Genomic DNA, 63,287 nt, shown 5'->3' on the forward strand with positions numbered 1-63,287 from the left:
GTAGACTTTGAGTAAAGCAGATTACCTTCCAAAACTTGGGTGGGCCTCATCCAACCAGTTGAAAGCCTTAATAGAAAAAGATTAATCTTCCTCAAGCAAGAGAGAATTCTCTAGCAGACTGTCATCAGACTGGAACTGATTGGCTCTCCTCGCTCTCTGGCCTACCCTGAAGATTTTGGACTTGCCAGGCTCCATAATTACATGAGTCAATTCTTTATAATAAATCTTTCTATACATCTATACTCTATATCTATCTATCTATCTATCTATCTATCTATCTATCTATCTATCTATCTACCTACCTACCTACCTATCTATCATCTGTCTAATCTCCAATTGGTTCTGTTTCTCTGGAGAACCCTAATACAGTAACTAATTGGTACAGTGGACTTAGGAATGAAATAGCTGGGTAATCTACTGAAATATTACTTGATTTATACAACAGGAAAAACTCTAGTAGGTCTGGTGCTCAGAAATCTGACTAGTCATAGCCTCTTCCCCAGTTTCCAGACCTAGCAAGGATGGGACCAGATAGAATGGCAGGGTGGTAAGGAAAATTCCTCAAAGAAGAGTAAGGGTGCTGTTATTAAAAGTGAATGAATGAATGACTGCTGACAAGGGCAAAATAAGAGATGACTGGTCTGCCAGACCTTGATTCCTATATGCTGAGGGCTATAGTTTACACAGCTAGTAAGTAGCTAAGCCAGGACTGAAATCTATTTCAGTATTAGAGTAAGAGAGCAAAAGTGTAAAACACCAGAGTACCTTAGGTCTCTATTCTCAGAAGATACAGTACAAAATACAATGAATTAGAGAATTTCCTTATACTGACCTTTTCAATCAAGGCAGATTAAAAGCTTCACCTTTGATTTTTCCAAACGTTTGGTCAATATTAAAGCCAAGCTTACTATATTTTGATAGAATTTAGCGCTAAAAGATTCTATAAGTTTCAAGAGGCTAATCTTTTTTTTTTTTAAATTGAGGTATAATTAGCATATAAAATTTAGCCTTTATTTGGTTTTAATTCCTGTTGAATGATGTTTGAAAATGCTGACCTATTTACCCACTTCAAGAAGCTTTTGGTAACTTAGAAAAGCAGCCAAGATGTCAAAAACCCACCTGGTCAACTGAGTGTTAGAGAAAAAGCCATTTATACCTTCTCTTTTCCACCCTGATTTTCCAATTTCCTGCAGTCTGGTGGTTATTTGGCTCCACCAGAATTCTGTCTGCTAATTTTGAGCCAGCAGAAGCTCAGATGAGGCATTTTAAATTTGAGCTACTAATTGTTTTCTAAAGATGTTTAAAATCAGATATTTGGCAAAATCTGCAGTGTGGATGAGTTTGCTTTCAACCAATCACGCACAGAGTGACATCCCCGGTCATAAAGATTATGTCTTACCTTTTTTTAGACAGCGATGACACTGATACTACATGTGATTATAAAATGAAGTAATTCTGCTTCTTTGAAAGCATGGATCTCTCACACATGGAGAGAAGTTTTGTCCCTGTCGGTTCCTCCTGGTGTGTGGGACAAGTTAGCATCATATTACGGTTTGGCGTCTCCCGAGCAGTGTGAGCATAGGCAGATGGCTTATTTTTCTGAAACTGCTGTATTGTCTAAGAGCTGGATGCAATACCTACCTCATAGGGCTCCCATGAGAAATAATTGACATAATGTATGTGATGTGTTGCACAGTGCTTTGCAAATTTGCCCAATAAATAGATCTTAGTCCAAAAAAAAAAAAAAGATTATGTCTTTATCCTGTCTGACTCCTCTTTGCAATTTATCAATGACCCTAATTATATAGTAAAAATACAGGAAAATTATTTCCTCCTTGGGAGAAAAAGAAACCAACACATATGACCCATATGTGCCAGGATATGTACATTGTGAGATATTTTTTAAACTAAAAAAAAATGAAGTTTCTTCATTTTAGCAGACACTGCAGTCTTTCCTTTGATCAGGAGAAAATAACCTGTTGTAGAATTTTTAAATTAATCAAAAACTCACTTAGCCATTTCCTTTAAAATGCCCTTTCGTGTTTTGTTTTACAGCAGAAATTAAAAAATTCAGTCTAAAGAAGTAGTCTAGTGTACTTATTGGAAGACTGTCTATCAAACGCTTCTGGCATTTCATCCTCGTCCCGCTTTCTGCTGTTAGGCTCCAGGCTTCACACATGCGCTTGCTCCCATCCTTCCTTCCTTCCTATCTTTCGATATGTACACATATTAAGCATTATACATACTCATCCAGATTTATTCCTTTACTAGCTTTGGAAGATTTTCCAACTGCTCTTGATATTAGATTACACTAGGAAAAATTAGGTCTTATATTTTATAAGTACATTTTTAAATGAAGGCAAGCATGCATTTATAGTTACTGATAAAGATGTTTTGATGGATGGTGATAAGGTCAGTTTTGTGTAGAAAATATACATTTCAGTTTGCAATGTTCAAGAGGTATCTAAATTTGGTAGTCAGATGCCATTCAACTTCAGGTTTTTTTCTTTTCAATTTTTCACTATTATAAAATGCTGTGATCACCCACCGTATAAATAACTTTGTGGACATCCCTGGTTCTTTTCATGTGGTAAATTACTAGAGGGAAAAATCCTTAATCAAAGGGCTATGAATATCAATAGAGGAATTAAAATTAGTACCATAATAATAAAAAATTGGTAGTAGGAGATAGATTTTTATAAATTCAATTCTTACCTATTAACTACTGTGTTTCCCCGAAAATAAGACCTAGCTGGACAATTCAGCTCTAATACGTCTTTTGGAGCAAAAATTAATATAACACCCAGTATTATATTACGTATTATATTTATTATATTAGACCCGGTCTTATGTTATAGTAAAATAAAACTGGGTCTTATATAATGTAAGACTGGGTCTTATATTAATTTTTTTGCTCCAAAAGACAATTAGAGCTGATTACCGGCTAGATCTTCTTTTCGGGGAAATGGGGTAGAAGTCAATATATAACTTCTAAAGCTGATAAAGCAAAGCTGGCATATGTGTTTGGTATAAACATGCTACTTAGATATATGGGTGGAATCACAAAAAGTTAAAGCAGAAATGGTTAAGGTAATTGGGCAGGAAGAGGACTGTGGCTTTTCATTATAGGGCTCACTTTTCTCCTGAGCCATGAGCATACAGTACTTTGATAAAACATTAAAGTTTTGAAATAAAAATGTAAATTTATTTCAATTTAAAGATATTTTGCCAAATTATCATCCAGAAAGAATACATTAATTTAAACTCCCATGGGAAGCTTTTCTGATGGCCCTTAATTACTACAGTGACTTCATGTCAATTTATTATTTATATTCCATGTTAGAAAAATACATACAATATCAGATATAAAACAAGAGAGGAAACTAGGGTAAAGAAAAAATCAGTGTAGGAGAAATAAGATGAGGCCAGAGGACCAGCAACTTCATCAGAACCATCTGGAAAGCTGGTTAAGAATGAGGATCTTTGATCTTATCCCAAACCTGCTATATCAGAATCTCGCGGGGAAGGCTCTGGGATCTCCTTTTTAGCAGACTCGATGACTTGGAGTTGTGATGTAATTTAAAAGAAGACAAGGAGTGACTAATAGGTTATTAGGATATTTATTGTCATGGGACTTAGAGCATGGTATCTAGAAGAATGGACATGGTGAGACTAACTCCAAAGAATACATTTAAAAATAAATCTGACATAAACTAGAATCATCCCTTCTCCCACTAGAACATTTCATAATCCTCTTCTGATTTCATTAACCTACCCATAACAACACTCACAGAAATGGGAAGATTCAGTCTGTCATTTGGTCTTTAGACTTACACTCTTAACATGAAGATCCATGTTCTGGGAGGTCTTCTCTTTTTCCTTGGCTCCATTCCTAGCCTACTGCACCATTTAGCTGCATATTCTAGTGCCTGGGTGTCTTTTTGATGTATCACATCAACAGGTTAAACAGATACTTAGAAGAATCCTATGTATTAACTAGGCAGTGGTACACAATCTGTTCTGCTGCTTGTGCTGTTATTCTTAAAATATATTTTCACATGATTCATGAGAGAATTAAAAGTTAAAGATGCTAAATTTTTGAAACATAGGATTTAGTATACCATAAATATAAAAGGAAAGAGACAGAATAATAGCTTAGTTTTACAATGGAAGGAACTGAGACTATTAAAAATTATACATTACAAAAGTGTATCAGCTTACAGTGACTTCTGCTGTAGCTGTAGCTTTTGTTCAATGATGTCTGAGAAACGAGGAACTTTTTTTGAAATAGCCACACGGATGTCATCACTCATACTAAAGCAGCTTCTGGACTTTGTTTTAAAATGTAAAAGTGATGAAAATCCCAATTCACAAAGGTATGTTGTTGCAAACGGTATAAGGATTTCCAGAGCTGTCTTTGCCAGGTTTGGAAACACTGTGAATTGGACACACCAGAAATCCTCAAGTTTCATTGTCTCAAACTCCATTAAAATTTGGCCACTAGCTCGTAATTCAGCAAGATCATTTTTCATTAAATAACCATCATCAACAAAATCCAGATTAAAAAGAAAAGGATCCAGTATCCATTTACTTGCCTCATCAAGATCTCCAACGGAAAAATAGCCGTGGAAGAAGTTGCTCAGCTGTTGCAAATGCAGTGTTATTTCAGCTGCAATGTTTCCTGCTTCATTATCGGAAACAATTATTTCTTCAAGAAAAGGAAAGTTGGTAAAATTTCTTTTCTCAATTCGCTTTAGCCAAAATGGAAACTTCCTAACAAAAGCAGATAACTTCTCTCTAGCGGATACGGTGTTCATCCCAGTCCTTTGCATAGATGCGCTAAGTTCATTTAGGTGTTTGAATAAGTCTGCAAGGTATGCTAGGTGAATTTTAAACTCTTTATTTTCAAAGCTATCAACTAAATTACTGCTTTGGTGGTGAAGAAACTGATTTATTTCTTCGTACATTTCAAAAACATGAGTAAGTATTTGGCCCCGGGAAAGCCATCTCATTTCAGTGTGGAAAAGGAGGACACTATATTCTATTCCGATTTCTTCAAAAAAAGCCTGAAACAGGCGATGATTTGGAGCTCGCCCTTTGATGAAATTTATTACCCTGATGACAGTAAACAGAGCATCCCTTAGCTCTGTAGGCAATGTCTTTGTGACAAGTTCGTGAGGGTTCAACAAACAATGTGTGATCACAATATGTGGTACCTCTTTTTTCACACAAGCAACGAATTCTGAATTTTCTCCCAGCATAGAAGAGGCACCATCGGTACAAACAGAGCCACATACATCTAGTGCTATCTGATGCTTCAGAAAGAAGTCTCTGAAGAGATTGAACACATCTTTTCCTTTCATTGTTAGCTGCAATGGTTCACAGAATAGGAATTCTTCTATGATCTCTCGTTCTTTTATGTATCGCACAAATGCCATGAGCTGACTGCAGTCACCCATGTCAGTTGTCTCAGCAAGCTGAATACCCACTTGAAGAGGACTGGCTCTGATATCTTCGAGAATTTGCTGTAAGATATCCTTGCTCATTTCATCAATTCTAGAATGGATCACATCATCTGATAAGGGTACCTGCTGAAGTTTCTTCTGTGCATCTGGTCCCAAAACTATCTGTGCTATTTCCAATGCACAAGGTTTGACTAATTTTTCGGCTATCGTATGAGGATTCTTCTCCTTGGCACATAAATATGCAAATTGATATGATGCTTGTAATAAGGCATCCTCTTGCGATGCAACTCCAAATGCTTTCAAGGTTTCACTCTGATCAGACGGTGTTGGCATATGCTTCAGGCTATTGAGATCACCGATACCACCATGCTGTCTGTTAAAATGGTCAGACAGTTTTGATGGTCTGAGGTCAGCATTTGAAAATATCGAGTTACACAATACACATTGTGGGCGCTGAGTTCCATCAACCTCTGTTGTACAGGTGAACCAGTAACGAACATAGTCATCATCCCATTTGCGTTTCTTCGACATGGCACCCCCAAATTCTCAGCAGTATTCCAGAGACGCCGCAGAATTTTGCTTTGGGAGTAAAATATAACCCACACATTAAAAATCAGTGGCTAACCAAATTAAAACAAAGCCACATCACAGGCCATCCTGTCATCTGTGTTCATGTCAAGAAATATCCTGTAAGATGTCTGTTCAAAGAAAGCCATGACAGCATGACAGTCTAACTTAAAGCCAGCGACTCACAGCGAATGCTCTGGAATACACGGCTCGCCGGCAAGTTACACATGGAAGATTTGGGCTTATGCAAGTTGTCAATACCCTTAAGTCCTCTACTGGTGAATTACACTTATGGCTTAACTTGTTTTCAAAGATGTATGTTCCAAACAGATCTGGTACATTTTGCATCCCCAGAAAGGGCATCTCAGTACCACTCCCTCCTTCCATCCTGTGCCAATAATGTATGCACACCCCTTGTTACGAAGCACTGAACAGAGAAAGGAATACTTCACTACATACTCTAAGGAAGGGCAGATAGTTTGATAGGGTGGCCAGTTCTTTTTAATAGTTAAGAATAAAATAGGTCTGTAAAACTATTTGATCCTAGAGTGGCTTTGTTTGACTCCAACTTAAGCAGGGAATTTCAAACAGGTTTGATTAAGTCACCCTTGACATAGAAGTAGGATACAAATTTGGCTCAGAGCTTTCTACCACTATCAGTCCATGATTCATACTGTCCATATAGAAAAGGAAAAACCAGTTGCTCAGGAGAAACAACTATTCTTGTTACTGAGATTTCAGGACATTTTCTCTCATAGAGGACACCTTAATTACAACAGAAATTTCATGATGCTTTTTCATATAGCTACCCCTCAGTAAAGGCAGTCACGGGAGAAGCCGAAACAACAAAATGAAAATTAAGCAGCGTTCCTAAGATTTGGCTTAACCCAAGGACAGGATGTATAATAGAGGCAGTGGTTTTTTAGTTTAGTAAATGGAGGAATCATCTAAGTCTCTTGCTAAAATGCATATTCCTGGGCCCTACCCCCAGAAATTCTGATTCCCTAGCTCTGGAGCAGGGGCCCAGAAGCTGTATTCTAAATAAGCATTTTAGATAATTCTTATGACTAGTAACCAGAACAGTAATCTTTAACAAGAGATGCTCATCACAATCACTGGGTACCCCTTTGAAAGTATACATGCCCCTGTGCTACTGTAGAACTAATAACTTATCGCCAGTAGGACAAAAGAATCAGAAATAAAGTTGTCCAGCTGATTCTGATACACATCGTAGTAGGTAGTGAGATTGAGAGGAATGACAACATATCCTTCAGGCCAATTCCTATCTTGCAGATATTCTAGGTTGCTAACAGTCTAAATGCTTTAATAGGCATTTAAGTTTTTTGAGTTGATGACAACCTCCTAGGAAAGTTGAGGGACCTCAAAAGAAAGCTATGCCTTTCCTCTTTTTCTTCCTCCTTAGCAATGAGCAACAGTATAATCCTAAAGTAGGCTCAAATATACCTGAGAAAACAATGGTATCTCCCAGATAAATAAATAAGTGATCTCTAAAGTTTCCAAAGTTCTATGACACAGAACGTAGTTGAAATAACAGGGACACATTAAAATCCAAATGCCCACTTTGGCCAGGAAAAAAAAAAAAATCACAGTAAGTAAGCCAGGAATATTTACTTAAAGTACTAGATTTCTAGTGGCTCTGCCAAGATTAACAAACTGTAAAATGTACTTCTATGAAACTAGTCAGTTGAGCTGCCATATGGTTGTTTGTTATGAGCCAGGTAAAAATTAGAAGATGTCTGCCAGTCAAGAAAGATGATTTAAAGTTTAAAAGTTGAGCTTAAACCTTCTTTTGTCAAACGATCAGACTAGAGGACCAGCAGTGTTTGGAACCTCTTCTAATTGATAACAATACAATTATGACATCAAGATAAAAAATGCTTATCTTTCTTACTCTGTGATGTATATTTACCATGTATGTTTTGGGGAACAGAACTTTTTCTTGAGTCTCGTTAGAAATTATAGGATCAGTTAAGAGTCTATTCCTAGCCACCCCGACTATGCTACTTAAATATATTTTGACTGAAGATTGACCTATTCTCAACCAAATAATTTTTAGAAAAATTCATTTATAGTATCCTGTCCATCTCCCTCAGAGGATGAATAGGTAGCAAGAATTTTCAAAGTCTTCAAAGATGAACTTATCTACCAAGAGGCTTTCTTGTTTTAGAACCTCACCATTTTCACTTTCTGCTTTGTGGTATTTAGTGATCACAATATTCAAAAATACGTAAACATTAAAAAAGCATCATCACAGTAAGGTATCATTGTTAACTTAAACAGGTATGATAATGGTATGGTTGTGTTTTTTTTTTAAGTCCTCATTTATTAGAAATACAGACTTAACTATTTACAAGTGAAATGATAAAATGTTGGGATTTCCTTTGAAATGCTGCATACTTCACACACACAAATACAAAGTGGGGTGGAGATAGAAGAAAAAAGACTGGCTTTGAGTTGTAACTGTTGAAGATGCATGACGGGTCCTCATCACTACACCATTCTATTTCTGTATGCTGGACATTTCCCATAATAAACAGTCAGATGAGCAAACAAAAAGCATTACCTGAAGATTGGTATCATTGTTATTTTTCAGAATGATTTTTTGAGAGATAGCTTAAGATGCAGAAGAAAAGATCTAACAAAGTAAAATGCTTTTGTAAATTTATGAAGTATAAGGGCAGATATGAAAAAGTATCACGATGGAGAGAAAAAGAGTTAAAGGTGAACATTTACCTAACAAATATTTGGAGAATGGTAACACATATATTTCAGCAGTGACAACACCAAAGTGCAGTTGCAAAACCTCAAACTCCAACCAAACACAATTCCACTTCTACCTAGCCACCGTTCAGGCCAGTCCAGGGCAGGTGCAGGTGTCTGGAGAGGGAGAGGATTTAATCATTACATTTTACAGTTAAAAGTAACAGTCAGGAGAAAGGGACGGGGATGCAGTCGCTGAGTAAATGCTCCAGAGGCAAAAGCCTGGGATCCTGGCTTTGTCACTTACGGGCTGGGACCTTTCCAAGCCTCAATTCCTCAAACGGGGATGACAATAGTACCTACCTTAGAGGGTTGTTGGGAGGTGTAATTATGAGCATGCATGTAAAGCACACGCAGCTCGTAACTGGTAGGAAGGCCCTGTTGGTGTATTATTAAGGACGTTTAGGAGGCGGCCCGGGCGAGCAAAGGTCGCCGGCGGCGAGGAAAGAAAGACTCCGCTCTGTCTCCAGCCTCCCGTCTCCGAGCCAACGGCGCAGGCCCAAAGGATGCTCGGGCTTCGTTTAGGCGCCCGTTTCAGGCTCCGGTTCACTCTCCGCTCAGGTTGGGGCTTAGCTTTTGGACGCCGGAACCCGTCTAGGCAGTGGTTACTCAAGTGCGACCCCGGAGCAGGAACCTGCGGAGAGTGGTGACACTGAAGCGCCCGCAGCCACCTCCACCCCAGCCCCGCCGGGCTTCCATCCGGGTTCTCCCAGTGGCTTCCCGCCCGCAGACTGGGCGAGGCGTCTCCCCGCACGCAGGCGCAGTAGCTGAGGGGGTGGGGGGCTGGCTTGAGAAGGGAGCATGCGTGCTGGCCCTCTACAATTTGTCATTTTTAGATTGTGTACGTGGAGTTGAAATTTTTTTATTGTGTCTGCCAGAAAGAATGGTGGAAAAATAGAATCTAAGGAATAGAAGGCATTCCTTCTATTACAAGTCTACATAGTTGTACATAGTTCTTGAAAGCACTGGAAATAAGATTTTATATTGTGTCAGGCTTTAAGATTGAAGGTCGTAAAGCTATAATAATTTACCATTTTCTGTGTGGTATCAGCGAGGACATGGAAGATGATTGCACTCGCAACTTAAACACTGAGGCAAATGGTACAGTCTGTAATGTACAGTGGAAGATGTGCTTCCAGGGCTTGTGTCCTGTTGCCTATTTAGGTCACCCCCCTCCAATAAATTAGAGTATGTGGATGAATTTCCTGAGAATCATCATCCATCTTAAAGATTTTTATTACAAATTTTTTTTTAACAGGATCTTATAGTAATAAACCCAGAGTAGAGAGATTTGAGAGATAAACCCCAAAGGAGAAACTAGAAAATATTGTTGAAAAAAACAAGCCCAAATATAGCCCTCTTTCCTATTTGGGGGGTATTTTCTTCCAAAATAGACACTTAAGGAAATGCTATTTTATTCATTTTTGAATAGTCGATCTTGTCAGAATCGTCCCACAAGACTGGGGAAGGAGGAAGTGTTCAAGAATGTGAGACAGGTGAATCATTTTCTGGTGTTGAAGGTGACTTTGGTCAAGATTGAGGGTCTGCTTAAGGTTTCTGTCAATGGAAGAAATTGCAGAACAGCAGCCTTCCTGGCCCAGGAACCAGGGCCTTAAATACTAGAGAAAGGAGTAGGCTTTAAAGTCAGAGATACTTGGCTTTGTGTCCCGGCCCCAACACTTTTAACTGTTAGGCCTTGAGCAAAGTACTTGGGCTCATTATGCCCACATGCTTATTATAAAATAGGGTTATCATCCATTACTCACCCCATGGAGTTCTTTTGAGGAGGTAACATATAAAAATTACAGCACATAGTTCTAGCACTCAAAAGGCAGCTGTTATTATTGGTAAATAAAATCAAAGCACACTGTCTGGAGTAATGTTCTGGTTACTACCTTTCTTCCAAATTGAAACAGAAATAAGACGTAATTTCAGACATTACAGAATTCTTCCTAAAATCAGAATAAATTAGGTTTTACAGAAGAGGGAGCAGAGGTCCAGAAAGGACAGGTGACACATTTTTTGTTAAAAGACCATGAAAATTTCTGATTCAAACTCACACAAGCTAATCCTAGCTCCATTTTCTGCCAAATATTTGAAATAATGCTACAAACCATGCATAGTTTTCTCAATTATATATCTTTATTAACAAAAGATAAATAAGATACAAAACAAACACCAATTGCAGACATTATGTAGAATCATCCTGTTAAAGTAGAACTATGAAAACAAACTTTTGACAATCTTCAAGTGGGTGAGATTTACATTGCTGTTTTAATTTCATACCAGTCTGAATCTAGATATCACGTATACCCATAGTACTTGACAATTTGATTCAGTTACTCTCCCACCTGAACTATTTTTGAGATGCTAACTTAATGTAGCATTCTAACGGTTTTTGGTAGCTCAGAAAATTCAATGAGCTATCAACAGACAATGTACTCATGTCAGAGCTTTTTAACTGGTTGTTTACACAGATCCCGCTCTCACAGTCAGTGTTATTTTCACACCGTTCTTAGAAGAGGCCTGAGGATCACGGCAGTCTCAGCTCCTGGTAGCCCTACAAGCCATCCTTATAATTCTTCAAAAAAACCTTCAACTCCAGGTTTTGCTTTTTGCACATTATATAAAGTGACACCTGCTGGCTACAAAGATTAGGTACAAGAGATATCCTACCAGCTTTTAAAATCAAATTTAATATTCACGATTATTACAAAAAGGCAATCATAACTGAAACAAAAAATAGTATCACTAATCATATCCTCTAGCATAAAGGATTTGTGTCTAAAGGCTCATGACCAGAATGGTAAAAGACCTAGTACTGATGGGTAAACACTGATTCATGAATGACAAAATAGTTATTTTTCCACTCAAAGGCTAACAATTTAGTTCTGGGTGTAAAATATGAGGAAATATTTTACAAATCAAAAGTTTATAAATAAGTGAAAAACAAAATTACCACCACATAAGATAGTTATTCATGTGTTCTACAAATTTCCTTTCAGATTGAATTTTTTTAGCTGCAGACCAGGAAAACCTTAAAAGGAAGGCAAAAACGAATGACTATAAAATAACTATAATAATAGTTACTACTAATTAGAAAAAAATGAAGCCCTGGTTTTGAGAAAGAGTAGTTAATCTCCCTTTAAAATATATGCCAACACTAGATAAAGGGACATAGAAATTGAAGAAATATAGTTTGAGATTTAATTGTTGAGTGAGAGTGGGGTGGAGAAAGGGAGAGAGGGGGAGGGAGGGAGAGGGAGGGACGGAAAGGGAGGGAGGGGGAGAGAGAGAGGGAGGGAGGGAGGGAGGGAGGGAGATGGAGGGGGGGGAGAGAGAAAGAGAGAGAGAGAGAGAGAGAGAGAGAGAGAGAGAGAGAGAGAGAGAGAGAGAGAGAGAGAGAATGTGCAAGTCAGGGCCTCTTTCCCTATCATGAATATAAAATTGGAAATAAAACCTTATTCTGTACTTAATGTGCCTCCTCTTTTTCTTCTGTTTCTTCAGTGTAGAAAGGAATGAATTTACTATGAGACTTCTGGAAGGTTTATTAAAATCTGCTTGTGGACACTGATTTTTCCACCTACAATCAGTAAGAAGCTAAAAAGAATATCACATCAGCTGTTTTTATCTTGGGTGACCGTCTGTGACTAGTTACTACTGTCCAAGGAAAGAGGCCATTGGGTCATCGGGCCTCTGACGTTTCATTCTATAGGCCTCCATTTCCTCCTCAGTGGGTTCCCGAGTTTCATATAAGCTATTGTAAGGCCGCTTCCTCTCATCAATCTGCAAGAGCTCCTTGACATGAAGAAGGCGGGCCTCCTCCGCATTCAGTGCCTACAGAGAGAGGAAAAACAGGAGAACCGTGGCTCTCCATCAGTTCGCTTTTGTTCCAAAAGGGCAGAATAGCAAAACACTCTACTAAATAGGAATTGCCACATCAAAATTCTAGACTGCCTGAAACAGCTTGGGAGTCAGCCCTTACACCTGTCAAGCGGCAATTACTATTTGGCTCACATGATTATTTTTACAGAGCACAAAACATTCTATGACATTTTCAATGTTAAAGAACTTTTGCTTAATTGCAAAAATTGAATGATGGTCATTTTACTGACAGAAGCCCACAAATGACGGTTCTGGTAGAGACCGGAATTCTGACTTTTCCTAAGGACTTGCTGAAACTTACAGACTATAGAGCTAGAAGGCAATTCTTTCTGTACAACATAATTTCAATAACTCTGAAATTACAGCTTTACAAAGCACATTTCTTCTGTGCATTCATGATATTTGTCAAACATTCTACGAAGCAGGCAATACTGAGACACATAAAATCTCCATTCGCATTCTAGATGATACAAGGTGACCTGAGCAGATGACCTAGAATGTGGCCTTGTTTCCTCATTTTTAAAATGAGCTTGGAGCTAGGACTAGATAATTTCCTAAGGTCTTCCACCAATAAAGAACACTGTTGTCACTTTCACTATTTAGACTTCACAAAGTACCTTTTTCAGTTTTTCATGTTTCTTTTCTTCGTCATCACTTTCTGAACTGCTCTTCCGATGCTTCTTCTTCTTCTTCTTCTTTTTCTTTTTATCCTCTTTTAGTTTCTCCTGATGTATCTGACAGGGAGGATTGAAACATAGTGTTATTAATGTGAAAACAATGCTCTAGTGCAAGTTTTAAAGTCCTTCCTCTGGGATTTAAAAATTCAGGACAAATGATTATAGATTTACCTCCATGAGGGTCTGAGGTTTTTTCACAGATTCTTCTCCAGTAATTTCATTTACAGTACATTCTTCTGAATTCTGTAGGAAAACATGTAACTGGACTTGAGTATCATAGTTACCAACCATCTAAGAAAACGTTAAAATTTGAAACATGAGAAAGCATGTTTCATACAGATTTACTTACAACAATCTCCTTCCCAGCTTCTCCAGTACAATAGGAATACTTGATAAAAGAGTGACAGCATTTGTATCCCCATCGGCCTTCTTTCCAGTAAGATCCCCAGATATGCTGGAGAGAGAGAGAGAGAAAGAGAGAGAGATATTACTTAAAATGCAACCTGAACTAGGGCCTCTTATATACTGTTGATAGGAGTATAAAATACTACAGCTCTTTTAAAGGCAATTTGGGAAGAAAATTACAGTAATTGTAGGGCTAGCTAATAGGGAAATGCCGGCCCGACCTCAAGTATAAGAAGCAGGCATTACACTTACAGTGATCTTATAGTCTATTCCTAACATGTATAAAATAATTTAGGATACGTGACTTCTCTTGAAAAATTAAGGACTAGGAAATTCTGTGCTCACATTCCCACTTGGCAAGACAGGGTTTTTGTTCTACAGTTTGTACAGTTTTCCTGGATCACTTCACTCATGTATGTTTACTGGCCTGGCTCCTACAGGTAGTTATGCTTTTAACCCCTAACTTAGAGAGACAACCGGTTACTTCAATAATACAGTAAGTGACATTATATGCTTTATGATGTGATACAATATGAAGTACTCTGCATCACCTTTGAAGTGCTGTCAAAATGTTTAACAAATTAACAAAATATTTAACAATTAAGCCTTTAGATCCTTTGGATCTGAATTCCTGTTTATCAAAATACAAGGGAAAGAAGAATTAAGTTATATGATAGCTCTAGAAACCAGTCAACTGCAGAATATGAGCCAGTTTACAAGACAACTGGCCTGATCTATTAAATAGTCACTGTCATGAAAACAGGGGAGATACACTCTAGATAAAAGAGACATAACAACCAAGTAACAATCAAAATAAACCTTGATTGGATTCTGACTCAAAAACAAAAAACAAAACTCCAAATAGCTATTTAAAGGCATTTGGGGATATATTTTGGAAAATGTGATTAAGGACTAGAGATTAGATGATGCTAAGGAGTTACTGTCCATTTTCTGAAGTGCGATAAACGCAATGTAGGTACAAAAGAGAATATCCTTCATTTTAGGAAACACATGATACAGTGCTTATTGGTGAAACGTCATGATATCTGTAATTTCCAAATGTTTCAATCAAAAAAAATAAATGTAAAAAGTATGTATACACAGAAATATATATTTCAGCATGCATACGTGCAGACATATCTAGATAAAGCATATATGGCAACATGTAAAAATTTCTAAATCTCTGTGTTGGGTATGTCGGTGAACATTCTTTTACATTTTTTCTAGTTTTGGAAACATTTCATAAAACAAATGTAAAAGGTAAGAGAAAAGAAAAGCACAGCCATGACTCAACGGTGACGTTATAACATAAAACTGCAATAGAGAGCTAAACGGCTGATGCGGCGGCACATACCGTGTGGTTGTGGATCTTCACGTCTTCCTCATACTTAGAGCAGGCGACCGCGCGCTCCTGACCTTTAATGACAGTCCCATGTCTGGAGTACTCCACATAATCTTCTGTCTGAGCCAGCAGCAGTTCGGCCGGAGGGGCATCCAAGTGCTCCTGGCCCCCGTACTATTATAAAAAGACAGTGAACGTTACTAAGTCCATTTTACAACAAAGATGTGTACTCAAACCTCTACTGAAGGATTTATTTCCAATCAAAAAGATTGAAGAAATATTCTTTATGGACCTTGTTATGTAAGACACAGTGGAAAAAAAAAAGCTACCAAATAAAAGATGTCTCAGTTGCCACTAATCTGTTGCATGTGGCCATACATTCCTCTTATCCTTGTACATGTGCCCATCTGCCACATGACTTTGCTGCTCCTCCCCTCGAGAGCGAGTCTGCGTCTCCATTCCTTGAATCTGGGGTTGTTCATGTTACTTGCGCTGGCCTATGGGAAACTGGCAAATGTGACCCCAGCAAAGGCCCGGAAAGCACTTGCGGGCCTTTTTCCTGGGGCATACTTTTTGTTACTAGTCACTGGTATCCTGAGAATGCCATGGAAAGAAGCTGGGTGAGCCTACTAGAGGATGAGAGCCCAGCATGGGCGATGAGCTGTTCCGGAGGACGCCCTCGTAGGACAATCAGCCTAGTAACTGTTAGACCAGAGTGAGGCCATCTTAGATCCTCCAGCCTCAGGTAAGCAGGCCCAGATCAGGAGACCCAACTGACAAACAGAATAATGAGTAAAAAGAAATGTTTAAGTTATTAAGTTTTGGGGTGGTTTGTTTTGCTGCAAAAGCTTAGAAATACAGCTATATTATTATTGTTTGCCAATGGATTAAGTCAATAAGAGGAAAGGACTATTCCTAAAGGACTAAAAGGGACTCTGTGTATGTTGCATTTCAACTGTAAGAAATGTTCTTCTTTAGCATTATGGTCAAAATTACCTTTTCCAAGATGCTTTCTTTCTGCTGTTCCTTGAAGTCTTCCTTTTTGACTTTGAAGGACTTATACAATAGCTCTAGTTTTGTAGGATCGGCCTGCAGATGTACTTCAGATCCCTTGTCGTAGGCTTCCCATGCAAACACTATGGCAATCAAAAACATCTTCATGAGCAGTCAGCTACATTTACTGCTCTAGTTTTTAAACAATGCCCCAAATTTCTTATGAGTTGATATAAAATGCCTTGACAATACAGCAAACACTTACACTGCGTCTGAGCCATCGAAATGGTATCACCTGTGTATCTAACAAAGTTATCTCCCGCGTAGCTCACTCTGTAAATACACATTGAAAAAAGAATTGTTTCAGAGGTTGATTTTTTTTTTTAAGGATAGTTAATTCTTCTCTGACCCAGCCATAGATGATGTGTATTTTAATTCAGATTCAGTTTTACAATTAAAAGCTTCCCCCACCCCCGTCAATCTTGAAATCTGTACATTTAACTCAATACTTACTCATCTGGATTCTTTCCTGCATTGGCATAGGGATTTTCTCTCATCGCTCTCGTTTTGGGATCATAGTAAGCAGAATTTGGATCTAAATTCCTCAAATACTAGAACAGAAAAATGTTTAAGGAATGCATTAATGTTTACTTCCATCTAAAAAAGTTTCAGCAGACTAGGAGTTGACCGTAATCAATTTAATGTGTGAATGCATTCTGGGACACAGATGAAGAGAAAAAAACCAGAATGATACCTAATTTTGGAATGACTAAGTTACCCACATACTGCCCAGATACTAAACAAGTAGGTGAAATTTAGGTTGGGAAGACAAGTATTTTTTGAATGTGTACGTTAAGTTGGCCAGGCTTACTTTTGCAATATCTTCTCGAATCCTGAGATTCCGAACAGTAATCCGTCTCTTAGAGTCAAAGTTCTGTCCAGGCATGTCAATATCATCTGCATACTTATCTTCATCCTCATCTTCACTATTGTGATCTTTTTCCTGAAAGAGGAAGAGGGAAAAAATGAGCAAGAAAAAAAGAACAGCATCTAGTTTTTCTTTTTCTTTCATTCCCCTTTAATCATACCCTCATTCACTTGTATTATTTAAAGCTATTATTATTATTCATTAATATAATTAGTAATAATAACATATTATTATATTAGCCATCAGAAGTTGAAATTTTAATGTATACCCAGATAAGGCAAATATTTATTACCATCTGAGAATTTGGTTCCTCTTCTCCCCACTGGTGTTTTGGAGAATTCTGCATCATGACAGAAGGAAAAAAAAAAATTGTCATTTTATTCTACTACATCTACTGATTATTTAACACTTTAAAAACATAGTTAAGATAATGTACCAAATCTAATTGAACAAATTCTCATATTTCTCGCTTATAATGAGCATGTAAGTTCCGAATACAAGTATGTCATTGCTAAATAGTTAATTGTATTAGAAGCCAGAAAACTTCTAGAGAATTTTTAGATATAGGATCATAATCACATAAAGGTAATAGAAAGATTAAATGACCAATGTACCCAATAAATATTCATTTCATATATGTTCATCTTAGACATACCATTTTCATTAACCCTCACTAGTTTTCTAAAGTCCAAAGATATACCAGAAAAAAAAAGATATAACAGAAGATATACAAAATGAATTCTTGTTTCAGTTTTTAGTTTTTGTTTACTAAGATTTGAAATTTTAAAATTGATCATTCTATTACTTACAGCCTGTTCCACTAATTTTCCTGAGGCTAATTCTTCTTGGAGTTTCTGGGCTTTCAGTGTTCGTTTTGCCTAACAAAAAAAGAAACATTTGAGATTTATTAACAACATTCAAATAAACATTTAATTATTGTAGTACATTTAAAATGACTAAGTTTGGGGCAGCTGGGTGGCTCAGTTGTTTAGAGCACAAGCTTTGAACAACAGGTTTGCCAGTTCGATTCCCACATGGGCCAGTGGGCTGCGCCTTCCACAACTAGCCTGAGATCGAAGACAACTAGATTGAAGACAACAAGCTGCTGCTGAGCTTCCAGAGGGGTGGCCGGATGGCTCGGATGGTTAGAGCGCGAGCTCTCAACAACAAGGTTGCCGGTTCGATTCCCGCATGGGATGGTGGGCTGCACGCCCTGCAACTAAAGATTAAAGACTGAAAACCGCAACTGGACTTGAAACTGAGCTACACCCTCCATCCACAACTTGACTGAAGGACAATGACTTGGAGCTGATGGGCCCTGGAGAAACACACTGTTCCCCAATATTCCCCAATAAAATATTAGGAAAAAAAAAAGACTAAATTTATTTTCAGAAAAGGTCACTGGACAAGGTCATCTCTTTGCGGTTTCTTGTAGCTCTAGACCTATGGCTATCTAAAAAAAAAGGAGTTACAAACTCTTGTTTGAACCAGGCATTAATGGAAAATGAGTCAGACAGCACTGGTGAAAAACTGTGGAGAGCAAGCCCTGTGCAAAAGGGGCCGTTGCCACCTGACTCCAGATGACTGACGCTTGCCAGGCAGGCCCAGGATTACAATATATTTCACTGTTTAAGAAAAGATGAAATTCAGATTAAGTGGAATCCAATGATTTTTAAATGTTCACTTCCCTTTAGAAAAAAAAAAAACAGGGCAGTGTGACTGTGGTTTTTAAGGAATGGAGTGAGCAGGTAAAATCGTAACAGAAAAAAGTTGAGGCAGAATTAAGATACCGTTCTATTTTTCTGAAACAAGTTGTCCTTGTCCCCTTCTACCAGCCTAACATGCTCTGAGACAACTGTCAAATAGGCTCATGGCAAGCTACAGTCCGGGAATCAAGGTTATAACCTCAGAAAGCCAGGGGTTTGGACACTAACCTGTTCTCATGTTTCTAGTAATTTTTGCAACCTAAATCAAAGAGTAAAGGGCAATACAAGAATCAATTAAAAAAAAATGCTGCCAAATAGGGCTGACACACTGGTTATTTTCACTATTCAATTAGGATTACTACTGCTACTACAATAAAAATGCCCCGGTTTAAACTGCTTGAAGACTCAGAAATTGGCTACTACATTAGACATAGAGCAAAATGTCCATTCTTTAAGGATAGTAGGAAAGCAGGGAATTTTGCTCACCAGATCAACCTTGGCATATTCTTCTACGATTTTCATGTGTTCTTCTGGATTGTAGCCATTCCACCGGTCCCTCTTCCCATCATAGTCAAACGTCAGCTGGGGCTGGACATGTTCGTCTGGAGCTATATTAGTTCCTGTAAATTTTGCTCCAACTCGTCTGGGTCTCTGGAAAACACATTAAGTCTTTTCCTAAGTATCTGTAACCCACAGGAAATTTTCATATAATTTTTACAGAGCAGGTGTGGACATACCATAGGATTTTATGGTCTATTCAATAAAATTATCAGTTCGTCTTCCAGCAGAAAAACTTGGTGATGCTTAACTAATTTCACTCAAATTAATTTTAATTTAACTTGTACCTAAGTACAGATAATTTTAGAAAAATAGGATTAAGTTTCCTGACAAGAAATGAAGACAGAAAGACTCTCTGACAACAGTTTCCAAAAGTCTCAAAGGTGAATTTACCTCAAAGCAGTCTTTCTTTTTGTGTGTCATGGCCCCACAATTTTCACATGCTCCTTTGCGGTACTTAGTAGTGATGGAATTCTATAAATGGATATAAAGAAAAATAAGGAAAATCTTTTATTCACCTGGCTCTCATTATTATATTGTCTAGTGAAATGATTTATTCATTAAGAGGATAACCAGTTAGTCTCTACAATTTTATAAATGAGAAAGTTTAAGGACTTCAGCAAAATAAAACATAAAAGAAAACGCAGAAGCTAATGTGATACGCATTGTGAATTTTAATACCAGATGAAAGGCTATATAATCTGTTTCTATTTCATATAGTATTGTATTAAAGGTTCTTACATTAAGTTCTTAAAATAAAATCTCCACTTCCACATGGACGTATATACAGGTTGCTTACATACCTCTTTGACACCCCTCTTGTACCATTCTCCAGAGGAGCTGAATTGCCTTTGTTTTTCTGGTTGTGGTCTCTGGTGCTTTAAAGTAGGTCTTTTTGACGGATCAATATACCATGGCACTGAAGAAATATACTGAGGAATATGAGGGTTGATGTCTCTGTAATAAAACAGAAAAGATTTTTAAAGAAAAAAGTTTGAAAATAAATATTATAATTAAAAGGTAGTCTATACAGAATCTAATAGAGATATTGCAGTGTGGTGGGGGGAGAGGATATGCTTGATATCTCTATAATAAAAATTAAAGATATTTAAATTAGAGTTAAAAATTTCCAACAAATTAAGAATAGTGATATAACTGAAGGAGGAGGAGAGATAAAAAAATACAGGGATGTATATTAGTGAGCTAAACTTGTATCAGAGCAAGCGATAAACTGATAATGTCTTAGAGTTGATTAAAATAATGGTTTAGGTATATTATTTAGAGATGTGGAGGTATCAGCCAGAAAAATCTCAAAAATAGGAAGATTTAAAAGCAGTCACTTTGTAGAGTGGGACAGGGAGTGGGAAGGGTTGAAAAGGTTTATAGCTGTTCATTATAAGTTCTTTAGCATGATTTGATTAATAAATCTTACAAATATGTTTGATAAAATATAAGTAATAAAAAAAAATCACACATGATATAAGTGGTAGCTTCCTGTCAAAGGATGAGGAATTGATAAACTAAGTAGACATCAATTTGAATTCTGAATGAACAGATCCCGCAAAAAATTACTTACTTTCCTTCTTCATCAACTTCTGCAGGAGCATTACCCAGTTTTCGCTGTTCTTCTAGCTCCTTCTTCTTTCTCCAGTCCTCTCTGGTCATCTTCTTTGGTTCCTCCAAACTCAATTCTTTGGACCCCGACAGGGGGGCAGTATTAACTGCATCTACAGCTGCAGCCGCCATGGTTATCTGGCCTCCTCTATGAAAAGGAAGGAATCTGTATTAATATAAACTAGGCCTTCATGAGTTCATCAATGAAACTATCAAAAGTACATTCTAATAACACACATGGTGGGTTATAAATGTTTCCTATGTTCTTATTCTTTCATAGTATTTGTAAGGGAAGGTTCTCTGTTCTCTTTCTGCTAAACAAGTCTCTACTGTTGTAGTTACTCCCTCAACCCTAATTTACAAATGGAGAGACAAACACACATGTATTTAAAATTTCATAAGATTTTCTCTCATATACATTCCTGAATTCCTCTCTTACTATGTATGGGTCAAATTGTTCTACACTAACCCTTAATGGGTAAACAGAGTCTGATCTCTGTTCCCCTTAAAGAATGAATGCCTTAAGCGTTATCTATAGTTATTGCCTCTATTTCCTCATCTTCTGCTTCCCTCCTCACTCTAATTTAGTTTTCACCCCTCACCACTCTGAAGAGTTAGTTGCCACTAAGTTATCAGTGATCAATGTGCTACATACACTGGACATTTTTTCAGTTCTGTTCGCTCTCTTTGACATATTCTTATCTTTTGGCTTATGGGACACTATACTGTTCTGGATTTTCTTGTACCCTTTCACTACTCCTCCTGTTTCCTTTGCAGATTTATCCATTTTTGCCTAGTTATTTAATTTTGGAGTCTGCAAGGCGCAGTCTTAGAGCTTCTTTCATCACTCCGCCAGTAGACAAACTCATTTATTTCTAAGGCTTCAGTAGCCACAATATACCGCCATTGGCTCTCCAATTTATTTCTCGATTCCAGATCTTTTATCTGAGCTTCAGATACATATATTCCAATTGCTTTACTTCACAGCATCTTCACTTACAGGTCTCAGACACACCTAAACTCAACAAATCTTAATTCAAACTCACCGTCTTCTCTATGACATCTAGTCTCCTTCCAGTTTCCTCTTTTAATGAATATCACCATCCATCCCTTTACTTAAGTGCTCCAGTTAATCCCCATTTCATCATTAAGAATGGTCATTTTCACTTTCTGAGTATCATTCAAATTCATCTACTTCTCTTTGTTCTCAATCCTACCACCTTATTGTTATACTTTTTCCTACTTACTAAATCTGATGCCAGCCCTAGACGTCATTTAAAAAATTCCAGTAGCCATATTAAGACAATAGAAAGAAACAGGTAAGGTTACTTTTGCAATATTTTATTTAACCCAGTATGTCCAACATGTTACTTTGCCACAAGAAAAAAATAAACTAAGTCTTTAAAATCTGATATGCATGTTACACTTACTTAGACGAGCCACATTTCAACTGCGTAAGAGCCACAAGCAGCTAACAGCTATCATACTTGGCAGTGCTGCGCCACTGGCATCTTAATAGATTTTACTCTAAAAACCACTGAAGACACAGTCCTTGGTCTGATGGGCCCAAAGCACCATATCCAAGGCTTAGGACGGCGGCTTCCTTCTCGGTCCGCGTTCCCTGTTCCTTCCTCAACCTGGTGTTCATCACCCCCGCTTAGGAGATAACTTAAGAATCAGAAGCTTTCGGCCCATTTTCCGGGGTTCTCTAGCTTCACCTGCCTCCCCTAGTACCGACCCCCATCCCGTCCCCGTGCCCGCTCACCCCCGACCGTCACGGCGCCCACCAGCCCGCCGTTCCCACCTATCTTCTCAAAATAACTCCTCACCCAGTCCTGCCGCAGCCGAACCCAAACCCCTTGGACAGAAACAACGCCGATCCGCCAATGTTTACTTCCTGTTTTCAGCCCTTCCCGGCGGCCACCGCGAGACACATGCGCATTAACAACTCTTTGGGTCTTCGGCTCCCATGTCTTTGGTCTCGCGAGATCTTGAGCTTTGCCCTTCTTCTGGTTCCTTCCAATCAGTTGTCCGCACTGCGGTAATATTTTTTTCAAAATCCACGTTTGATCCTGTTGTGTCCCACCACTCACGTTTAAAACCCCACAGTAAATCGCCGTCCAAGAGAAATCTAATGCCAATCCTAGATGTCATTTTCAATATTCCAGTCGCCATATTAAGACAATATAAAGAAACAGATAAGGTTACTTTTGCAATATTTTATTTAACCCAGTATGTCCAACATATTATTTTGCCACAAGAAAAAAATAAACTAAGTCTTTAAAATCTGATACGAACGGTAAACTTACTCAGACTAGCCGCATTTCAACGGTTTAAGAGCCACAAGCAGCTAATAGCTATCATACTGGGCAGTGCTGCTCCAATGACATCTTACAATTTTCCCTCTAAAAACTGCTGAAGACACAGCCCTGCTCTGACTGGGCCCAAGTACCATGTCCAAGGCCTAGGACAGCGTCTTCCTTCTTGTCCCTGTTCCCTTCTCAACCTGGGGTCCATCACCCTCCTGAGGATCTATCTAAGAATTAGAATCTTTCTGCGCATTTTTCCAGGGGTTTCCAGCTTCACTTGCTTTCCCCCATACCCCTTCCCTCCTTGTTCCCTAAATTTCATACCTGATTTAATTAGTTTCATTGTCTCCCAGAAATGTACTTTAATCAACAAGTCTGGAATTTTCTGGTCAGGCATGTCAAGGAAAAGAAAACTTGAACCTTGGTAGGTTTAAGAAAAGAGATTTATTTGACCCATCTGAGGACATTGCCTGAGAGCCGAGTTCCAAGAAGCCTTGAAACAGTGTTCCAACTTTAGCATAAAGTGAGAGGATGTTTATGTAGGGTGGAGGACAAAGAAAAATAGCTATGCATCAGCACTTCTAGTTACATACACTCAAAGATTAACAGTTTTACATCAAGTGGAGAGAATATACAGATAAGGTAGGGTCCTCAAGCACCTGGAGTTAGATATCTTGAGAAGGGATCCAGAGCAATTATTTTTATAATTTTCTCAGGATGTAAAAAGAACAGGCACTGCCTTCTATAATCATGAATCTTTTTAATTGGAGTTGTTGGAAGGTATATTGGCTAGCCCCCCTGGAAGGCCTTGGTTAGGAATTTATTGCATTCCCTTGATTATTGATCAAGTTGGAGCAGCAGCTTAGACACCCTTTCCTTTCTCAAGGACCAGTAAGGTTATCTGTTATGTGGGTTATCTCCCTCCCTCCCCTCCTAAAGAAGAGGCCATTTGCATGATGAAAACCATTCCCATTCTTCTCTCCCCCCACCCACCCCTGCAAAAAACAAAACAAAACAAAACTGTCCTGGCCCCAAAATAATTCTTTTGTTAATATCTCCCTTGCCCCACCCTTCTGTTCTGGTCTTTAAAAAAAATTTTCTTTTCCAAAATAACATGTATTCCATTCAAAGATAAAAGTGAAAATAGCTAACATTCTTGACTCAATAAGATAGTCCATTAGAGTATAATTTATTTTTTTCCTTATTAAAAATTTGCAGTGCCTAGAATTTAGGAACATAGATACTAACTTTGATTTTACAGGGCAATAGATGAAGGAATAGAAGGTGTCAGAGAATAGCCTGAAAGTGAGTAGTCAATGAATCAACCACAGTTGGTTTTTATCTCCTTAAAACAATTACCGAAATTTGCTTGAAGTGTTGAGGCCTGTTAACTTAAAACCACCAGGCAAAAACTGGACGAGTGGGAAGAATCTTTTGTAAGGTTTGGGTTCCCCCTTGGAGGATTGATTCTGAGGAGGGTCTAAGGAAGCAGGGATCAGATATGAATGGGTCACTGTTTGTAAATCCGGATTAGGGTACACTGGGATTGATTAGGATCTAGGTGAGGGTGGTTTAGCAATTGGTATCTCCACTAATAGTTTAGAATAACAAGGTGGTTAGAGGCGTCGTTAGTAAGAAAACAGTAATCACTCAAGTCAGCAGTGATTATGACATTTTATAGTTACTGCATGACCTTGAGACAGTGCAGTGCTTTTTGTTGTAAGGGGGAGGCATACCCTGGGGAGAGAGAAACCTTGCAGCCAAAGACCTTAGGAGGTAGAGAATCCTCACTTGGAAGTTGTAGGTGTTATACAGATTTAGTTTCAAAGTGAGCACCTTTGTGTGCCAATGATGTAATGTGGAGTTGAGATATGTAGAAGGAGATGCAGGGAAAAAATAAGGGGAGGGGTGGGGAAAAATAGAAAAAGGACAGGGAAGGGGCAATAAAGGTCTGCATGGATTTTTGTCCTTTTCTTCACCTTGAATTAGGATCTTCTTGATGCTGGCACAATGTCCAGCATTCAATATTTGTTGTTTGAATATTTGTTGATTTAATGTTCGAATATTTGTTGTCTGAGTATTTGTTGATTGAATGTTCGATCAACCTTGGTCCTTAAATACTACCAGGGAAGAATGGCTGATAAACTGGCATATATTGAGAACCATGTCTAGCCCTGTTCCTATTATATGATAGAATTTTTAAGAAAGCCTGAATTAGGTATTCATTAGGATCATCATTTTTTCCCTAAGCCAGAGATTCCTGTCTCTTTGATAGAAACAGCAGCATCTTAGCCTGAAATGTTGAGGGGAGCCCTGCAATTAGGGAATAATTAATCTGTTCTTAATCATAGCATAACAGAATGACTCATATTGCTGTTTGATCCATCTGTAATTGCATTTCTTAATGTTTAATTCTGCTCTGCTAGTGTTCTGTAGCCCTAATATGGGTTGTTTGCCCCCACCTGACTATATATGTATTTTTTTCGTATTTCTAATCGAAATACAACTGTTATGTATCCATTTTTCCTCGGTTATTTTTCTGAAGACTACAATGGCTTTCCTTCAGGATGCCTCTTCTTTATTATTTGATCTGATCTATATACTCTCTGGCTGAATAGTTTATTAGTTGAAGACTTTAGGAAAATAGTTCTGACATCTCTTTAACTTTTGGAACCTCACAATCTTTTCATTTCACAACGTCTTGGCCACCCAGTGTCTCAAGAAAACAAAACAAAACTCTGTTATCTTGATATCATAAGAATCATAATAATTATTTATGTCTTGGAATTGGAGCCCATATTTACTCCCCTTCTATCTACGTGGGGAACGGGTTTAAAAAACACCTAGTAGCCCATGATTTTGGTGTCAGGAGTTCTGATTTTTTTTCTTCCCTGCAAGCAAGCTGTAAAGTTCTAGGAAAACAGCTTTCGGGGCGTAGCCCAAGGAGCTTAGGTTCCTCCCATTGGTTCTTCCTGGGAGCCTCCGCCCCATTCCGGTCCTGCCTCCTGAGTGGATGAGCCAATAGCATCGTGATGTGTGGTTCAAATGCCGAGCGTGGCGCACCCGCTGGAGGCTGAATAGTGGATGATTTTGGCTGTTGGTCCTAACGACGGTGAGTGGAAAGGTCGCGAGTGGTTGGGAGGGTTGGGGGTAGGGGGCTGGCGAGGAAGGAAGTGGGCTGGGGACCGGGAACCGGGAGCCGGATTCAGGGGGCCGGGGATAGTGGCCCTGGGCGCCTCGGTCTCCCCCTTGTAGTCGATGAGCGCCGAGCCGGGTAGAGCCGTGCCCTTGGACTTCATCCGTGACCCACGACGGTTCGGTTCTCTTGAACACAGGGCCTCTGCCAGCCCTAAACCGCTAACTCTTCTGGAGTTTAGAGCCTCTGACGCAGGCTTCAAGAGTTAAGAGCTGGATTATGTGCCTGTTGGCTCAAGATCGGGCTTTGCTCCCTCTGCTTAGCCCTTGTTTTTGCGTGGACGTGCCCAGGGTGGGAGGTTTGGTCTGTGCTTCACCTTAGGTTCAATCGTCTTCCATAACCTCCAGGGTCTAACATGTATTTCACACCCCTAGTTAATCCAGAATGGCTACTATGATCTTTGTTGATAAGGAAAATGGAGAACCAGGCCCCCGTGTGGCTCCTAAGGACCGGCTGAAGCTGGGATCTGGGCCTTGTAAGTATACAGGCTGCAATCAGATACACAGGTATTGTGAGTCAATTGTGGATGTGGCCTGTAGCCTAGGGAGGCATTTTATGTTCTTTGTCTGCAATTGGAGTCAAGTTTACTGAATACAGGCATACCTCATTTTATTGCGCCTCGCAAGATGTAATTTTTACAAACTGAAGGCAAGACCCTCCACCAACAAAAGGATTATTACTGGCATTATTATGATACTCACTTTATGGCTTTGGTCTGCACTGAGCCTGCAATACCTCCGGGGTATGCCTGTTCTGCTGTTGCAGCATGCTTGTTACGAGTCTCTTTTTTATATTCAATATCTGAATGAGATTAAGAGGGTACACTGTCAAAAATGGGGGTTGAGTTTGGGGGTGAGAATTAGGCCAAGTTGATATACACAGTCAGCTTTCAAGTTGCTCAGCTGTTTACTGCCGGAATTACCCTATGGTACTTTTTCTTTAGCAGTCAAAGCTTTAGATGGGAGATCTCAGGATTCAACACCACGTCTTGGCAAAATGTTTGGTGCTCCACCAGCCTTACCTAAAGCGGCCAGAAAGGCTTTGGGAACTGTCAACAGAGCTACAGAAAAGTCAGTAAAGACGAATGGACCTCTCAAACAGAAACAGACAACCTTCTCTGCCAAAAAGGTAAGGGTCGGCTATAAAGACACGGTTTAAACACTTCAGTACTTTTGACTCTTAAAATGACTATTGGTATCCTATCTGGCTTTCTTTCCTTTGAGTAGGGCAAATATTGGCCAGCAAACAGAGATTAGCAGAAGACAATCATACTATCTTTGGACTTCCTTCAGCTGGAGATCAGCTGGTGAATATTTTTGCCTCACCTGCCCTTAACTAATGTCTTGAAGCTGATTGGTTGGTAGGCATGCCTCAGACATATTTCAGTTGGGTTCCAGGCCCTCATAATAAAGCAAATGTAGCAATAAAACGAGTCATCTTTTTGCTGGCAGAGGATCTTGCCTTCAATTTGTAAAAAAAAAAAAGCAAGGCCTATGAGGTACAATAAAGCGAAGGCTGACAAAATGTGGTACGCATGCCTCTACTTACACATGTATAACTTATTGAGAAGGAAGGTACTTTGCAAGATGTCACGTTGCTGATATAATAGCTCAGGTGCTGCCATCCTGCTCCCTACCTCCCAGAGCAAGCACCAGCTTGTTAGGTGATAATTTGCTGGCACACTGACCTTTGTGTTTGTGCATGAGCTATATATAGGTCAGTGCATCCCAGACTGCATGTGGATTAACACTTTATTTGAATAATTGTTTTGTTTAATGTGTATCAGGAAAAAACAACTAGTACTTTGCATCAAACTGAGACTTAACACGTAGCGTGGTTTAGGACAAGGATGTCTTTTTAAAAAACTGAATTAAGTAAGAGAGAAATGTTAAATGCAAGTATTGGAAGGATATGGCAAAAATAATGAGAATATTACATAGAACTGAATTGTGGGGAAACTCTGCCCTCGGGATTTCCTCTAGGTATGCACATTTGCTGTAAGATTAAATCAAGAACATGCAGGCTTCCATTTTGGCCTCCCTGTCAATCCAGACTTATCTGTCAATCCAGGGAGTTACCTATCCATGCTGGGCTTCTAAAATCCTTCACTGTCTTTTGCTACCTCCCTCTTACTCAGTGTGTATTTGAGGAACATAAACTTGTTTTTCATATTAATGAAGCAAATAATTAAGGTACCAGTGATGGAAAAATCACACTTCCAAAAGCCAAAAATGGCTTCTGGGCTGTCCTGAGGGACTCATTCCCCTTTCTTCCTCTGTTGGGTTGATTGATTGAGTTGATCACCTGCGCTCTGCATCCTTGATGACTTAATGCTGACAGGTGCTAATACTTCAATTTCACACTTAACTCGTGAGCCATGCTGCTAGAATTGCTTGCTGACTTGTATTTGTGTGTAATCACGAGAACTAAGGATTATGATTTCTTAGAAGTCAGCATGAAATTGAAAAAAATTCAAAATGTGGTGAAGCCTTCACCTGTCTTGAAGAAACCCTACGATGGTCTCTGGTACTAATCAGTTGGCAAGACTTCCACTCTCACTCATATTTTCTTGGGTTTTAGGTGACGGAGAAGACTGTTAAAGCAAAAAGCTTGGTTCCGGCCTCGGATGACACCTATCCAGAAATAGAAAAATTCTTCCCCTTCAATCCTCTAGGTAGTATCTTTTGGTGTTACAAAAATGCCGTAGCTTTGAGTTTCTCTTAGAATTCAATTCAGCTGTAACTTGATATGGATACGAATATGACACATGACCTAGAACTACAATGAGACTGTCTGAACCTGGGTTGCTTTGAACAAATATGCTTGGTGTATTTATTTGTAAGGTATCATTTGAGAAGGGGAACTGGAGCAAAGATGTGGAGAACACTGTTCCTGCCCTAAAAAACTTACTATCTAAAAGGGAGAGAAGATGAGTTCAATAACCTTGAACGAGTTTAAAGTGGACAATCCTAGCAAGCCTTTTAGAAACGGGGCTTTATAAAAGCCTGAACAATGCCTGAAAAATCCATATAGCCATTGACGACATGTGCTTTTTATTACTCCTGCAGCCTGCTACATGTATCTGAAATATTTTCTATGATAGAACCAGCTTTTCAAGCTTTAATTTACTTACATTTGAGAGAGCTTACTGTCTGCCAAACAGTGATGGGCTTTGCTTACAAGATGGGTCTCACCCTGAGGGGAGCCCACAACTTGGAGGGAAAGTCAAACACAGAGCAAAGCATCTCACTGAGTGTGAGCAAGGAGAAAACAGGCCTGTTAAGGGGAACTGAACCTAGCCTATCACAGCAGGAAAGCTTTCAGGATGTGACAACAAAGTAGAAGGTATAAGGAGATAGCTAGGTGAAGAGGGGTGGGCAATGCAAGGGAATTGTTCACAGAAGTGTGTGCAAAGATCCTGAGATAGATGCAGGACTGGAGTGGGTCTGGGAAAAGGAAAGGCAGAGTGAAGGATGATACAGGTGAAGCAGTGGGGGCGGATCCTGCAGGGCCTTGAAGATTTCTTAGCTGGATTTTTTTTTTGCCCTTTCATCCACAGGGCATTTAGTCATCCTACGAGTCATATCCAGGATGTGTCTTTGACTTTTATACATTACAGACAATTCGGCAATTAGTATGGAAATTATATGGTTGTGCATTTGTGAGTGTATCTGGAGAGTACACTAGGGATTGCTGAGTCTCGAAGGGTGTGTGATGACGTTTTGGTACAATGTTGTGCATCCATGCTAATGATTACCACTCAGCTATTAATGAAAAGCGGGTAGATTTATGCATATTGACGAGCAAAGAGGACTACAAGCAGTATGCTCTTTCACGGAGGAGATGTTGTCAAGTTGCCCTTTAAAATAGGAGCATAAATTACTGAAGGATGAGCATGCCTGCCTCCTGCCTCGTCTCTAACTGCATATGCTTTAAAACTCTAATCTTTATCAGAAAGGCAATGGGTATCTAATTTGTTTTAATTGGGGTGTGTGTGTGAGTATATTTGACTTCTTTTAGTAACTTCCTGTTTGTATCTTTGTTTTCCTTTGATTCTCTCTCTCTCTCTTACTCTCTCACTCCCTCTCTTCCTGTTGTGTTGCACACTTCTTTCTCTGGAGTCTTTTGTCTGTCTCTGGTTTCCTTTACAACACAGTGGGTTTTAAATTAAATAGTCACTATCACTTAATTCCTTTTTGACTTCTGGGTTTTACCAGGCTTCAAAAAGAACAGATGAATTCCTAGTATTTAGGTTTTAGAGAACTTTCACACTTCCCAAATTTTGGTTCTTTGTTCTTATCTTTTGAGAAAACGCTTAACCTCCTTGAAAAAGAGGAAAGACTCAATATTTAAGTTTTACTTTTTTTACTGTCAAGAAAGATTAGTTGTTTTAAATAACTAACACAGTGGTTCTCAAATATTTTGTTTAACGACTCTTACACACTTAAAAATTAGTGAAGACCCCAAGGAACTTTTGGTTGTATGTTTCGTTTATATTTCCTGTATTAGAAATTAAAATTGAGATGTTTAACCAATTAATAATTTTAAATAATAAATGTATTACATTCACGTAAATAACTTTTTTAAACCATAAAATAGCTTTTCCAAAACAAACTTATTGAGAATAATGCATGGTTTTATAATTTTTGAAAATTTGCTTAACTTGGCTTACTATAAGATAGCTGGATTCTCCTGATTTCTGCATTGAATCTGCTACATCTGTTTTGGTTGAAGTATATGAAGAAAATCTGGCTTCATGCAGGCTTGTAGTTAGGAAAAGGAGAAGCATTTTAATAGTCTTTTTAGATAAGTATAGTTTTCTTTGATACTACACTAAAAATCAATCAGTGGCTAGTTCTGAACATAGAGTGGCCATGTGAAATCTGGAACCATATCAATGAACATTTTATGAGTATGCTCTGACCATAAAATCCATCGGTCTATTTTGCACTTCAAATCTATCTTTTGTCCTTAGATTCATCACGCCTTGGTCATTTAGGAATATTGGTTCATTGAGAAATGTAGGTTATCCAAATGTTGAAATGTTTCATTATGCAATATGAAAAGCACATTCATTAATATCACCATTGATCTCATCAGCAAAGTGTAAGTATTAGGAAGCTGTCAACCTAATAATGGCAGATAAGTTTTCCAAAATAATATTTTTTTTCTTGAAATTGTGAATTTTATCATTGGCAACAAATCCTGTTTTCCTTGAGGTGATAGACTTCTTTCATTCCTCTGAGAAAGTGTGCAACAAATACCTTAGTAACCAGTTTGTCTTTCAGTTGTTTTTTTCAACTAAATGGTGTTCCGGGAAAAAGGCCTCTAGTTTAGCTTGCAAATCAGATAATTGCCCAAATCCTTTTTCTTTGAGATTACCATTGTAGTACTTGTGTATGCAACAGAAGTGCTTTCTGGCATACTTCTCATTTTATCACACAGAATATTAAAAAGACATGTCCTCAACGGTCGAGAGCTAATAAAATTAATACTTTTTATTGCCTGTGGTAAAATGATATGTGAAATTGACATTTTTTACTACAGCTGAATGGTAGTAAGGAACATGGTAACTACTGAAGATAGTTTATTGCCCTGCCCCGATTTGTGCTAAGGCACAGCAGTGTTGTCCACTATTGCTTTCGTACCGTCATTGCAGATGTCAACACTATGGGAAAAGGTATTAATATTATGAGAAAACTAGTTTTGACCTCATGGACCTGCTGAGAGGGTCTTGGACCCCCGGAGTCCACGGACCACGCTGAGAACTGCTGCCCTGACAAAATCCTTTCCCTTTGTGGCAGATTTTGAGAGTTTCGACCTGCCTGAAGAGCACCAGATTGCACAGCTCCCCTTGAGTGGAGTGCCCCTCATACTCCTCGATGAGGACAGGGAATTTGAAAAGCTGTTACACGTAGGCCCCCCTTCACCTCTGAAGATGCCCCCTCCACCGTGGGAGTCCAGTAAGTGAACAAGTGCCCTTCTGCAAGGGCTGCAAACAGTTTGTGTCATTACACTTCCATTCCCGTGGGGACGGAGTGGTGCAGAAGGGTGGCCCTACAAGTAATTTCTATCCTTCACACTTCAGGATGCGGTTTCAGAATAATGGAAACTGTTCTCAGTTCGTATTTCTTTTTAGTTCCAAATGCCCAGGTAAAATCAAGTCATTCTGGAATCTGGGCAGTCTTAGATACAGCAAAACAAGATTGAATTTAGCAGGTAGCTCCTTCGATTATAAATTGAAGTATGATAAACTTGCTTGGAATGAGAATTCCAAGTTGCATCCAAAGCTAATACTTGTGCAATAGCCTAGAATGACAAAACCTCACTGCACAAGATTTGAGATCTTGGTTCAAACTGGTGGTCAGAAGCCATCATCAGTGTGTTTTCTATTTGTTCTGATGGGACAACTTATACTATTTTATAAATTTACATGAGCGATATTGTTGGCTCTTTCTTGGATCTCCAAGAACAGTAGAGTTTCAGGTACTACTAAGATCTGTTTCCAAATAGAGGTTAATTGTGGTACCACTGGAATGTGGTACCACATTCCAAGAATGGAGTGTGTGTGGGAGGGTGGAGGGGTGAGGTGGGGAGGTATGGATTCAATAAACAAAGGGAAAATAATTGATCATTAGAAGTGACAACTAATGTCTGTGTTGAGATGGACAATGAATCAAGTATTTGCAGATACTGAATAAGAAATTCCTGTTTTCTAGATCCATTGCAGTCTCCCTCAAGCATTCTGTCAACTCTGGATGTTGAATTGCCACCTGTTTGTTACGACTTAGATGTTTAAGTTTCTTAGTGCTTTACAGTTTGTGTGTATGTATTAATAAAACAATTCTTAACAGACTCTTAATATTGTGGTTGCTGTTTGTAATTTGCTTAAAACAGTGTAAAAACTAGTGGAAGTGTTAATGGATGAGTCTATAATCTGACAATAGACGTTTTATCTGATTTGGAAAATTTTACCTTAAAACCCTTTGGTTTAACAGCTTGTTTTAGAAGCTGGCACCGTTTTTCCTGAAACATATACCCCTCAATGTGTACTTTATTGCCTGTTTGTGTCCATTAACTAGTGACAGTTACTAGATCTCTTAATGAGAAGAGCCACTCCTGGCTCATTAAGTATCTGTTGCTAGGCGTTCTCTATTGCTGGTTCTATTTAGTTTCTAATGACTTTAATACTCAGGACTCAGCCATCAGAATTTGAAAGGCTTTAAATTGCCTAAGAACTCCACCTCCTTGGGATTTTCAGTTAGGTTCTTTGAAGATCCCAGCAGATAATTTACTGATGGTAAGATCTACTCTTATAGGAAACTATTTTGCTTACCCTATGTTAGAAATTGTTTTAAGTGTTAAGCATTATGTGTGTCATGTTAATGACCCTATTTTTCAGGTGAGGGCAGTGAAGCTAATTTCATTGACAGGCCTAAGATAGCACGAGCTAGAAACTGATAGAGCTGGCATTTTGATTCTAAATCTGAGATTGGAACCAGAATATCAGAGAGTGAAAATGATTGTCCAGAGTGGTTTTTTTTGGGGGGTGGGGGTGGGATAGGGGGTATGGGCTATTTAAAAACAATGAATTGTCATTTAAAATTTTAGTTTCATATATCTTTGATTTTGGAACTTCCTTTGGAAAAGCAGATCTGGCAGTAGTAGGCCCTTGTTTTTAACACTTGGACTGGCCATGGAATGCTGGCTGCCTTTTAGGTGGAGTGTGGGTTTTTGGTCCAATAAGGCCCCATGCGTGATGGCCTGAAGGGAGAACTGAAGTGTTCCTTTTACTCTTTGTCTTCTCTGACCTAGCCTGCTCAACTCCCTTTGCTTTCTTGGGCCATGTGTTCAACTGAATTTGACCCTTGCTTCATACTGTTTCCCCGAAAATAAGACCTATCCGGACAATCAGCTCTAATGCATCTTTTGAAGCAAAAATTAATATAAGACCCAGTCTTTTATTATGGTAAAATTGAAGCTGTATTATATTATTATTATATAAGACCCAGTCTTATAGTAAAATAAGACCCGGTTTTATATTAATTTTTGCTCCAAAAGACGCATTAGAGCTGATGATCTGGGGAAACAGCGTAGGAAGCATTTCCGCTGAAACATCTGTAGCGTCAATGGTCAAGCTAGAATGCGAATCCTTTTTTTTCCATGGTTTTTTTGAGGAATCCGCAAGAGACTAGGCATGAAATACTAGGAACACATACTGATATTGATCCTGATTTTAGAACTTTTACCCTTGAAATAGAACTGAATCAATCTGAATTTCTGGAATCAGTAGAAAGTCTTGTACTTGGGGTGGTTGGCTTTAGGGGAGAGTATTAGATCTAGCATTCTTGGGAATAATAGGGCCACTTTGAAAAGCAAAGCATCATTTTGAATGGCTTTCATACTTTACAGTAAATTTGGAAACTTGGGAAAATGATTTCTTGTGGTGGAGCAAACGAAGAGAAGAGCGAGGTGACTCATCGGTTCTTCACGGATTCATTACTGCCCTCGGGCAGACATGAGCAGGAGTCATCTCCGTCTGCTGCTAATCAGATTACAAAGTGCTTAATGTTTGAGTCTTTAATTGAGAACTTTAAACAGATGATTTTCTGTTAACAGATGATTTTCATTCTGTGGGGATCGTTGCTGTTTGTATACAATTTACTAAATGTGTTTGGCTTCATTACTTAACTGAAGCTCTGTTTGGAAGTCTATAGGTCTGTCCAAGTGGTAATACCCTAGGATTAAAGTTTTCTTCAAGGCAGACGGTTGCACAACACTGGACCTTACGGGTGCCCTTATCTATGGGAGGTTCACCCACCCCCAGCTAACTCATCTGTTGGTATTTTTCGGGCTTCAATTTCCAGTTAACTTTCAACAGGAAAACGCAAAGCTTTTTCAATGTATTAATAGTCTGTCAGATGAATTTGGAGCCACAATTTTGGAGCCACAATACTAACTCACGAAAGGATCAGTACTGCAGTAGAAATTCCTAAGTTTACTTTGTTCATTCCATGAGCTTACTCATAAATCGTTTACTGAGACCTCACTGTGCTAGAGTCCTATGATGGTTACGTAATACACCACCCCCACCCTCAGGTGCCTGTGGTCCAGTGGGGAAGATGGTACCAAACGCTTTCATGATACAGGTTCATGAGTGCAGGGCCAGGGCCTGCCGGGTATGCAGGGAGCGCAGCCCAGCGCAGTCTAGGGAAGGGTGGGGTAAGCTTCCTTGTGCAGGAACGTGCATGGAGACGTGACGGAAGGGAAGCATTCTGCAAGGAGGGAGCAGTGTACATGTGCCAGGAGGCAAGAGAACACAGCTTGTTAAGTGAAAGCTGCCTTTTTATTTTCTTCGTTAGGTTTGGGCGAGGAGTGTGGTTGGGAACAAGTGAGTCTGGAGCATTAAGCAGGGGCCAGATGGCTTTGTAAACTGGAAAGGGTTTAGAGTCTGCCTGAGGAGTGTTGGGTGCCGTGGAAAGATTTTAAGAAGGGAAGTGATGTATGAATTCCGATGCATCTAGAGATTCATGTAACCACCCCACAGTTAGGATGCAGAACAATTACGTCACACACCCCACCCCCGACTCCCTCTTCCTGTGTCCATGTGGCAGGGTCGGCAAAGGCCACCTGAGTCAAATCTGACCCATGGTCTCTTAGGGTCCAGACGCTAAGAATGCTTTTTATATTTGTAAAGTGTCAAAAGACCAAAATCAGCAAACAAAAATATAAGAATAGGCAACAGAAACCGTATACAGCCCACAAAGCCTAAAATATTTACTATCTGGCCCTCTGCAGGAAACATTTGCTGACCCTCTGCTTTACAGTCATGCCCTGGCCCCACCCCTAACCCCAGGAAACCACTCGTCTTTCTCTCGCTGGTTTTGCCTTGTGGAGCATGTTGTATGCATGGTGGCAGCATGCCGTATGTAGCCTTTTGAGACTGGAGAGCAGTGCCTTTGGGGTTCATCTGTGTTGTATTTGCCAATAGTCTTTTCTTTCTGTTGTTGGGTGGGGTTCCATTGTATGGATGTGTCCCCATTGTCTGTTCATTTGCCTGTTGGGGGACATTTGGGTTGTCTCTGTTAGGTCAGCTGCAGGCATGGTCAAAGCGTCCAGGAGCCAAAAATACCCCTCTGCCAAGTCAGACCCCTCCTTGCATGATAGAAACTGGGGCCCCTGGCGTTTCCCAGAAAAGGCAGCAGACCGCTGGTGCGATAAACAACTCCGGATACAGCCGCTCGCGCCCCGATCTGCGCTGGGGGTGCCTGCTCATCTGCCACCTCACTCAGCCGACCCCCACCCCAAAAATCGCATATATGCCTCCCTCCCTCTACCCTGGGCACGACTTCACCGGCCCTGTCTGTGGACTGGTGAACCTCACCCGGCAGTGCAGAGTAAAGCACTCACTTTGCTCAACCCGCCTGACTCTCTTGGTCTCGCCGCAAGCCTTACAGTCTCCAGTTGGGGGCATTTGTGTATGGAGCTGTTGCGAACATTCAGGTACAGATTTTTGGGTGAATATACATTTTTGTTCCTCTGGGGCGTTTGCCTGGGAATGAGATTGCTGGGTCATATGGTAAGTGTATGTTTAACTTTATAAAACACCGCCAGACTTTCAGAGTGGCTCTACTAGTTCGTATTCCAACCAATGATGTCTGAGAGTTCCGGTTGCTCTTTATTGTTGTCAGCACTGGGTAGGTCAGTATTTTTCACTCTAGCTATTCTAATAGGTGTGTAGTAGTTCCATGTGGTTTTAATTCGCATTTCCCTGGTGGCTAATGATGCTATCTTTTCATATGCTTATTTGCCGTTGTATATCCTCTTTGGGGAAATGTTTGTTTTAGTCTTTTGCCATGAAGAAAACCTTATAACCTTATTATGAAAAGAGTGGGGGAAGTGACATGATCAGGTTTGTGTTTCAGAACCTCACTCTGGAGGCTTGGAAACCAATTCGCCAGTTGCTGCAGATGACGAAATGACCTTGAGCAGGTGACAGTGGAGAAAAGAGTAAGGCTTCAAGAGAGGTCCAGGAGTTAGAATTGGCAGGGGGCAAATAGTGGGTAGAAGACACAGGAAAAAGTCAACGATGCATGGGAAAAACACTCATCTGAGGGTCCCCAGATGTATTTGTAAAGATGTTTGCTGCACAGTTTATCATGGGGGAAAACATGATACCGGTACAGTGGAATCAACTGTATTCATGGAAAAGACAAAGTAGATCTTCACATGTGGACATGGAAAGACCTACAGAATGTTTTCAGTGTAAAAAAATGGGTTATAGAACAGTACAGAGGGTGCCCCAAAAATGTATACGCATTTTAAGAAAGGAAAAAACTATTAAAATTGTAATACTCAATATAAACTGACAACAAAAGATGAATACAAGTTGTGTTTGACTTCTGCAACTACAAGAGGTGCTCAGAGTGGTTACTATCAGCGTAATTTTGATATAGTTTGTTCCTTTCTTAAAATGTGTATACATTTTTTTGGCACCCTCTGTATTTAGGAGCACTTTTACTTTAAATACATGCTAGTTTTGTGATACAGAAATGCACCACAGGGAGGTGTACAGCTTCAAGAATCGGGTCCTAGCTCAGCAACTTAGTTGCGGTGTGACCTTGGGCACATTGTTGAACCTCTCTGAACTTGTTTTTTCATCTGTGAGACTCATAATAAAATTGATCTTGAAAGCTTGTTAGAAGGATTATATGAACTAATGCAAGAACACAACACGGGCTTGATGTGCAGTAAGCCTTTTGTGAGTTTTAGGTACTTTACTGTCAAGTTTATTTTTGAGTGTAAAAATACCTTTAAAGCTATATTCTTATCTCTTACCAGGGCGACCTCGTGTGTGCATATGGGATATTAGCATAGTTTAAATTTATAAAAGTGTGTATGTTAGTAGGATTATACCATTTGGCCCTCTGAAAGAAAGAGACACTGCCCTTCCCTCTGGAACCTTGAGAACCTGGAGTCTGGAGAGAGAGCCTTCCTCTTGCTGATTTCCCGCGGACCTCCCTGTGGGGTTGGGGGCGTCAGGTTTTAGCCTTACCTTGATAACTGCCCCTAAGGTTCTGGGATAGCTGACTTGAGTTGGGGTTGGGGCTGTTGGTTCTGAAACAGCCTTCAAGGAGGCTAGGGGTGGGCCGTGGTACTTTGGGTATTAGTGCCTTTTGAGAACTGAAGATCGTCCCTGGAGCCTGGAGAAAATCACCCAAGGGAGGTAACCTGCATCCCTAAGGATTCAGGATCGACCAGCTTTGTGAGCTGACTTGGGCACGCAGCACTGTCTGACAATCGTACCCTAATACTCATTCTCCCACGTGGAGTCAGCAGTTTTCATACCTTCTCCACTCTTTAAACTTACACCTTTTCCCCACCACTCTGCCTCTCGGGAACTGTCCCTCCCTGGTAGAGGATGTAGGAGCCACCAGTTAGGAATGTCTTCAAATTGCTACCATTTATTCTAGAAGCTTCCAGTACCTTGCAACAGAGGTGTCCCTCCTGCTATGAAGGACCACTCCCTCCGCCTGTGCTCTGGTCACTGAAGTATAAGAGACACAGCTGGTAGGTTATTGGTGCCTAGAATAAAAACTGTCTGTCTGGCCCCAATATCCAGGCTCTTCCTTCCTACCCCCAGCTTCTTTGAGATATAGTTGACATACAACATTGTGTAAGTTTAAGGTAGACAACATGTTGATTTGATATTGTAAAATGATTAACCACCATAGCGTTAGCTAACATAATGTCACATAATTACCATTCTTTTTTGTGGTAAGAACATTTAAGATCTTTTAGCAACTTTCAAGTACGTAAGGTGTTTCCCCGAAAATAAGACCTAACCGGAAAAGAAGCCCTAGCATGATTTTTCAGGATGCTTGTAATATAAAATAAGCCCTACCGTATTTCCCTCAAAATAAGACTGGGTCTTATATTAATTTTTGCTCCAAAAGACCCATTTGGGCTTATTTTATATTACAAGCATCCTGAAAAATCATGCTACGGCTTATTTTCTGGTTAGGTCTTATTTTCGGGGAAATATGGTAATACAGTATTATAAACTGTAATCGCCATGTGGTACATTAGATCCCCAGAACTCGTAACTGGAAGTTCCTACCTTTTGACCAACATTTCCCCATTTCCCTTACCCCGCCCCCCCCCACCCCAGACCCTGGTAACCACCATTCCACTCTTTCTGAGTTCAACTTTTTTAGATTCCAAATATAAGTGATATCATACAGCATTTTGTCTGTCTGACTTTGCATAATGCCTTCAAGATCCATTCATGTCGTTGCAAATGATGGCAGAATTTCCTTCCTCACGGCGGAATAATGTTCCATTGCATATATTCCATTGTCTGTATAAACCACATCTTTATCTAATCTCTGTTGATGGACACGTGATTATTGTGAATAATGCAATGAACATGTGAGTGCAGAAAGCTCTTGGAGATCCTGTTTTTATTACCTTTGGACATATACCCAGAAGTGAGATCGCTGGATCATTTGGTAGTTCTAATTTTAGTTTTTTGAGCAATGAGTTAAGACTCTTAGTGCTATATCCACTGTTCCATGAATTATGAAGTTTTCCAGTCTGGCTGTTAGGAATGGACACTTCCCAGCCATGTGTGGGCTCCGGGCGTTGTTCCCTCCAATCCTTTCAGGTCGTTTTCGCCCGTGCAGGCCATGAGCTGTGCTCTTCTGAGTACTGGAGGGAGACCCTCTGCACATTTCTAGGGTTTTCTCTGTGCAGCTCTCCTCCAGCGCTCTGCCCTGCAAACTCTAGCTGCCTTGGTCTCCCCTGACTCTGCTGTCTCTCAACTTGTGGGGTTGGCTTCGCTCTGCCTGGGTCCCCCTTTTCCCCCCACTCTGTGGCAATCATAGGACACAGATCCTTTATTTCCCATTCCTCAGGGATCGCTGTCCTCTGTTGCCTGATGCCTATTTTCTTAGAAACCATTGTTTCCTATATTTGTCCTGTTTGTTGTTTCAGGCCAGAGGGTAAATTGGTCTTGGTGGGATTGAAAGTTCCTCCCAGGTGTCATTTACTTTTTTTTAACTGAGGTAAAATTCACAGAGCATAAAATTCACCATTTTAACCATTTTAAAATGTACATTCACAATGTTGGCCACCATCACCACTATCTAATGTCAGAACATTTCATCACCACGGAAGAGAAACCCATTATTAGGCAGTCATTCCCCATTTCACTTAAGTTTTAATGATGCCCCACTGCCCTTGGGATAAAGTGGCTCCCAAGGCCATGCGGGAGATAATGTGTGATTCCTCTCCTGGAAAGCTCTTCGCAAACGGGGCTTCTGCCTATCCATCTTTTAGCTCTCCACTGAGACACTTCCCTTTCAGGGGCCTTTCCTGATACCCCAAGACTCGGCTAGGTATCCTCCTATTTGCCCAATTCATCCCAGACACGTAAACTTCTAGCACTTCCCACACTGAGCTGTGTCTGCCCGTTTGTCCGGCTGTCTCTTGGGCAGCCCTCACCCCCTCCCCTGCCACACAACTCCATCCTGTTTGTGTTTTCTCACAGCCCCACCCACCTGTTGACTGAGAAGGTCCAGGTCCTCAGGGTGGAAATGTGAACTTGGTTTTCTTTCTTCAGTGACTACCAATGGTGTTTTGTTGACCTCTCTGCCCTGCTAGAGCTCAACAGCATCTTAACAGATTCCATAGTTTTCTAGTTATTTTGGTTAAAATTCAAATTTGGCTTGGAGTATGTCTCAGTCCTGTTCACTTTAAAATTTCCGTCTCAAACTCACTGTAAGCTCTCTGTCCCCAGACAGGCTCGAGCTGGGACTGAAGACTTGTGGTACATGGTCTGCTCTCCACACACTTCCCCTCTCCCCTGAAGCCCAGTGCCAGGGAGGACAGCTGGAGGGAGGAGAGAATCTGCTGGTGTGACAGGCTACGTTGGTCATGGGGAGGGTCCAGGCTTCGTTCTGGGTGTTGGGCTCTAGGTGATGCTGGTAGCCTCTGCTCTCTGTGGGGGTGTGTGTGACCACTCAGTTCTCTATGTCTGCGGACCCCATCCCTCCCGAGAATGGCAGCCACGCCTCTTCCCATGCCTTTCCCAGGTGGGGTCTCCTGTTGCTTGGTCCAGGGGCCATCCACGGCCTCTGCCCATCCATTAATAGCCATTGGGTTCCTTTCCACACACATTTGAGGACCACAGAGAATGGGTTGGGGTCAAGGTTCTCAGGCACACCACATCAGAGGACCTTCAGGCAGTCTGCTACTCCAGCAGGGGAGACATCTCCGGACCAGGAGCGGGTACCAGTGTTGAAGTTCAAGACCCCATAAGGCCAGTGATCCCCCTTTCTCCTCCTAGTGCTGTGAAAAGATTGAAACAAACACACCACATTCACAGGTTCCCAGAATACTGCGCCAAGAGCCCTCTAACCCCACTTGGCTCCGTGGTGGCTCCAGGTTGGCCTCCAATTTCTAAGATGCCACTCTCCTCTTGCAGGTCCAATCCTTTGTGTGCAGTTCATTTAGAGCGACTCTTGCCTACAGGAAGGGGAGGAACCACTCCCTCCCACCATGGACGTGGCTTTTCCCTGCAGACATCCAGAGGCGAAACATCTCCTCTCTCAGACCCTTTCCTGACCTGATGGTTGATGCTCACAGGGCTGGTTCTGGCATCTCGTGGCAAGCCCAAAGCTCACTTTAGAACATGCTGCATTTAGTGGCTTTTGAGGACCAATTAGCCACGTTTGTGCTCCAGCAACACATGGCAAATCTCCCACCCTGGTTGCAGCTAGAGTGAACGCCTGCGGAGGCGTTACCTTTGAGTTTCCAAGTCCAAAGCCTTGCCTGGGGTACACAAACAATGAGTTTATGGAATTAAACTATAGCAAGAAGTAGGACAGCAAAGTCGCTCGTGCATGTCCCTATGTGCACAGGCTCCCAGAAGGACTTGTGCCTACACTCCCTGTAAAGTGGCCTCTCTTTCCCATTAGAGGGGCCCGGATGACGAGCCACTTCTCGGAGCACACAGTGGAACAGGCTGCACAGGCCCTGCCTTCCTCCGGAGCCTGCAGAGTTGGAGGGGTTTCCATGGCGATGGCACACACCGCACTGTGCATCCCCACCATCCCTCCCCTCCATCGCGCAGCCCCACTGCAGAGGTAGGAGCTGACTGCCATTGGTACGCTGCTCAGAGCCCAGGCCACAGCTGGCTTCTGGCTTCCTGCACGCATACACTGGCACACTAGAAGAGACAGCCCATTGGGGGCACCATGGGAGACTAATCCAGGGGAGTAGTCATGGGCAGGGCTCAGAGTTAAGAGCATCTTCATCTTCCAGAAGGGTCCTAAGCGAGTTAAGCACGCTGTTCTGCAATCCTAGGTTGAAAGCTGGCATGTAACTAGGGCAGGAAAGCAAGTCATCTTTCAGTCCTGACTCGTGCATAGAGGCAGAGGGGTGAGGGTGGTGTGGAGGGATGCTGAAGGAGAGAGTTGGCTGAGGGGAGATGGGGAAAGCAGGCATGAAAGGGAGATGGAAAGAACTGGGAACGAAGAAAGCAGCAGGCAACACCACAGGGCTTAGCACCTAGCAAGTACTCAAACAGGACTGTTGAATTTTATGGGAGGAATGTATTGCTTGCACGATTAATAATTGACAAAATCTAAGGCTCATCCTGACATAGATGCTGTATTTAGTGTGCTTGGGCTGCCGTAACAGAAGGCCACACACTGGGGACTTGAACCAAGCTTTATTTTCTGACAATTCTGGAGGCTAGAAGTACAAGACCAACGTGTGGGCAGGGTGGGTTGCTTCTGAGGCCTCTCTCCTTGGCTTGCTGATCGGCTACCTTCCCTCTGTGTTGTTTGTGTCTTCATCTCATAAGGACACCAGCATATCCACCCTAAGGACCTCATTTTAAATGAATTACTTCTGTTAAGGCTCTGTCTCCAAACACAGTTACATTCTAAGCATGGCGGGTTAAGACTTCAACACATGAACTTCGGGGCTGTGAGGTGGCAGGAAACACTACTCAGCCCATGAGAGGTGTCCCGTGTTTCCATGAAAGAGGTGAAGTGATGTGCTAGTGGCAAAATCATAACGTACACTTCACTTTTAAACCTATTAAAACTTTGAGAGATGATTCTTGACAAATTCTGAAAAAGTGGTAGTCACTTTGTTATTTAAAATTTTATCTAGAAGATGACTTAATAATCCTCTTTATTATTATTGTTTCAAATCTGCCTAGTCCAAGTCCCTTCATTGATGCAGAAAATATCTACTGAGTGAGCACTATGTGCCAGGCACTGTTCTAGGTAGTAAATACTGAACCAAACAGATAAAAATCTCTGCCCTTTACCCTAGCCAGAAGAAACAGACTGTCTACAAAATAATAGTAAGTTACACCATATTCTAGAAAGTGATAGGTGCCATGAAAAAAAAAAAGTAGGGACGAGGGTATGTCTAGTGGGTGAACGGGTAGATGAGTGGGTTAAAATTTTAAATAGAGAGGTTATAGAGGGCGTCTTGGGGAAAGTATTGTTGAACAAAGATTGGAAGGAGTTGAACGTAGAACCCTGTCGATATCCAGGGCTAGGACTATCCAGGCCGAGGGGAGAGCAAGTGCAAAGGCCCTGAGGCAGGAATGGACTTGGGTATGCTTAAGGAATTGCAGAAAGGGCAGCAGGGCTGGATAGCAGTACGTGATTAGGAGAGGGTTGGGAGTCAGCGCACCAGAGAGGTAGGCAGGGGACAAATCAGGTAGGATCTGGGGGGCCGTGGGAATGAGTTTGGGTCTTATGTATAGGTTCCTGGGGATCCAAAAGGTTGTTGGAGACAGGGTGGTGTTGAGTTGGGAAGATAGAGAGTGGGGTACTTGAAGATCAGATTCCGGAGAGTTGGAAGGTATAGGTAGTGATGTCTAGGAGAGGACCACAGCACGGAATGACTGAGGTCGGTGGAAGACGGGCTCGTTGGAATTTTGAGAGCAGGGTCTTGGAAGGAATAGACAGCACGAAGGAGCAGTGTTACAGAGCATGGCAGGGAGTTAGAAGCCAAAATTCAAGGAGGGAAGGGAATGAATGACTCTGGTGTTCGAGGTAAGACAGGAAATGGATGGTGCAATCTGATGACCTGAGATTTCATAGGGGAGAGAAGGGGCTTAGGATAGAGAGAGGGACCATGGCCTGGAGCAGCAATGAGAATCCCTGTTCGGGGGTAAGGGTGGACCAGGGGCCCCCTCTTCACTGATGCTTTTGGGAGACCGGGGGAGGGTTGATGATTGGAGCAAGGATGGCAGTCAGGGAGCCATGATTTCCTGTAGGTGTGCAATATGACTGTCTTTCAGGGTACTGGTATTAATGACTCAGATTTATTTATTTTAATGAAATGTAAATGGGAGTGTCACTTCTTAATACTAGGTTTCTTAGCGTAGATGAAATTGAGTGAGGACTTTTTAGAAGTTCTTTTCCCGAGAAGTGGAATAGTAGCTGGGAATTAATAGTTTGTGCTCTTTGGTCTTTTCAGAGAGGCATCTAGAATTGAGACAGAGACTCTCTTATTGCTTGTAGGAGTCTTTCTTGAGGTTCATCATTGCCCTGACAGGTTGCATCCGGGGCATAGAGGAAGGAAAAAGTGACTTAGAAGACATGCAGTTGCCAGGAAAAAAAGGAGGAAGAAAAGGCATTCGCGAAGTTAATAGGAAAGTTTCAGGTGGCATTCACTGCCTGGAGAAGTGACTCGCATGCAGGCCAGGCCCCGGGTTCCTTGGCCCTGCAGACAGCGTGTTACAAAGCAGTGGTTCTCCAAGGGTGTCCAGAGACCCCGGGGCTCCCTCAGGACCGTTTCGGGGGTGCATGAGGTCAAGACTATTTCAACAGTAGTACTCAGCTGTTATTTGCCGTTTTCACACTCATTCTCTCGCAAGTGTATCCTGGAGTTTTGCAGAAGCAATATGAAGTGTGATGTCACAGCAGACTGAACGCAGAAGAAGAGAGGAGAATCTAGCGGTCTTAAGCCAGATACTACAGAAAACTGCAAAAATGTAAAACATTATCAGTCTTCTCACTAAATATTTTTCTATTTTTAGGAAGATAGAGCTATTTTTCATGAAAATATGTTAATGAACATCAAGAGGGTTGTTACTGCAATGTTTAAACCAGTAAATATTTTTAAAATTCCCATTGGAATTTCTAATAGTTAAATGTTGATAAATATAATCTTTCTAAACAAAAGCTTTTTGCGGTCCTTCTTTAAGAGTGTAAAGGAATCCTGAGACCAAACAGTCTGAGAACTTGTGGTTGAGTGGATAAGAGGCCAGGCTTTGGAGTTACGGTGTTTGGGCGCAGACCCAGGCTGTGTGATCTTAGGCAACTTACCAAACCTCTCTGACACTTAATAGCCTTATCTGTAAACTAGGCTATCTCATGCAGTTACTGTGAATAACAAATGAAATAATATGTTACCAGCATTTTGCACAGTGCTGGGAACAGAGTGATCATTTCATAAATGATTATTTCATCACATAGTGGTTCGATTTCATAAAATAATTAACGCATATAACTATTACGTGTTCTAAGTGCGGTGAAGGATGTAAAATGCTCTTACACCGAAAGGGTTTGCTTTCTGCAGGGGAGAGATTTCTGGATTTGTGGTCAGCACCTTTGGGTTAAATTCCCAGCTCTACCCTGGACTGACAACCTGAGCTTGAGTGAGCCACTTCCTATGGGCTGAAGTTAGATAACAAAGCCATCCATGATGGTGGCCCACTGAGGAGACAGTGAGTTCCCACGTGTGTCTTTCAGGCATCACTGCCTCTTGCCCTCAGTGTAACACTTGATTTTGTCCTTCTCCTGGAAAACTATGCTAAGTCCTTGGCTTTCCATTTCCAGAATCCACTTTTCTTCCCAAGATAATGTTACCAGGCCACTAGAGGGCGCCTCCGGCCTTCTTTTTCATTCTTTTGCTGCTTTCTCTAATTTGGAAATGTTCTTTCAGCTAAGATGGGTGGCAAGTCCAGATTTTTATGTCTTCAGGACATTCTCAGCTGGGTGAGTGTGGTCAGCTTTGTCTGAGAATCCTGATTCTGTTTTTATCATTCAATACACATTGGCAGAGACCTCTTTAAATAACACTGGGGGGCAGGGCTTGGTGGGAGGAAGCTTGTGGTTGTCACCACCATTGCTTGACATTTATCAACCATCGACTTCATGCCAGGATTGTGCTAAATGCTTCACGTGCACCATTTCATAAAGTCTCAGAGCAAATGCCACAGGTGTGGGTATGGGCACTCATTTTATTATTATTAGTTTCAGGTGTAAAAACAACGTAGCGATTAGACATTTGCACACCTCACAAAATGATAACCCCAACAAGTCTACTACCCATCTGATACCATTCATAGATATTGCAATACCATTGACTATATTCCCTATACTGTACTTTATATTCCATGACCGTATATTTTTTAAAAATTATAGTTGACATTGAGTATTATTTTATATTAGTTTCAAATGTACATGGGCACTCATTTTTAATAGTTGGAAACCTGGGCTCTGATTGGTTAAGTAACTAGTGCAAAGTCCAGCTAGAAGGTGATGGGGCTGGTTCAAATGCAGGAGAAGTGTGCTGATTGCAGAGGAGGGTGAGATGGCTGTGAGCTGGAGGGAAAGAAGCCTGGGCCTGGTGGGAGGCAGGATTTGGACAGAAGACCAGAGAGAGTTTGGTCAGGCTGGGAATTACACTTCGTACTATGAAATGGTCTCCAGAGGGGATCGTCCGGCCCTGGCTGTAAGCCCTTAAAGCAGGGAACAGCTCTTACTGTTCTAGAATAGTGGTTCTCAACCTTAGCAGACACAAAAAACCCTTCCTGTAGGAAGGTTTTGCAATACTATACTCCCTTTACTATCCTGAAGTGAAATTCAAAAGCAGTATATATCTATGTTTATATATATATATATATATATATATATATATATATATATATATATATGCTTACATGTAATACAAAGGAAAATACTAAGTTGAGTATCAGGGTTACATACCGGGGGTGCCAAAAAATGTATACAAGTAGACACTTTGGTCTGTGTTGCCCAAGCAGTAGTTCGCCGTAATCAGAAGTGTCTGGACGCTGATGGGAACCACTTTGAGCACCTCTTGTAATTGCAGAAGTCAAACGTGACTTGTATTCATCTTTTTTATTGGTATACATTGAGTATTACAATTTTAACACATTTTTTTCCTTTCTTAAAATATGTATACATTTTTTTGGCACCGTCTGCATAGTAGTATATGTAAATCCGCCAGCACAAAAACCGCCTCCACAAATTTCCGAAGTGTCCACCAGGGGGCGGCATACCTCTTCTACTGTGAACAGCTCACACAGTCCAACCGGGTGACATTGGGGTGTTTCCCTCCTGGTAGCAATCGCCTCGTGTTAGACTCCTAAGGAGGCTTGATTGTCTCCCTGAGGTCCCTTGAATGGTAAGGGTAGGGGTGGGAGTGGGGTATAAAGAGAGGAAGTCACAGAATATGGAGCTGATCCTCAGTGATAGATTTCTAGTCGTATAAATACCATGATTAGAGTCATGCGCTTTAGTCTTAGTTTTATTTATTGAGTCATTTGCTTAAAAAGTGATTATGAAGTAACATGTTGGTTTTATTTTCATTGAAATTATTTTTGCGGTTACTTTGTATTATAGTAAGTGTTAAGTATACATTTAATAAATTTTCTTTAAATTAACTCAATTTTTATCTAACCTAAATACATATATTTAAATGGAAACTTTAAATTAATACATAAATGGCAAACTTTTATATCACTTGGCATAATTAGAAGGTAACCTAAAAAAATACCCAAAGAAAATAAAACAATGTTGTTACTTATACTATTTCCCACCAAAGGTTCATTCTCTCTCCATAAAAATGGGGTTTAACAAGTGCTAAAGAGATGTTAGACATATTTGGGCTGAACCCAGGTTGTCCTTGAAGTAATCAGAAGGACAAAAAGAAAATGAAAGGGAGTATTTTTCTTATTATTTAAGAGAATCCACATTATTGAAAGCTTTCACTGTGTATGCCTGAAATCATCTCTCATACAACAGTAGACGAAACATCTCTTACGCTGGAGACATTGCTTCAGCGGGTGCCTTTCTGGACTTGGAATCAAGGGACCACTTCCTAGCTGTGTGTCCTGCACCTGTCACTTGCCCTCTCTGGGCCTCTCTGTCCTCACCTGTAAAATGAGGGTGTTGGAAGAATTGATCTCTAACATTCTTCTGGCTCTAATAGGCTAAGACTCTCTGACGCCCTGATACCCACTGGAAGGAGATCCAGGACTTTGTAGGATATTGTCCCGTTTTGTGCTCAGAACTATTGACGGGGACTAGAAAAAGCCAAGGATTCTCAAAATCCCAACCAGCACCCACTCTCCTGAAAGAAAGCAGTTAATAGCTGAGACCTCAGAGTCCAAGAGACCCGGCTTTAAACCCTTGCTCTGCCTCCTCATTTTGTGATTTTGAGCAAGTTACTCCATCTCAGTGGCCCCAGTTCCCTATCTATAAAATAGGAACAGTCATAGTGTTTATAATTACTGTGGACATAAAGTGGTAATACGCATGTCAGGTGCTCAATACAATGCCTGGCCCATATGTCAGCAGTTATTCCTGTTCTGGTAATTCCTAACATTTAAATTAAAAAAATATATATTATTGGGGAATATTGGGGAACAGTGTGTTTCTCCAGAGCCCATCAGCTCCAAGTCATTGTTCTTCAATCTAGTTGTGGAGGGCGCAGCTCAGCTACAAGTCCAGTCACCATTTTCAATCTTAGTTGCAGGGGTCACATGCGGGAATTGAACCAGAAACCTTGTTGAGAGCTCGCGCTCTAACCACCTGAGCCATCCGGCCGCCCCCTAACATTTTTTTTAAAAATGAAATTGGGAGATCCTGGAAGTAAGCTATTGGGGACACCGATTGGTGACCTTGTCCCCAATAATATGTTTAAACTGATGAAATGAACATTATAGGCATCCAAGAAGGGGAGGCCTTGTCTGAGAAAGGTGACTACAAGGCTGACTCATCCACAGATGGCCTTGGTGGCAAAGTGAGGGCTGAGCATTTCTGTGTGGGTTTTAGGACTTTTTAAAAAAATTTAAAATTTTGTTTTAAAGCACTAGCTGAGTGACTTGTGGCTTTCTAGCCCACAGGTTTCCTGCGTCCTCTGTCTGGCCCCCAGGTGCAGGTGCCTGCAAATGTGTGTGTGGGATAAGAGAGTGGGGGGAACAGTGGAGGGACAGAGTTAACCCCTGGTGGCCCTTGAGCTGCTCCATCACCAGGGTAGGTCTTCTAGCCCACGTGGGGCTGGTCAGGGTGGCTGGGCAGTGGGGGTCCATCCTGGGTTGGAAGTGCTGCATTGCTCACTCGGAGGGGACATCTATCTATGACGACCACTTCTAGGACATTCCCCGCTAGGCAGAATTCTCTTGATGAAAATACCACGTTGGCAGAATCACGTGATTGCTGCCTTAAGCACAGAGTTCCGTTATATGAGCTGCAGGCCGGGATGTTCACCCTGACTGGACCACTAGTGATCTAGCTGAACATTTCTGTTCCTTCCTTTCCTAATTTGTAAAATGAAAAGATTGGATCAGAGCCAGCCCCTGCCATGTCTGTGTTTATTTCCTCCAGAGCACTGCTCTCAGAAATGATCTTGTTTGCTTACTTGCTTTCTACTAAAAGAAAAGCCTTGGGGTTTGGGGGAGGGGGTGGGCAGGAGTCTTGTCTATCTTGTTCACGGATGAGCACCCAGCACCTGGAATGTCCCTGGGCACACAGAAGGCCTTCAGTGCTTATTTTTGGAAAGAATGCTTGAAGAAGGGACAGAGGGAGCCAAGACAGAGAAAGAGAGAAGAGGAAAAGAAATACTTTGGAAGGTACCACCGTGACAAAACGAACATCTATGGGTTGTTTTCCACACGCCAAGCACTGTATGTGTGCCAGCTAATTCATGGGACAGTCAGTCCTAGAGACGCAGATTCCTCTGCTCTCGGGTGGGGCTCAGGAACTGGGACAGTATTTTAAATCAGCCTCTGGGATATTCTGATGCTTCTGTCCCAGGGCCACATTTTTGGTCTTTCTAAAAATTTTGTTTCCTGTTATTTTATTTCTTAACTTAAAAACCATTTTGAAACTTAAAGAAAAACTGTAAGAATAGTTATAAAAGCTTGTACACTCTGTAACCAGATTCACCATCTGTAAACATTTTGCCTCATTTTCTCTCTCTTTCTACACACGTGCACGCACACACATAACACACACGACACACACTTCCCCTCACGCCAACTATTTGAGAGTAGTTTTCATACATCAAGACTCTTTACTCCTAAATACTTCAGCATATACAGAGGGTGCCAAAATATATATATATATATATACATTTTAAGAAAGGGAAAAAACTCTTAAAATTGTAATATTCAATATATACTGATAACAAGAGACGAATACAAGCCACGTTTGACTTCTGTAATTACAAGAGGTGCTCAAAATGGTTCCCATCAGCATCCAGATACTTCTGATTATGGCGAACTACTGCTTGAGCAATGGTGACCAAAGTGTCCACTTGTATACATTTTTTGACACCTCTGGTATTTCCTAGGAGGAAGGCCGTTCTCTCATACTAGCACAGTAGAGGGATCAAATTCAGAAAATTTAACATTGATACAATACTATTACCTAATCTTCAGGTCACATCCCAGTCTTATCCGTTATCCTGCTTGGGTCTTTATCCAGCCCAGGATCCTGCCTAGGGTCATGAATTCCATTTAATTGGTTTGTTTCCTTAAAGTTTCAAGGACCAAATTTTGAGGAACACTGCTGTAAAGCTGATTGGGAGCGGGAAGAGAGAGAATCAAACTCCCTACCAAGAGCGGAATCACAGGCACGCCAGGGCAGAGACCCAAGGGTAAGTGTCCCTGGGAGCTCCTTGGATCCAGGGCCAGTGTCTTCCTGTTCCAGCTCTGCCTGCTGCCCCACTGTGGGTCTTAGGTTTTCCTACATGACAAACCTAATTGATTCTCTTGCATTTCCTGCCCCCCAACCATTGCTAAAAGCAAACAGTAAGTCTGTTATATGCAACTGAGAGTGGGGAAGGAGAGAGAAAAATAAACGGAGAGGAAGAGAGTGGGAAAGATAAGTGGAAAAATAGAGCAAACCACGCTGTCCTGCCCTTAGACCCACAAATTGCTAGATGACATTGGGCAAGTTACAAAATATTTTCAAGCACCAGAACCAACATCAAAGCAAAACTGACTCTTTACTTTTTGTGTCCTGAGAGTGAGATGACGGTTGTAAGGGCCTCGGAAGTGGTCATCATTGTCAAAGGGAGGGGTGGGAGAATTCTGCAGGTAAGGTTCCACATCATCACACCTTCCCGTGGATTTCACATGTTTTTTTGTTGTTTGTTTGTTTCTTTGTTTTTAAAGAGGGAGTAAAAGGAGGAAGTCAGTGCATATGACATGAATGGGGCTGAGAAAAAGTCCCTATTTAGAATCTGATACAAAAGCAAAGTCATCGTTTTCAAATCTGAACTTGGTTCCGACTCACTGGCCTGACTCGTGCTTGGGCCACAGGCTTTGGTGAGGAGGCTCCCGGGCTCCTGTACCCAGAGGCCGTCCTCCCGCATGTGCAAACGGGGGCTGCAGGAGCAGGGTCTGTGCTACGTCCGGGGAGCTGAGAAACACCTAGGGAGTGATGCCTGCGCATGAAGTCCTAACACCTTACATCATGACTGGGTCCCACTGTGGCCTCCTTTCTGCCCCCTGCCCACTGCCCCATATGACAGCTCTTTAGCTCCTCCAGGTCTGACAGCCATTACGTTTGCTGTCTATCTGCTTGAAATAGTCTTTCCTGACTTTGTCTTCTTAAACCTTGCTTCTCTTTCTGTCCTCAGCTTTGAAGTCACCTCCTAAGCCTTCACTGCCATCCAAGCTTGAGCAGCTGCCCCTGCTTGAAATCCCAACACCCCATGAATCCTCCTGACTGCGACTGACTGTTCACCTGCCTGGACTCCGCAGCAGATTTGAAGGACTGTGAGATCAAGCTCTGCATTTTCTTCACCGTCAGTGGTTCTGGCTCAGGGCATGGTACACAGTGCACAACCAGTGCTCAGTAAATATTTAATGGGTGAATTCAAGAGAAGCTTGCTCAGATCTTCTGATAGTTTGCAAATTAAAAGGAAAAGATGCATTGTGTTTGGCAACGTCGTGCATACTCACAGGGACCCCCTATTTCATCTGTTAGGGGAAGCTCAGATTTACTGCGTTAACTAGAAATCTGGAGTTTGTCTTTAGCTTCTTCCTCACCCTCCCCAGCTAAACATCCAAGTAGCTTGTTCGTCTCAGCTTCCGTCTCCTCATTCCCACTGCCCCTGCTGTTGCCCTGATCACCTCCTTGTTGGGTCAAGAAGTTCCATTGCTCCTCAGCTTTTCAGGGTCTACTTTGTTCTGGAAGCTTCTCATCACAGCATTTGGAACTTTACCCTGACTTTTCCACTGGGCTCTCATGATGGAGGTACCCACACTGGGCCTTCGGCCATTCCTCAGACTCTTTATGGCTTCCTTCCCTTCACTCATGCTGCTGCCTCAGCAAGGAATTCCCTCGTTTCCCTTCCCCTAACCCTTACCGATTGGATCTGCCTACTTATTTTGCAAGGCTTAGCTTAGATTCCTCTTCTAAGCTTCTTAAGAGGAAGGATATACCTTACTCTCCAAATCTATTTTGTTCCTGAGTTCAGATAGCATGTCCATGTAAGGAGGAAATAGTGGCTTATCAAAAACGAAGAGGTTCCTGGTTTTGAGAGAGCAAATAGCTGGAGTTCCAGTAGAGATACCTGTCATCACAATGGCCTGCAGCCATCACCGTTTACTAAGAACCTGGGCCGAGCATTTCACTTGCCTTATGTCATTTATCCTTTTGGGGCTCTTGGGGTGGGGATGGGGAGTAGGCTGCCTAATAGGCTCATTTTTCAGATAAAGCAAGAGAGGTTCAGGGAGGTGACCTGATTTTCCCACAGTCACGTACGGTAGTAAGAAAGTGGTGGTTCCTTGGTCCTCCTCAAGCCTACTCCCCTTCCCTTCAGAGCTGGAGCTGGTCAGTGCCGTGCCCTTCTCAAGGAAGGAGCCAGTCTCAGGTACCTGCACAGCTGCTGCACGCAGCTTGGCACTCTGCGTGTAGTGAGTCACTCCATCAGACTTTTATGAATGCTTTCTAATTGGTAGTGAGAGTATGATCTTTCATTTTCTTCTCTCATTAATATTGATAACAATATGATACATAAATGCTGCCCGTTTGTTAATTTAAATAGAAGTTCTGCATGTGAGAGTGATAAAAAAATAAATAATACAAGAGCATAGAGAACGAAAATGAGGTTTCATTCCCTCTCACTCGGGCCACCTAGTCTAATTCCCAGAGGCAACCGCTGGTGACAGTGTCTTGTTTATCCTTCTGGAAATTATCCTTGTATAAATCAGCATACGTGAATATAGATTTCCTTAAAAGAAACACAAATGGGAGCCTACTGTGCGTTGCTCTGCATCTTGATTCTCTCACCCAGAGGTGGGTTCTGGAGAATGTTCCATTTCGCACGTAGAGGTCAGTTTAAAGGGACCTCGTGTTTTATAGGACGGATGTGGCCCGACTGATTAAGCGAGGGCTGTGTTCACGACATTTAGGTTGTTTTTCCCATTTTGCTGTTATAAACAAAGCTGCAGAGGATGCCCAGGCACACAGGTCTTTGCCCTCGTGGTGGTGATCTGTACCCCTTCCATGTAAAAGTGTACCATCGTGGGGGAACTCTGGGCAATTGCTCCCCTTTTAAAACTAGTCAACCCAGGCACAGAGGGTTTTTAGGGATCTTTTCAAATGAAGGAGGGAGGAAGAAAGGAGGTCAGAGCCCTCTACATTTTCAGAACAGGGGTGGATTGGAAGGTTACTATAAATGTGGAAAGATTATGCTGCACCCCCCACCCCCATTAGTAAAACTCATAACAAAAAATTTGGCAGTTTCCCCACAGGGACCACCTCAGTGTTTTTGTTGAAGTATCTCTTGCTTTTTAAACATTCATTGTTTGGTGCCCCTGCTTTTTCTGAGACCCTAAGCACGGACGCAGCCTGCCTCTGGCACAGGCTGGAGTGAGAAAGGGAGCCGCACGGGAACAGTGGGTCCCAGGTCCTCAGATAGGCCAGGATCAGTGCTCAGAGTGGAACTGAGCCTGAATGCACAGCCCTTAACCCCACTGCCTATTCTATGGATGAAAAAACTGAGACCCAGTGAAATGTCATGCGACTGTCAGAAACGAATTGGTACCATCTTAACACAGGTCCCTCGATTCTCAGGCTGGTGGCATTTTTAAGTCCGTGAAAACTTGGCAGCCACCCATAAATAAATGTAGCCCTAATATTTCATTTTTATTTCACAAGTGCAAGCAGGAAGCATCAAGACACTCTTGAGTCTGCTCTAGGTCAATGGCATGTTAAATGTCAGCGGCTCCCTGCCCCGAAAGGAGGCATCACCTGAGATGGAACCGTGATTTACAGTGTCCTGTTAGGGGACGTGGAGAGAAACAGCCCGCGGTTCTCAGGGGCCTAATTGTGCTGACACTGCCCATCATTCAGATACTCTGGTGGCCTGGAGCATGACTGTCAGCTGCGTCTTAGATAATATTTCAAGGCTGCCCTGGTGTTCATCTCATGCCCTATTGATGTGGCTTCGAGAGCTCTCAGCCATGGCACTGATGAAGGTAAGAGCTGAGCTGGCAGCACCTCCTGTCGAAAGAACCTTGTAAGTCAGAACTTTCCAGGGAACATGCAAGGCAGCTTTGGTGGCTCATGTGAGTCCTTGGGGACGAAGACCCTCCTGGGGGCTCCTGGGTCTTTATATGCACAGAACTTTCCTATTTATTTTTTTTCTTCGTTCTGGTCCGAGTGCAGGCTGGGTGGTGTGGTGCTTCAGGGTTAGCTCAGGAATGAGGAAGGTCTGGATTCAAATTGTGCAGGGTGGCCTCTAGTATGTTACCAAAATCTCAATGGGTCGTCAGCCTCGAGCTGGCTTATGATTCCCTCCGTGCTGTGCATATAAGAAAATAAAGTTATGGATTTTGGACTGTAGTGATTTATTAATGGCTTTCTAAGATTTCACTTGCATTTAAAAAGCCAGTGGCCTGAATGAAATCTGAGTCAAAGCTTGGTAGGTAAGAGCGTGGTTCTGGAACCAGGCTGCCTGCCTGCATTTGGATCTCTGCTGTAGATTCTTCCCACTGTGTGACCTTAGACAAATCACTCACTGCTCTGTGCTCAAGTTTCCTCAACTCTCAGAGGGGTAAAAGTGTTACTTACTTGACTCATAGGTTATTGTGAGGATTGCCTGAGGAGTGTGTGTGTGTGTGCGCGTAAGGTGACCCTAGCAAATCACATGAAATATGCCCTATGGTTATATGCAGAGGTATTGTGTTGAAAGACAAACACTATCTCTAATTCCTCTGCTCCTTCTTCCAAATATAATATGCCTTTCCTTTCTCCAACACCTTAATGTATTTTAATTAATCAAAATAGGTGTGTAATAACATATGCTCACATGTGCAATCTGTGCAATATTCATTCAGCAAACATTCACTAAGATCATCCTTTGTGCCAATCACTACGTCCAAGTTACTGGGAACACGTCAGTGAACAAGCCAGACACAGAGTCCTGCCCTAAGGGAGCTTATGTTTTAGTTGGGGAAGACAGATGACAACTAATATAATAAATAAGAAAACTCTATATTATGTTAGAAGGTGACAAATGTGATGGAAAAAATGGTGGGGAGCGGACAAGGGCGATAGGAAATACTAGGGTGTGTCTGCTATTGAAAATGTGGGACACATCCTAGAGAAGGTGAGAGTGGATCAAACCCTTGAAGGAGGTGAAGGAGTGAGTGGTAGAGAGAGTAGGGAGACAGTTCTGAGGATCAGCAGGGTGCCTTCGTTTTCGTCACCCACTGGAGAAGGTGGGGGGTGATGGTAGAAAACGAGGTCCCAGAGCTGAGGGGAGATGAGTGGCTGTAGATTTCATTGGGCCGTGGAGGCCATTGGAAGGATTTTCCTTTTTCCTCTGTATGAAACTGAGTTCCACGGGAGATTTTTGAATGGAGGAGTGACATGGTCTGATGTAATTTTTTGGCATTGGTCATTTGGGCAAAGACGAGAAACAGCCTAGACGCCTGTTAGTAAGGAGCTGGCTAGATAAGCGCAGCCGCAGAAAGGAAAATTCGTTGTGAATGGGTAGGATATATGCTGTGGACGGAATGTTTGTGTCTCCCCCAAACTCGTATGTTGAAGCCTAATCCCCAGTGTGACGGTGTTGTTTGAGCCGCCCAGTGTACGGCATTCTGTTACAGCAGCCCGAACCGACTGAAACAGTATATCCACGATAATGCTGTCAAGTGAAAACACACAAGGTGCAGTGTTTTGTATCATGCAGACAGACAGATCTCTGTACCTGTGTGAACGATCTCTGCAAAGGTACATAGGACACTGATAGCCCATGTGAACTCAGAGCTTCTGGAAGATGGCATGAGTAGGACACTTTTAACCCTTCATGCTTTTGTCTCTTTTGAATTTTAAGCCATGTGAATCAATATATCACCTATTCAGAAAAGAATGAAGAAAAATAAAAAGGATACCCGCTTATACCAAGTCAGGTGATATAATTTGTAGATAAAGAAAAAGTTAACAATTGCGCCTTCTACCTTACAGCCCCACCCTGAGAAAACCAGTGATGTATATCCTTTTCACATCTTTCTTTATGTTTAAACACGAGTATACAAAACATATAAACATATCTATGTTTTCTTTCTAAAACCAGAAAACCAACAAGAAATGGAATTATGTTATATTCATTAGGCTGCAACGTGCTTTCTTCATGCTTCACAAAACACCATGGCCGTTCTCCAGACCAAGCCAATAAAACTGACATTTATTATTATTGTTGTTATTATTTTATTACTTTTAGTAGCAAAAGCATCCGTTATATGAACGTGCCATGGTGGTTTACTTAACAGTCCCCTACTTCAAGCACATTTAAATTGTTTCCAGTGTAGATGTGTGTGTGTGTGCGTGTGTGTTTGTGTGTGCAGGCGTGTGCTTGTGTACACGGCTTCTGACAGGGCTGCAAAGGACATCTTCATATGCCTTTCAGCTGCTTTCAGAAACTCCATCTCAGCTGTTTTGGGAGTCCTGTGGGGTGGGGGAAGGCAGTTAACCTTGTTCCCCTTTGTGAAGCATTGCAGTGGGTCATATGAAGAGCTGGTTTAGTCTAGCTGTCCCACCAACCAACTCATCGTGTAACTTTGAGCAAGTCCCTCCCTCTGTCTGGGTCTCAGTCTTTCCATCTGTCAAAGGGAGAGTTGAACTTGGTGACCCTGAATGGCCTTTCCATTTCTAGGATCTTCACAGAATTACAAGTTCCACAAGGAGAGCAACCGTGTTTGTTTTGTAACCACTGTTGTTTCCTGAGTATTAAGCACATGGTAGACCCTTGATGAGTATTTGTTGAACAAGCGAATGAATGGGTTCTTTGTCTTGTTTAAGGTCATGAAGCTCAATCATAGCAGAGTTGTGTGAACTCTTGTTTTTTTTTCCTCTACATCACTTTGCCTCCCTCCTCTTAAATATCTTTGCCCTTGACCTTTACATCTTGTAACCACATGATCTTTTGTTCTTCTACTGATACTCATGTGATGTGTGTTTCACTGTCAATGTGTCTTTTACATATTAGGCCAGGGTTCTAATCTTAGTGCTATCATTTACTACCTGTGTGGCCCCCAGCGAACTGTCTGGCCCTGTTTCCTCCTCTATAAATAGGAAAGAACATTCAGTATTTACCATGCAGATGTACTTTGAGGTAAATTACCTAAACGAATATGTGTAAATTGCCTAACAAAATGCCAGGTGGACGGTAGGTTCTCAATAAATGGTTGCAGTTGTGTTTGAGCGGTGTGCAGCCTAAATGGTGGGCATTTCAATTTCACAGGTGGTTGGTATCTGTTCGATGGGAGACACTGGCCTACGTGCTGGGGCGATTCAGAGCTGTGTGATCATGTGCTTTGCCTTTCCTGTAGCTCATCACAAAATCCCAGAAACATATCCATTTCATAGTGGAATTTCATCAAAATAGTTAAATATATTGTTGCAAATCATACTACTTGTTTCGTGTAGTTACCACATTAAAAGACACACACTTATACACACAACATAAGAGTTTTATGCATTTGACTTTGTTTCTGTGCTTTTCTTAGTCCAAATGCCTGGAACAGTTTTCAAGTCATGTTGTTTGTTTTGGAGGGTACCTTGGGAAGTGGGGTGGATTGAAATAGTTGAGGCAGGAAAGGATGAAGACAGCTGAAATCTTATTTTCTTTATAGAAAGCAAGTCTGAGAATCAAATTCTACTGATGTAGAGAATGCCTAGAACATGGTCAGGTTCCAGAGAAAGAAAAGCAAATGTGGATTTCATCTCAGGAAAGTGAATTAATTGAAGCTTCTTGCAAACACATTACAGGAGGCCAAAACAAACAGCTTAAATAATAGTTTATTGCTTCATAACTGAATTGTTTAGCAGAGGAGTTGGCCTCAGGCGAGGCCCAGGGACTCCAGTGATAGCACCAAGAGCTTCCTTGAGTGATGGTTTCACTTTTCAACTCTTACAGGGATTCTCTGGAAGCTCCAGACTCCTTCTTAAGGCAGCCAAACGGCTATCGCAGCTGCAGCCCACATTCACATACTGCATCATCCAGGGGGAGAGAAGGTCTCTTTTGGAGACTCTTCGCAAGCCTCAGAATTTCTTTCTCATCGACTTGAATTGGGCCATGTGCCCTTTTCCCGAGCCAATCCTCATTGTTCAGAAGAGTGGTTCAAGCCAATCGGTGACCACCCTTCGGGAAGTGTAGGATCAATTCCACTCAAAATAACAGGGTTGAGACCAGGGGAGTGGTGATTTCATAAAGTAGACCTACAACAGTGTTCAGAAGGGAAACGGATGCTGGGCTGCCAGTATATAATAACTCTCTACTAGAATATTCAATGATTTGTATATGGAGTACCTACTATATGTTGGCCATAGTTCTAAACATTTTACACGCACCGACTCATTTAATGCGAATGGAAACCCTGTGAGGTGCTACTATTTTTTTCTATCCCCAGGATGAGGCAACAGAGAGAGAAAGGGATCACATAAGTTGCCCATTGGGTAAGTGGAAGCAAAAGTATTCAGCCTGAGCAGTGGGGCTCTAGACCCTCTGCTTGAACATTGCACCATGGTTTTTACCAGCCCCAAGTTGGGACCTACAGTAGTTCTGCTCCACAAATCCCCTAATACTATTTGCTGTACACTGTATTTTGTCTCGGACACTTTTTGAAGAAGACGTTGTTCCTCTATTGCTCTGGATCATTCATTCCACTAAGCTGAACATCTTTGGGTAGTTTCAAGGTCCTTTCAGGCTTTTAGGAGTACGTGGGAAAGACAAAGCCATTTTTGCTTAAAATTACCCGTAAATTTCACTTACCTTTGATCTATAAATATTTATTCTCTGTTAATGCATTGGATATATGTTCCTAGTCTTTTATCTGTGATCATTTACCAGCAGCATGACTAGTGTTATTTCCCTCAGCCAGAAGCTTTGAAGGAAGAGGGCAGAAAGGTTTGCAGAGGGGAGCAGTTTGGTGGGAAGATGTGCCCCTTCTTTCTGACCTCCTTTCCTTTTTTTCTTTTACCTCTTTCTTCTCTTTCTTCCTTTCTCTCTCTCAAACTTCCCCACCCCCTTTATATTAAAGTAATGCACTTGGGTTTTTCTTTTAATGTAGAAGCACAGATGAGAAAATGTAAGAATGATCTCACGTAGTCCCATCTCCCTTCCGTAAATAACTACTTTTTTTTGGTATGTTGCTTTCACTTTTTCTTACAGAAATCACATGACAACACGCATTTTATAGTATTCTTTCCCACTGAAACGATATCTAGAAGATTTAAAAAACATGTCATCAAGCATTCTTTAGCATCATTTTAAATAGAGTGGACTTGCTAACTCGGTAGATGCACCAAACTTCATTTAACCAAGTTCCTATTTTGCAAGATTAGTTTTGTTGTCCGTATTTTGATTTTAAAACAGCTTTACTCAGGAGAACTGTGTGGCTCAATCTTTATGAAATCACCACTCCCCTGTTCTCAAACCTGTATACAGTGTTGACGACCTTCCTTTGCTGGGTCCAAAAAGTTTGTGTTCCAGCATTTGCCCACTTCTGGACATGGGATGCTCTCTGTCTCTTGTGTTATTCCCACCTCCAGAGACGCCTTCTTTTCCCCTTACACATTTTCATTTGCAGGAGCGGACGCTCAGACTGCAGGCACAGCCGGCATCATGATTGTCTTTTTGCCTACTCGCATAACAGGTAGTATGAACTCTTTCCCAGGCTCAAAGTTTGAGAGAGCTGTGCGGACGTCCAGCTTGGGAAAAGGCCATGCAAGAACTACAAAGATATTTAATAGGTGATCTTTCTGTTCTGTCATTGTCGGGGCCTGCTATGGGCCATGTATTACGTTTGGCAATTTACCGCTTTTCAAGATAAATTTAAGCTTTCACGCAACCTTGTCAGGCAGGAGTTTTTCCCCATTGTATTAGAAGTTAATTAGAAGTTGTTAGTGTTTCTCAGCTGGAGTCTAACGTCTGGCTTTCTAGTGCTCCTTGTTGTCCTTTATAGGCGTTAAATTAGTTGGAGAGCCCAAATGTGCACAGATAAAAAGTAAAAACATTGGACCAGGCATGCATGCCAGGCAATATGTGGTTGATGAAGGGAGGGAAGAAGCTGGGGTTGTGCCACCTGGAGGCGTCCTGCTGCTCATCATGCCCTGGACGCAGCCCAGAGCAGAGAGGCATGTGGTTTCATGGGCTTTTCCTACCGGGAGAGGCGGTCCAGCAGGAACAGCTCACCCTCACTGTGACCTGCGGAGACAAGGGTGAGGCGAATTGTAAGCTGAATTGTAAGCTGACAAAGGTACAGCTCTAACCCTCACCCCAACAGAGGCTGTCTGTCTGCTTGGGGATTTCCTGGGTTCAAGAGCCCCAGCATCTCAGCTCCCGAGTGGGCTGGAAACACAAGCATCATGGTGACACTTGGGGGTATTTTTCATAGGCATCGATGTCACAGTTTCCTAGTACTGAATCAAAGAGTCTGAGGGTCACAGAACTCAGGTGGAGATGTCCCCGTAGTACCCCAGAGGCCACGCTGGAGGGTCATCTTTCCAGTTTGACATTTTTGTACCCCTGAACCCACGCTGTGATATTTAAGGAGGATAGTGGCAAGATTCTCAAGCTTCCTGTATGTGCATTGTGAAACACGGACAAAGCCATCTCTTAAACACGGAACCAGCTAACACGCCAGAGACTCTGGACGTTGTGTGTGTATGTGCTTCTCAAGGGCTCACGGGGGAAAAATGGACTGGCTCCAAAATTCAAAAAGAAAACTACAAAATCAAAGCTAATAAATTTTGAGTTAAATGCCTCCTCAACATAACATCATAACTTTACATCCATTCATGAACTTGAACTCAGTTCATATACCAACATTAGTATTAGTTAACACAGCACTGTGCAAAATCAAGGACTTGATGCATTTTGTATTTACTGTGGGCTATGGATACATTTAGAAATGTTTTATTACAGTGGTAAAGGGTCTGGGGGTGGCGGGGTGAGGAGCAAAGGAGTTACTCGAAAGGAAAGGTAGCCCTGCTTGGATTTAAAATAAAACAATGCAAGGCTCAAAAATTTTTCATACCGATGTTGTTCCCACTGCCTCCCAAGTAACTGGGTAGAAAGTAGCTCCAACCCAGTAATCCTATTAATTTTGACATTGGTGAGGGCCTGGAAAGAATGTAGCATGGTATCTGGTTGGATTGGGGCTCCCAACCAGGAAAGGCAGTGTTCTTGTCACCCAGCAAGATTCATAGTCATTTAACAATTCTTCTCCTGCCAGCTTTGCCTTACTGATTCTGTAACTCTGGGAAGTTGTTTAACTTCTCTGAACTTCAGTCACCTGTAAGACGGAGGTGGCAAGACCCATTTTATAGGCATTAAATGAGCTAATGTAGGTAAAGGGCCTCACACTTTGCCTGGAATGTAAGTTCCAGAAATAGTGTTTATGCTCACCTCCATCCTACTCCTCCACCCCCAACAAAATATAACTTTTGATTATAGAAGGATGAGGCTAATACCCCACGTCATTCATGGAAACCTGGCTCAAGGTTTGAGGGTCTGTTCTTACCCAGGCAATAGGCAGACAATGGAGGTTCACACAGCTGGCGGCATACAGCTGTTTAAATCCTGGTGTTGTGCCTCCACGTGCCTGCTTCTGTAAAATTCTACCAAGTGAGCCCCAGGGGTTGTGAAGGAGCCCCTAGGAATCCAGAAGTCAAGTTAATTGACTGCAGCGAAGTAATGAGCTTAGCGGAAACCAGTCATGCCTGGGTTCCCCTTGTTTGTTCCATTTGAGTCTAGCCCTGGGGATTAATGGATCCAAATGGTCATTTGGAGGTTTTTAAACATGATTGTCACTAGTTGTTGTGCAGTTTTTAACCTTTTATAAAAGCTTCACAAAGAGGTCATTTACTCCTTAGTTCTTCTGGTCACCTTATCATTCCTTGTTCCATCCATCCAGTGTTCCAGCCCATGCTGAATAGTACTGGGAGGTCTGTTCAGAGCTGGCTCAGATGCTTGGGGCGTGGCCTGCATCCCCAAGGAGCTCCCTTCCCCGTGACAGAATCTCACATAAACAAACAGTTTTCATGTTGACCCTTT

At 41.4% G+C, this 63,287-nt stretch overlaps 2 protein-coding genes and 1 non-coding gene across 7 annotated transcripts; 1 reads left to right on the forward strand and 2 right to left on the reverse strand.

Moving 5' to 3' along the window:
* Positions 1-3,604: 3,604 nt before the first annotated feature.
* LOC109452006 (uncharacterized) lies at positions 3,605-9,527 on the reverse strand. Its single transcript, XR_012489863.2, has 2 exons — positions 9,117-9,527; positions 3,605-6,044 (listed from the first exon to the last, which is right to left on the reverse strand). It is a non-coding gene; the product is annotated as an uncharacterized LOC109452006 (transcript).
* Positions 9,528-10,933: 1,406 nt separating this feature from the next.
* SLU7 (spliceosome associated SLU7) lies at positions 10,934-22,884 on the reverse strand. Of its 2 annotated transcripts, none has more exons than XM_019740695.3 (16): positions 22,751-22,884; positions 20,884-21,069; positions 20,111-20,264; positions 19,701-19,781; positions 19,236-19,400; positions 17,853-17,921; positions 17,336-17,383; positions 16,987-17,118; positions 16,629-16,726; positions 16,381-16,448; positions 16,119-16,258; positions 15,135-15,296; positions 13,725-13,829; positions 13,547-13,618; positions 13,316-13,432; positions 10,934-12,650 (listed from the first exon to the last, which is right to left on the reverse strand). In XM_019740695.3, exons 2-16 carry the CDS (start codon positions 21,051-21,053, stop codon positions 12,471-12,473), a joined length of 1,761 nt encoding a protein of 586 aa, XP_019596254.3. In that variant the 5' UTR covers positions 21,054-21,069; positions 22,751-22,884; the 3' UTR covers positions 10,934-12,470. The 2 variants fall into 2 exon arrangements, with proteins under 2 accessions (XP_019596254.3, XP_019596260.3); XM_019740701.3 differs by having other exon boundaries at positions 12,344-12,650; positions 22,352-22,780.
* A 3,335-nt stretch (positions 22,885-26,219) lies between these two features.
* PTTG1 (PTTG1 regulator of sister chromatid separation, securin) lies at positions 26,220-33,288 on the forward strand. 4 transcript variants are annotated; one of them, XM_019740704.3, is made up of 6 exons: positions 26,220-26,342; positions 26,801-26,901; positions 27,370-27,554; positions 29,007-29,100; positions 32,231-32,389; positions 33,146-33,288. In XM_019740704.3, exons 2-6 carry the CDS (start codon positions 26,811-26,813, stop codon positions 33,223-33,225), a joined length of 609 nt encoding a protein of 202 aa, XP_019596263.3. In that variant the 5' UTR covers positions 26,220-26,342; positions 26,801-26,810; the 3' UTR covers positions 33,226-33,288. The 4 variants fall into 4 exon arrangements, with proteins under 4 accessions (XP_019596263.3, XP_019596273.3, XP_088654891.1 ...); XM_019740714.3 differs by having other exon boundaries at positions 27,373-27,554; XM_088798765.1 differs by lacking the exon at positions 26,220-26,342 and adding an exon at positions 26,429-26,630 and having other exon boundaries at positions 27,373-27,554.
* The last annotated feature ends 29,999 nt before the right edge of the window (positions 33,289-63,287 follow it).

This window comes from Rhinolophus sinicus, chromosome 5, assembly GCF_057876585.1.
Source record: "Rhinolophus sinicus isolate RSI-liver-muscle chromosome 5, RSI-T2T, whole genome shotgun sequence".
NCBI lineage: Eukaryota > Metazoa > Chordata > Mammalia > Chiroptera > Rhinolophidae > Rhinolophus > Rhinolophus sinicus.

Bases quoted from the DNA above. Each gene is read 5' to 3' on its own strand.
- SLU7 (XM_019740695.3), bottom strand. From the start codon at position 21,053: ATGGCGGCTGCAGCTGTAGATGCAGTTAATACTGCCCCCCTGTCGGGG. The intron at 20,265-20,883 runs GTAAGTAATTTT...GTTTTATTACAG, and splicing joins GAAGTTGATGAAGAAGGAAA to AGACATCAACCCTCATATTC. The intron at 19,401-19,700 runs GTAAATTCACCT...TGTGTTTTCCAG, and splicing joins AAAAGAAAGACTGCTTTGAG to AGACCCAGACGAGTTGGAGC.
- PTTG1 (XM_019740704.3), top strand. From the start codon at position 26,811: ATGGCTACTATGATCTTTGTTGATAAGGAAAATGGAGAACCAGGCCCC. The intron at 26,902-27,369 runs GTAAGTATACAG...CTTTTTCTTTAG, and splicing joins GAAGCTGGGATCTGGGCCTT to CAGTCAAAGCTTTAGATGGG. The intron at 32,390-33,145 runs GTAAGTGAACAA...CCTGTTTTCTAG, and splicing joins CCCTCCACCGTGGGAGTCCA to ATCCATTGCAGTCTCCCTCA.